Source organism: Drosophila persimilis, unplaced genomic scaffold (genome assembly GCF_003286085.1).
Source record: "Drosophila persimilis strain 14011-0111.01,24,50 unplaced genomic scaffold, DperRS2 tig00001758-arrow-arrow-pilon, whole genome shotgun sequence".
Taxonomy (NCBI): domain Eukaryota; kingdom Metazoa; phylum Arthropoda; class Insecta; order Diptera; family Drosophilidae; genus Drosophila; species Drosophila persimilis.
This window is the reverse complement of record NW_020825566.1, coordinates 465-72,553: the sequence shown is the minus strand read 5'-3', so window position 1 is coordinate 72,553 and position 72,089 is coordinate 465. Positions and strand designations below refer to the sequence as shown.

At 48.8% G+C, this 72,089-nt stretch overlaps 1 protein-coding gene across 1 annotated transcript; it reads left to right on the top strand.

Moving 5' to 3' along the window:
- The first annotated feature begins 39,725 nt into the window (after positions 1-39,725).
- On the top strand, positions 39,726-54,931 carry LOC6603732 (teneurin-m). Its single transcript, XM_026994285.1, has 6 exons — positions 39,726-40,197; positions 44,394-44,677; positions 44,824-45,235; positions 45,336-45,881; positions 45,963-46,170; positions 48,135-54,931. Exons 1-6 carry the CDS (start codon positions 39,726-39,728, stop codon positions 53,752-53,754), a joined length of 7,542 nt encoding a protein of 2,513 aa, XP_026850086.1. The 3' UTR covers positions 53,755-54,931.
- The last annotated feature ends 17,158 nt before the right edge of the window (positions 54,932-72,089 follow it).

Here is a 72,089-nt window from a genome sequence, read left to right as displayed (position 1 = left end):
ATTACAGAAGAGGAGCCTCATTTCTCACACAGATACGCGCCTCAGAGTGGGCTAGTGTGCGTGTGTGTGTGTGTGTGTGTGTGTGTGTGTGTGCGTGTTATCAAAGGCATTTCCTCTAGCGCGCAGAACAGAAATTGAATTTCATTTCGATGGTTTTTCCCCCTTATTTTTATTTATGTTTTTCTGCTCTGTTTTTATTTTATTTTTTATCCATTTTTTTGTTTGTTTGGCGCTTGCTAATTTTTGTAGTAAAAAACCGATATGGAGACAAATCGAATTTTCTATGCTGTTGAATAATTTCATTTCGATTTCGATTTAGTTACGTTTTGGGGCAACTGATTGCGGCATGAACATCCATTTGTTGCACGGTCCAAAGAATACGCTTTTCGTGTCAAATGCGCAATGATTTTGGTGTCAGAATTGAGCTGTAAAAGGCAGTAGAATGGGGAGTAGAATGGGGAGTAGAATGGGGAGTAGATTGGGCAGTAGATGGGGGCCTAGATGGGGGGAGTAGAATTTCGAATGGCTCGCCCGACTAATGAATATTTTGTTTGTTTTTCCGTTTCATATTTTTGTTTTTCTTTCTCGTGTGCGCTCTTGCCGCACTCTTTTGCAGGCTTCCTCCTGGAAGGAGTCACGCCAACGGCCCCACCGGATGTACCGCCGCGTAATCCAACAATGAGTCGCATGCAGAATGGTCGTTTAACCGTTAACAATCCGAATGACGTTGACTTTGAGCCATCTTGTTTGGTGCGAACGCCATCGGGCAACGTTTACATTCCTAGTGGAAATCTAAGTAAGTACAATCCCCCCTTTTATTTGCCCCCCTCCCTTGATGGGTGTACCATTTGGAAAGTGGGCCGTTTTCCCCTCCCCTCCCCACTTTTTTTGTGTGTATTCCCCGTCATATGCAAATCCAGAGCCAGGCCACGGCGACCATCAAAAAGCCACTTGACTCATTTAAATGTTTAGCGTTTGCTCTCCCTCTCTTTCCCTCTCTCTCTCTCTCTCTCTCTCTCTTTCGTGCACAAAAATTCCATTTGCCATATTGCTATAAAAATGCAAAATACGGCCGGCCAAAGAAAACAAAAATAAAACAGACCCACAGCAGATGGTGGGTGGGGGGTCGGTGGGTGGTTGGGGGGGTGCATAGAAAAGGCCGCAGCATTTTGCAAATTTTCAGCTCTTTTGTTTCCGATGCGCCATGCGCCTAAAATGCCGCCATACATTTGCCATTTATTGTTTTTCCAACAATGTTCTTGGCCGTTTTTTTTTCTGTGGGGGGGGGGGGGGGTTTGGCTTTTCCCTGTTTGTTTGCTTGTTTGTTTGTTTGTTTGTTTGTGTTGCCGCTCTATGCATATCCGCAAGCAGGCTTTAGGGATAAAAACATTCGAAAGTCGAGTGAAAATAGTTGGCAGCGGCACAACAGGCCAGCACAGGCCAGCACAGGCCAGGCCAGGCCAGGCCAGGACAGGAAAAAACGGCAAGCCAAACGACCGCAGGGGCCTAAACAGAAATGGCCAAAAAAACACGGACAAACAACTGCGGCTAACAGACGGACAGCCGGACGGAGGGACGGACGACCGACAGAGCGTTTGACTTGATGTAAAATGCTTTCCGAAAAACGTCGGGGCTAGGGGGCTAGGGGGAGGGGGGATGTTTTTTAGGTTTATGGATCTATTAATTGAATGCAGTTCCATCAACGATTATGTTTGGCTGGCAAAAAGAGAGTATGGCTTTCATTAGGCAGGCACTCTACTGTTTTTGCACACCAACAAAATGCGACAGAGTAACGAAAAGAAATCAACACAGAGCCCACACCCCCCCCCCCCCCCCCCCCCCCCCCCCCCCCCCCACACCTCTCCTTTTGCCGAGGGTATCAGGGCTTTGGGGAGAGGCTTCTGGCTGGTACTTTGTAGGAGATATACTCGTTTTGGAACACCAGAAGGCTCAAAGTAAGCGAATGGCCGAGAGTGCAAAAACAAGACAAACAAAAACCAAATGCATTCCGTGTGCTCGATACCATCTGAGGGCTGCTTGGGCTAGTTTCGGGCTATTTCTGTTCTTAGGGTATCGCAGTATTCGGCACTGCGTCCCTCGGCTTCCTCTTGCCTCTTGCCTCGCGCTGTAGCATACTTTCGGGCTGTGTTGCTTTTCCCTCTGTATTTGCTTCCGCTGCTGCCTTTTGTTTGTTTTTGCATTGTATAAATATGTGTACACACACACGCACACACAATGATAGAGAGAGAGGGAGAGAGAGAGAGACAGAAAGCACTGTTATCGTATATATGCCAAGCTTTGTCTTGATTTCCCTGCGTGTGCCATATAATTTTCAGCCCACTTTGCCCTGCCACATCCCCACTGCAGTCAGTCTTTCTTTCGTTCTTTCTTTCGTTCTTTCGTTCTTTCTTTCGTTTGGTTTTGTATCCAAGAAACTTGCTGGCCAGCAGCAGCTGGGCTTTCAACATTTTGTGGCCCAAATTTAAGGCAATTTTTTGGGTCACAAGGCAGGCAGGGGCTTCGGGGGGTGTATGTGTGTGTCCGAAGCACTTTAATCTGGCAGTTGCACACTTTTCACGTCACATCATCATCATCATCATCATCAACAGCAGCAGCAGCAGCAGCAGCAGGGACTTTGCATGTGGCATGTGGAATGTGGAATGTGTGGCGTGGCATGGCCTAAGCCGCCTGCTCGCCCTCTGTCGCTGTCGCTGTCTCTGTCTCTGTTGCAAAAGGCCAATTTGCATTTTGCATATCGTTTATGGGCTTTCTCTCGTTTGTCCCTGCCCCAAAGTGCAATTAAATGACTATTTATGAAATTCTATTTGCATTTGTGCATAAATTGATAAACATTCTAAACCAACCGTCCACCGTCCACTGTCCACTGTCCACTGTCCATCGTCCACCAGAGGCAACAGCCAGAGTGTGCCACAGAGAAGAGGCAAATATGATGCCCAGAGGGTGGGGGGCGGTGACGGGGGCGGGGAGATCACGCATCGGGTTGTCATCGTAACACAAATATTGATTAAATTCTATAACAAAAGTGATATTCAGGTTTGCCCCAGCCCACAGCCCCCCACCGCGTCCCTCCCAAGCCCCTACATGCATACATATGTACATATGTATGTATTTGTGTATATATATATATAAAATATATCTCGTATGTCGTACGGACAAATACATGACATTTGGCTTTAGTTCTCTCTCCCACCCCCCACCCCACTCTCTCTGTGAATATTTTCATTTCAATTTTTCCAACTCAATGCCAATTTTTATGGGAAAAATATTTGTTGACTTTTGGCACCCCAAAAAAAAAAAAAAAAAACGAAAACGAAAACGAAAAAGAAAAAACAGACAACAAAAAATGAATCCCAAAAACTGTCAAATGAATGAATGAATCAGGGCAGGTGCCGTGGCAGAAGGGGCAGAAGGGGCAGTCGCACTGAAAACGGCCTACGTTATTTTTCAGGGGAAAAACTTTGTCCGTATTATGGTCCATGCCACATTCCGCATGCCACATGCCTCCTCCCCCCTCACCCCTAACCCCTCCATTCTCGTATGTAGTTTAAATTTTCTGAGTGGAGAGGAGCTTCTGTCGATGGGGGTGAGGGCCGGGAGGGGGTGTATGAAAAAATGCTTATGCACCATATGCAAATACATATAAAAATGGGCATTCTGCACGATTGGATACATACACAGGCACACACACACACACACACGCACACACACAGAGACAGACACATGGGAGTTATCTGGAAGGCCGAAACAAAAGTTTGGCCAAACAGTAAAAAAAGAAGATATATGTACATATATATGCATACATATGTATATCTATATATATCCCAGTAGGAAAACTGCATAAATTGCCAGGGAAAAAAAGAAGAAGAAAAAAAACAACGCCAAAGTGATGGCAAAGGGAACATCCAAAACAAAAGTCGACATATTGAGCGGGTGGGCAGCACAGCGGGGGAGGGGCAGGGGTAGAGGGATCTCTGCTGTGATTCACTTTGTGCCCAGCGTGCAGCTGGTGCTTAAAGCTTTAATGGAGAAGCAGCAGCAGCAGCAGCGGCAGCGGAAAGGATCTCTGACCAGATTCGGGGTCCGACTGTGAGCGGGCCCTCTGTACAACACTCGTTAAACATTTCCGCACCTTAAATTGTTAATGACTAAGGGCACTCCTCCACCCACCTCCCACTCTCCAGTCACAATCGCAGTCGCAGTCTCTCACTGTGCACTTGAAAGGGACGCGCCTGGACATGCAAATGTAACTGGCTTCCGTTTCAGTAGCCCTGTTTTCGGCAACTTTTAGTACCCTGTACTATCCCAAAGAGAAGGAGTATTGTAGAAATATAATTCATAACTCGTTTGGTGCTGTGGCCCAGTGGGAGGTTCGTCAACGATAGTCCCAAGAATTTACTCACTTTTACCGCAAGCTTCACAAGCGAGACTCAGCCGTGCGTTGGTTTTGCTTCTGGTTTTGCCATGCATGTGCGTGCTTGCGATCGAGAGATAAGCTTTGTGCATTGAAATCGAATCTCTTCTCTCCCACTCTCTCACGCACCTTTACGCGGCCGCCTTAAGCAGCGAAAGCTGCTTGAGGTTGTTGTTCTTGCCGAAACCACACGAAGCAGCGAACACAAAAGCGAAGGCAACAAAAGGTGTGTGTTCGGGTCTGTGAGAGATCGGGGTTTGTTTTCGTTGTTGCTGCCAGCATTGGAAAAAATGTATTGAGGGTTTTATTTGCGAGTGCTCTGATTAGCTGTTAGAGTACTGGGTATCCTCTGGACAGACCCCACTTGTTATTTCTGTATCTCCAATGCTGCTGATGATTCTACTTGTGCACCTCTGCCACTGCCGTTGCCACTGCCGCTGCCTCTGCCGCTGCCTCTGCTTCGTTTTCATTATAATAACAGGCCATTGCGGCATTCTGATGCGGCAAGTCTCTGGCTATCTGGCTCTCTGGCTCTCTTCTTCTCCCTTCTCCCTCCTCTCCTGTTGCTTTAATTTTTTATCGCTTTCGAGGTTAGTTTGCAGCAAAAACTTTTGCGCTGTCATTGACCGCGTCTGCCAGACGAAGAGGAGCAGCGCCGTTCCAATCCGTTCCGTTCCATTCCGTTCCGCCTAGTTCAAGCGCCTAGACAGCACCGCGCCTCCCCATCGTCTGCAGCCGTTTTTCCTGTCTGTCTTGCCAGCCTGTCCTGCCCGTCCTGCCCGTCCTGCCTGTGTGTCCTTCAACTAACTTTACACTGTCCGGCCGGACTGGACTGGCCGGGACTGGCCGAGGGTCCAGCCGGAGTCGAGTCGAGAGTCGAGTTCAGGGTCTATTGGCTGGTCGTTATTGCTTTCGACCGGTTCGGTGGTCGGTGGTCGATGGTCGATGGTCGGTGCTCGGTGTTCGGGGTCTGGGCTCTCTGGTTTATCGTTGCTGCCAGCCATGGAAATACTCGTAAATTTGCGAGCATTTTTCAAAAACCTCAACCCCTCGGGCTGGTGTGGGTGGTGGTGGCTCTGTCAGGGAGGATCCCCAGAAAGTGCCTTTAAATTTGTATAAATATAAGGATAGTGGTAATGGTGCACGTTTTTGGTTTTTGCTGCTCCTGCTGCTCCTGCTCCTGCTCCTGCTACTAAATTCATTCATAATGGGTTTCTGCCCCACTCCGGTGGTGCTGCAGCACTCGTTCCTTTATATATAGTAGTGTATATAAATTTAACTGAAATTTATTATGGCGCAGGATAGTAATTTATATTTTATGCCTGCTAAGTACGATGCTCCTTGCTCGTTGCTCCTGCCTGCTGCCTGCCTGGCAGTCCTTTATCCTTTATGCAGTTTTCACGCACAATTTTAATTTTATCTCCTGCCAAAAGAGAGACAGATATGTGTAGAACGAGAGAGAGCTAGACAGAGTGAGAGAGAGGGCAGTTCCAATCCACAATTCCAATCCACTCGATCCACATTTCGGTTTCCATTTTTTTGGTTTTGTGACGCAACAAATTGCCTTCGTGTTCCGCTTGGCACTTAACTTGCCAGACAAACACATACATGTATGCATGCATGTGTGTGTGTGTGTGTGTGTGTGTGTGTGGAGTATATGGCCACACTCGTAGGTAAGAGCTCTGGCCATTTCGAGTGGTCCTCACACGTGGCTTTAACTCTTGTTCCCTGCTCCTGCGGCTGCTGCTGCATTTATAGACCAGGCAATAACCATTTGGCAACTAGAAATTGGCATTTTATGCTCCTGTCTGGCCTGCTCTTCCCCCCCCCTCCCCCGCCCAACCCCTACTGTCGCCCTCTTTATGGGTTCCTGTGTATCCTTTTGATTTTTGAATGCAGATTGTTGCGGGATTTATTGATATTGAGTGCGATTGAGCGCCCCACAGGAGGCTGCTCCCCTCCCTCTTTATCGAGCATCCCATACTTGGGATTCCCCAAAAATTGAGCGACACAGAAGAGAGAAGTTTTCGGGGCGGCCCGAAATTAACTTTCCTTGCGACTTAATTAGAAGGAGAGCAGAAGGACAAGTTTTCTTCTCCTGTTTTCGGGAGTTCTTAAGGCATACTTTTAGGTGCGCGCACGAAATACCTTGTGCCGGATTCTACCTTTGATGAACCCTTTTTGCAAGCCAAAGACTGTAGACCTGCCTCCCTGCCACCCACAAAAATATTCCGTGAACAAAACAATGTTCTCCGTGCCTCCCGCTCTGCCCCGTGTGTTGGATGGCTGGATGGATGTCCTTGTGCTGGTGGCATTTATATGTTGCATAATTATGAGTGAGGCAGCCAGCCAGCCCTGTGTTGCAATGCGGCAAACGAGTGGGTTGGGGGGGGAGGGCAGAGGCGGGGGGCTCTGTGCATAATTTATATGTTTTTAATGATTTCGCCTTTCGCAAACAATTTTTAATGATTTTCATATGGCAACATGGCAATGCAACATTCTATAAGATTTGCCACCGTTGTTGCTGCTGCATCTCCCTCTCTCTCTCTGTCTCTCTCTGTCCCTCTCTCTCTTTCTGTGTAATTAAAATTGCAACACACACACACCGACTGTTGCATGGAAGGACTTGGCTTTTGTTGCTGCTTATCCCCGCGTCACATATAAATATGTTAATTAAAATAATGTTGCCCCAGCGAGCGAGCGGGGAACAAACAGCAAAAAAGCAAAAGAAGCAAAGAACCAAAGAACCAAAGAAGCAAAAAAGCCAAGCAAATGGCTTAGAATAGCTGTGCACGGAGTAGAGGGAAGGATATGTGCACATATCCTTCTCCCTGCAGGCTCGCTTTGTCGCCATTTTGCATTTACATGCCACGCTCAACGCCTTTCAATAGGGAAGCCATGCCCCCCCCCCCCCCCCATGCCAGAGCTCAAACATTACACGACATTACGTATACGCAGAGATGGTGCAGCCGGCAGGAGCAGCGGCTGGAGGCTGGTGGCGGGGTGGGGGGGGAGAATGACTTCCGTTGAGGGAAATGCCGTCAGTGTCTGGGCAACGTCGTCTTTTGTGCCTTTTCTGCTTATTCAAAATAAATTAAAAATGGGAAAAGGAAGTGCAGGATGAGTGCAAGGAGGGCGGGAGAAGCCGAAGGGACGGAGGAGCCGGAGGAGCCGAAGGGGATGCATCGCATAATTATGAACTTGAAAATTCCTGGATGTGGTGTGGCCTCCGCCAGGGAGGAATATTGCATAATTATTTAAATACAAATACAAAAAAAAAACCAAGAAAACACGCTGCACTTTCTCCAACCCTTCCTACCCCTCCCGCCCTCCTGCCTTCCCCTTCCAGCACTTACTTTCTCCGCTGCTGCTGCTGCTGTGGCATCTTGAGACATGTCGAGTGGTTCAATCCGTTTGGGGATTCGGTGGCGGCTTGGCTTGGTTTCCATCCCCCCATCCCCCCATCCCGCATCCATCCATCCATCCATCGCAATCTCTGGAACATATGAATTTTTAATTGAAATATTTTTAGAATGTTAGTGAGAGTCCTCCGTCCTCCGTCCTCCCTCCGCCCTGCAAGGGCTGTAGGGGAAACTTTAATAAGTTATATCCTGCCACCCCCCTTTCCCTCCTCCCGAAGGACTGACTGTACCCAATTCATATTTCATTCGGAAGCTTTGCTTGAGACGTCTCGAAGCTCTTAAAGTTTCCCGTTTCTGCCACACTCTTGAGGATGTGGATGTGGATGTGGATGATAAGTCATTCAACTGTGAGGCAGCCACCGCCGCTGCCACCGCCACCGCCGCCGCCGTCGTTGCCTATTCCCAACATTTTGGGCTGCTGCTGCAACACGCTCTCTGGCTGTTGCCCGAGGTCATTGCAATTTTGTGCTGCGACACGAAAGTGTCTGCCACACTGATGTTCTTGCCGCTGCTGCTGCTCCTCCTGCTGCTCCTCCTGCTGCTCCTCCTTTTGCTGTATGAAAATTCATTTCAATTAGTGAAATGGTTTTGGGATTTGTATGGCAAACCACCAGCGCGCGTTGAGGCAGAGCCAGTGGTGGGGTGTATGTTGCACGGGGCACACATCACTTTGGTGGCATGCAATGAGCGGTAGCAGCAGCAGCAGCAGCAGCAGCAGCAGCTTGCTGCAACTTTATTTACCTTTACGTGGGGCCATAAATTGTAAATAGAGATACGAATGAGGAGGTACTGCATGTGTGTGTGTGTGTGTGTGGCGGGACTTGTGGCAGGATTATGAGGCATGCAAGAAACTTGTGAAGAACTTACCCCACAGCCGCGTCGTGCCCCCATTGGGCTCGTATCTTGAGGAGGCCATTGAACCGTGGTTTTGGTACCCCCCCGATTAAAGGATCCATAGAGGTTGGATGGTGGCCGGAGGAGGGGGGTGGGGGGGGGCTGGCGGCAGGCATCAAAAGTATGCCAGGGCAAATATTTAAATATTCCTCATACGAAAGGGAGACAGAGAGAAAGAGAGAGACGGTTTTCTCTACGTAAATGTGTATTTAAAACTTTTCCATCCCCCCTGTCGCCCCTCCCCTCCCCTGTTTCTGTTGTTCTGCTGCCAGCCCCCCGCAGCAGCTTGTTGGGACTCTTTTTTTTCTCTGTATCTGCCTCCCTCCGCCCCACTTTCCCCCCCACCCCCACCCACTGGCTGCCTGCTGCACACAGTTTTACTCAAGTTGCTCCCCCGACGACACTTTTTTCGACGCTGTTTTATCAGCGGGACAGAACAACGCAAATTTATGCAACTAACAAAATGTTTTTGTTTCTGCATTTTTATCGCCCTTAAACACAGCCCCCCCCCCCACCACCCACCACCCATCCCCCTCCTCCCATGTGTGTGTGTGTGTGTGTGTGTGGGGGGGTTCCAAAGGGAGAGAATTCGTGGCAGAGATACAAATGGAACTTGGAGAATTAGGAGAGCTGTTGCTGTTGTCTTTTTTCGTTTTTTCGTTTTTTGTTAAGTGGCGAAAGCATGGGATATGGGATGGGGTATTCCCTTATGGTAATACCCTTGACTTTTGCCTTTGCCCTGTGACCTCTTACCCCCGCCCGCCCATTGGTCGGTCTGTATCGGTCAAAGAAATCTTACTTTCTTGAGCAGCGGCGCCGTAAAGCGAGAGTGGAAAAGTTTCCTTCTGGCATAGCCCAGCGCCCAGAGCCCAGACAGAGGGCAACATATTGTCGCACTCTATAAATTATGCGCATAACCAGAGAGACAGAGAGAGAGAGAGAGAGAGACCGAGAAACCACCAACAAGGAGCCGCATGTAAAGCAGAGCCCCAGCAGCAGGACGCTGGGATGTGTGGCAGGAAACATTCGGTTTTTGGGATTTCTCTCGCTCTTCTTACTCTCCAAAGAAAGAGAAAACCATCCGAGCAGAACTATTACAATGCCAGAAAGTTTAACGAGTCATGTGAAAGTCTTTCACCCCCTCCCCTCTCCCCCCCTCTCTGTGCCTGGGTGCGTGTGTGTGTGTGGGGTGTAAAATTTAGTATTATTGCCATGCCTTGTACATGTGTAATGCGTGTGCGTGTGTGTGTGTGCTGCTGCCTAGAAACCGCAGAGAGTTTTACCCTAAAAGGTGGGCTCTGCCGAAGGGAGGAGGAGGAGGATAAGGAGGCGGAGGAGCCTTAGTTATGGCCCTTAAAACCTGTCACACTTGTCAGCTGCCAAGAAGTTGCACACTGATGGAGCCACAGACCAAAGGGTTGGCCTGCCCAAAGTTTTTATTGAAGGTGGGAGGGACTCCCCCCCACCCCGAGGAGATCTGTGATGTGTGTGGGCTTATCGGTTATTAGTTAACCCAATCAGAGGCAGAGCCAGAGGCAGAAGCAGAGCCAGAGCCAGAGCCTCGGATTATCAAACGATGTCGGCCCTGTCTTTGGCAAATTATCAAATAATCGTCGCGCTGCAGGGCACACCCTGCCTCGGTGCCTCAGTGCCTCGCTGCCTCACGTGATTGATAAATGAGATTTAGCTTTAGATGCGCCTAATTGTATGCTGAAACGTGCGGCAGGACAGGGCACAGGACACGGGACACGGGACACTGCCCAGGCACTTGGATAATCACAAACGACATAATCAGACCAATTAGAGGCATTAGCTGGAGGTCCAGTGTCCTGTCCGCAATCAGAAGACAAACGTGGGGCAGGGCGCTGCCAATTGCATTTTGCTGGTTACATGCGAATCTTCTTCGAACGTCAGTCAGTCACACAGCCACGCCCCAATTAGATGCGGGGTGGGATGCCACTACTACTACTACTACTACTACTACTACTACTACTTCTACTACTAATGCTACTACTACTACTACTATGCCCTGACTTTCTCTCTGTGTGTGCCTCAATGTCTCTGAGATTTACCTACAATTGACAGCTGAGTGACATTTGGGGACTTGGAGCTGGGGGGGCGGCTTATATTTTTCCCTGGCAGCACAAACATCGGGCTGACATTCATTATTCAAATGTCGCACCCGCATGGCCAGTGGCCAGTGGCCAGAGCAGAGCAGAGCAGAGCCGAGCAGACGCCCGTAATCCCAGGCTTAGTCTTTCATCGCACAAAACTGATTAGGCAACGGAGAGGCCGACAGCTGATGACCACAATTGCCGTTTAATTAAGGCCATGTTTCCCAGTGCCAGTGGCAGAAGCAGCGACAGTAGTCCTTGAATACCTACAGTGGAAACCCGATGCCAGGAGATCTGTCATAATCATGGGCACACACACACTGCCAAGGGGTTTCTCTGTGTGTGTGTGTGTTTTCCACTCTCATTAGGGGTTGAGTCTCGAAACAAAAACTTGAAACATTCTCGACTTTCGTCTCGATTTCAGTCGCAGAACTCTTCGCCTCTTCGTTCGATTGATGTTCACTGAAATGTGAAAGATCCGATAATATGTTTCTTTGCCACAAACGGAGGAGCGCCCTCCCAGGGAGTGTGCATCCGACAGAAACATGTTTAACCCATTTACATATTTCAACAATTTAAATAATTAAAATCGTAGGGAGGGCATCCCTTTCGGGTGTCTGTTCAAGCCATAATTTCACTAGTTTACGCGTTAAATGCGTTTGGCAGTTTTCGGTTTTCGGGTTTCGGTTTTCAGTTTTCAGTTTTCGGCTTTGGCATAATTTTTCTTTTTCATTTGAATTTTTCAATAATTTATGGGGAATTTATTAGCGCTGCGGCTGTGGGCGGCACTTCTGATTGGTTTGTAATTAGCTGCGGACCGCCGGGGTGGAAAGGGGGGCAGGGGGGGAGGTGTTGTTGTAGTTGGCATTAAAGCAGTGCACTGCTTCTGACATTAATGTTGTTGGCAGAAGCACCCTCCCGCCGACGCCTCCCCCCCCCCCCACACAAATGTTAGCCAATAAACTTTTGACCTAATTTTTGGTAGGAATAGAAAATAACAAAAAAAAACCCCCCCGGGAAAACACATAAACTAAATGCAGGCGAGTGGTGTGGCGAGGGCGGGGGCGGTGGCGGGGGGTGCAAGGTGTACGAACCAACAAAACAAAATATTTGTGCCTGCCACCTGGTTGGAGGATGACCTGAGCCGAAGAGAGAGACATACCGCCTGGGCGGACTTCGAACAAATAAAATATAGCAAAAAAAACCAGTCGAAAGGGAGCAAAAATGACATGTCCGTGACATGTGATACCCTCTTAAGAGGCAACGGTTCAGATTTTTCCACTATCAACGAATTTATGCATTTATTGTTTCGAATTTCAATGCATTTTTGATAATTAATATAAAAATGGTTTCAACGTAATTGCCATTGTAGTAGAGCCACGCCATGCACATTCCAAAGGCTTCCCTAGCCTGGGATTATGCCATCTCGCTCTGCCTTTGAAGTTTTTTTGTACTGGAAGCCTCTCCCGCAGTCTGCGTAGGCGTCGACAGAGGCTTCGTTTGCTTATCTGCGCTCTCGATCTCCTTCGGTCTCCGCTGCCTCCTCTCTGGATAACTTTCAGTTACAGTCTCTGCTGTCTGCCGCCTGCGCTCTTGATTTCTTTCGGTCTCCGCTGTCTGCTCTCTCGATATATTTCGTTCTCTGCTATCTGAGCTCTCTGCTGTCTGCTGTCTGCTGCCTGCGCTCTTGATTTCTTTCGGTCTCTGCTGTCTGCTCTCTCGATCTATTTCGTTCTCTGCTATCTGAGCTCTCTGCTGTCTGCTGTCTGCTGCCTGCGGTCTCTGCTGTTTGCTTTCCTGGCAGGCTATTTGAAGAGGAAATAATGCAGCGCTCTCCTTCTGGCAAATGCACATATATGTATGTGTAGAAAACAGTCACGAAGCCTTGCTGATTGTGCTGGCAGCGCAGCAGCAGCAGCAGGAACCGTTGCCTATTCTACATCCCACATATGTATATAGTTTTTGTGCTCCTGAACATAATGATACCCATTTTTGGCAAGGGTATCGAAGAGCCCCCGCACAGGTACACAGAAAGAGAGAGAGCGAGGAGCAGCAAGTAAAAATATTTGCACTCTCTGCATGGCACCATCTAGTGTTGTTCTTGTTGCATTATGGCTGTCGCTCTTCCTGTTGTTGTTGTTGTTGTTGTTGTTGGTGGTGCCATGCCCACAGCAAGGATTATAAATTATAACAGCCTCTCTCACACGGTTATTTATGTTGTGTCAATGGACGGTGGGGTGCGGTGTGGGTGTGGGTGTGGAAAGTGGGTGGTGGGTGGGGGGTGTCAAACGACTGGGGATATATCATCAATGCATGCGCTTAGTTGAGTGGAAAAAGCAGCAAAAAACGTAAAACTATACCATTGAAACGTGGGCCAACTTTAAAGTGGTTCGAGGGCTGGGCAGGAGGCGGAGGATTGCCAGAGATGGGGCTTTAAATCTCGGCCCACTGCCGCTCTAAGCCAGAGATCTGCTTTGAAGCTTTTGATTTATTTGCTTGATGGCAAATCATTAATTTGTTTTCATACCAAGACCCCCGCCCCCAACCGCCCCGAGAGCCGCAAAAAGGAGCAGGAAAAGCTTAGCATACTTTTCAGCTGCTGTCAGCTTTTTTCGGTTGACGCCTCGCCACCCCCGCACGCACAGACAGGCGGACAGACAGAGAGACACCCAGAGAGACACCCAGAGATGGAGGCTAAATTTAAATAAAACGCAAACCAACAAAATAATCCGACACATGCGCTGCCAAATGATTGCCCCAAGTCCTATGCCACCCCGGCCGCCCCGCCCGCCTCTCTGCTGCTGCCTAATCCCATGTGCAGTGGCTTTCCTCTCTCTCTGTCTGTCTGTGTATGTGTGTGTGTGTGTGTGTGTGGGTGTTTATGTCACACATAAAACTTGAGGAAAATCACTTCATTTTATTGCGACTCGACACACAGAGCGAGAAGAGCTTACACAAGATGGATAGATGGAACGAAAGCGCTCTCTCTTTCGCTCTCTCTCTCTTTCGAATTCCGCACTTGGAGACCCAGCTCTGATCTGAGGATCCCAGCGCCTGCACTGCCTTGCTCGGTTTCTCTGGGATCTGGCTCCTCCACTTCGCTGTCCTGGTCCTCTTCTGGCTGGCTTCCCATGGGTTCCCCAGAAGCTCCTCCTTGCCACAACCTACCAGCGGAACGGGTGCGGGGATATCCTTATACTAACATATTCCTGTGTCCAATGCGTTTTGAGACACTCATTCGTGACACGCTCGATTTGGATAGGACATGACTGATCCATCAATGGGGCCCTTGATTGGGACACTTCAATTAGAGTTTTTGGGAACTCGAAAGGAACTCCAGGAATCCCAGGAATCGCACGAAAGGAACCCTTTGGATGGACATAAATCATAGCCTACTTGGAGCACACAGAGAATCCTCATTGATTTATTAGCGGGACAAACTTGAAGCCGAGATGGGGCAGGGCAGGGGCAGACACAGGGGCTGGGGCAGGGGCAGGGGCAAACCATCATCAGTCACCAGGCAAACAAACACGGCTCCAACAGGCTCCAAGCGCAACGGCGTCATATACAAAAAGTGCTTGCATACATTACGAAAGGCGCAAGGCGAAGGGCGAGGGGAGACCAGGGGGCAGGACCAGGGGGCAGGACCAGGACCAGGAGAGGACGCGTGCTCTCAGGCAGAAACACGTACAAGAAATCATGAAATGTTGCCGCCATCATACCGAAAATTGTACGGGTAACGTGCAAGCAATCAAAGTACATGAAGGAAGGACTTGAATTCAAGACTTGCCAGTCCTCGAGCCGCACACACACACACACACACACACACACGTCTGATTTTTACTACACTACTACACGTGTGTGCGTGTGTGTGTGTGTGTGTGTGTGGTGATGTGACGTCGACAGGATTGCGACTGCCTACTGACAACACCAGAAGGTGTCTCCACCGTCTGGGACTCTCTTTTTCTCTCTCTCTCTCTGGCTCTGGCTCAGACTGGGTTCCGGGGTTCCGGGAGAATGGTGGGGGTTCTGGGGCTCTGGTGTTCTGCTTTCTGGAGCTCTGAGCTTGACGCAGACGTGCCCAGGCTCGACGGCTGTCGCTAAGGCGGCTGCTTTTTGCTGTTTAAGTAAGCATGCAAATGTCACATGCAGTCGATGGTGGCCCTCCCCCTGCCCCAGACCCTGCCGTGATAAGCAGTCTCCAGTTATCAAAGTGGAGAGTGGGAGGGGGGGGCGGCCGCAGTGCAGTGGATAGTTTTTTTTTTGGCGCTGCCTTTCCACCTGCCACATGCCACATGCCTGCCTCCTTCTGCCACATAAATGATGAGGTGCACGTTGCCTTGGGCTGAATTTAGTGATTTCCCCAAGCATGTGGCATACTTTTTCCATATATATGTATCTACGATTCTGAGCTGCAGCTCGTGAGCATACGGAATTTCTGTTTATGGTTATTGATTCAGCAAGGAGCGGGGGCAGAGGGGCACTTGGATACGTGGATACGTGGAGACGTGGAGACGTGGAGATAGTTTGAGTTATGGCCTGTGGCTGATTTGTGTCAGCGGGAAGGTCTAAGCGAAAATCGCTGCCTACTTTCGGGCGCGCCAAAAGTGCCTGTGGATTATCCTGTGCGGCTCCCGATTGAATTGCTAAGAGGATAAGGATGAGAGGCTTCGGGCACGGGCACGGGGATTTCCAATCAAAAGTCTAGTTTAGTGCGGTCTGGCTTCCCTTTTTTTTTGGGGTTTTTTTGGGCTAGCAAGCGATCAAAAATTCATAGCATACTCGAACATTCGTGCGAGTGCACTCAAAGGGGGGCAGAGAGGTGTCAATAACGTCGGCTACTTTACGGACACTTGCCTGCCCCATCGGTGCCCCGTGTCGGTGTCCGTGTCTGTCTGCTTCGTAATTTACAATTACCGCACGCACAGACAATTTATTTTCCAGCGCTAACAAATAAGCCAAACATTTTTGTGGCCTGGCCAGGGGCTGGCTGACTGGCTGACTGGCTGACTGGCTGCCCGTCTCCCAGGTGTATTGCAAATCAAAAAATCAGGCATTTGAGGGGGGAAGGCGGGGGGAAGGAGGGGAAGGGCCACGCACGCCCAGGCAATCAGTTAAATGTTTGTTGAACTCGCCAGCGTCGAGTGCTCTCCGGCGGGTGTCCCCTGAGCCTTGCGATGCGTTTTTCTTTCTTGTGCTGAAAATTGAGTTTTGTTTGGGCGGCGCGCAGAAACCACAGAACGAAAGAAAGAAGAAAGCCCCCCGCCGACCCCTCAAGGCTGGAGCGAACGATGAAGCGCCAGCTTGAAAAATCGTTTGTCGCAATCCTGGAGTGGATAGGGGGGAAGGGACAGAGGGCGGGGACGGTGCAAGGGGGATGGCTGACAGGAGCAGGGTCTCACGCGCAGACGTAGTGATTTGGCTTTAAAAAACACAGAATGGAACGGCATGAATGAAGGAAATGGAGGAAAATGCCGAAGCAATGCCCCGGGAAAAGCTGCCACGTAATGAAACTGACAATTTAACTCGGGAGTCACTCAGTTGTTTTTGGGGGGTACCCGTCGGGGTCCTCCTGTTCCTCAGTCCTTGTTCCTGGCGAGTAGCAGGGGCCAGGGGGCAGGGGCAGGGGCAGGAGGCAGGCAGCTCTGTGCGTGATGAAAAATCGTGTTATCGATTTAATGCGTTACGATATATAGAAGTACGAGTGTGTGTGTGTGTGTGTGTGTGTGTGGAACGCGGAAGGATTCTCAGGGGGCGGGGGGCAGAGAGGAATTGCCTTTGGGGCGCTTGGGTTCTATCGGTTCTCGGGCTCTCGGGGTCTCGGATTTCTGGGTTCCTCTACTGATGATGGCTTGCCTTTGGCTTCTGTCTTTCTGACTGACTGACATTTTCAAGCATGTGTGTGTGTGAGTGCGAGTGTGCGAGTGTGTGTGTGTGCAAACACACACTTGTTTGCAAGACTTGCCTTTTGACCGTTTTTTGTGTGCTCTCTTTGCAGCTCTGCCATCTGCCATCTCTATCTCGCTTGCTCTCGAATCTGCAATCTCCTTTCTCCTTTCTCCTATCTCCCATCCATCCGAATGCTTGCCCCTATCGACAAAGGCATTTGATTAATTTGCAGCAGTTTTCAATTTGAAATTGCTTTAGTTTTCCCACACTTTTTCCTCGCGACCTATCTCTCTCTCTCTCTTTCTCTCTCTCTTTCTCTCTTCTGTCCCTGTCCCTGTGTATGTGTGTGTGCGGCTCTCTTCTGAAAGCTTCTTAAGGAATGTTAAGTGATTTTTTATTGAATTTTTAAGCCCCACTTAGGCGTTGTCACTCGAGGTACGAGTCGATTGGTCGAATCCCTGTGAGAACCTTTTTTGTTGCCCCAAAAGCATCTTAGATTCTCTTTTCTGCTGCCTCCTGCCTGCAGGATTGACTTTCTTCTTAATTTAACAACCTTTTCTTGTTCTCTCTTTTTAGGTACGTATATGCCATTTTATGACTCGACGTGCACCCGTGTGGCATGCCCCAGGGGTGAGTGTGTGTGGAGTGGAGTGGAGTGGAGTGATTGAAGTTTCTCCAAAATATTGTCCTTTTTTGTAAGTAGGGAATTGGGAGGGATATAACAGGCAGGGAGACAGGCAGAGAGCCCCTCTCTCCCTCCCTCCCTCCCTCCGTCCATCTGTGGGGGCACAACCAGTGTCTGTGGCAGGGACACAGACAGTGGAAACGCAAACAAAGCTCGCGGCAACAATGATCAAATTTAACGCGCTTTTTAAACCAAACAAAAGTAAATTGCAAAATGCAACGCACACACAGAGGGCGAGCGAGAGAGGGAGAGAGAGGCTCATAGACACAGACACAGATACAGATGCAGATACTCATGCCACATGCACGGTGGGGCAGCAACAGTCCTGACGCACACATGCATACTAATTATGAGGATGCGCCGCACATTTAAGCAAATATAAACAAAATGTTAATGACAGCAAACAACAGCAGCAGCGGCAGCGGCAGGAGGAGCAGCAGGAGGAGGGGCGGGGGTGGGGGTTGCAGATGTAAATGTTGCACATACTGGTGCAGAAGAAGAGGCAGCAGCAGGAAGACGGAACGTGACTCCGATGAGGACCGAGAAGATGAACTTGCGACGCTGCTCCTTGCTCCTTGCTCTGCGTCCTGCGTCCTGTGCCCTGTGTCTCTGCTCCAAAAAGATGATCATGATGGGGATAATGATGATGATGAACTGCAATCAGAGTCGAGGCGCCGCAACGTGTGGCATTCAACGATTTGATGTGCTATTAAATTATTACCATTATTATCATCGTTACTGCTGGCTCCTCCAGCTCCACCTCCAGCGCCAGCTCCAGCTCCTCCATTGTTGCACATTATTGTGATTATTGTTGTTATTAAAATGCAAATGAGAGGCGGGTTTCCGTGCATTCATTCGTTGAGAGACAAAGATGCTCAAAACATGGCAAGGATTGAGACGGGAACCGAATCGATGGCCTGTGGCCTGTGGCCGTGCCACAGCCAGTGGCAGTGGCAGTGGCAGACGTCATCATCAATTGCTGGTTTTGGCTGGCCATTAACATAATTTCAATTTGCATAAAATGGCGTTAAATATTACATTTTGGACAGCTGCCGCCAGCACTGACGGACGGACGGACGGACGGACGGACGGACGGACGGACGGACGGACGGAGTGACTGACTGACAGGACGGTGTGGCATGTCATAAAAGGGGGCACGTGTGTGTGTGCAGCAGGTGCAGCAGGTGTGGCGCTGTGTGCAGGGCCCATCGAGCTAATTGCAGGTGCGAATGTGTCGCAATGAGCATGCCACATGCCCCACTGGACACGCCAGACACGCAACGCGCCAGCGGGGGGAAGGGGGGGGGGGGGGGGGGGGGGGAGCACGGGGTGTATTCTGTATTTTGATGTTGATATTTAATTTAGATTGAATTTTTGCATAAATTATAACGGGCCGCAGAAATTATTTGCCCAAAAACTGTATTTCGGGGTCTGTTTTTGCGGCCAATTTCATGTGCAGCTATTGCATAATTTGGGGCTTTTGGCCCGACCGAAATGATTTGGAAACCCCCCCCCCCCCCCCCCCCTCGACCAACTGCAACTCGAAAACTCCTTGCAGGCGATGCTGCCACATCCACTGCCACTGCCACTGCCACTGCTGCCATTCTAATGTGCAGGCAGGCAGGCCTCCTCCCTCCTCCCTCCTCTCACCACTCTCTCGTCTCTGGCCAACTGGCACTTCACACGCTCAGCGATTTTTGATTTGGCAGCTCGTTTGGCAACTGACTGGCAACAAACTGAGGCGATTTGGAGCCCGCAATTTGGGGCAGCTGCAGCAGCAGCAGCAGCAGAGACAGACGGCTGCGGGGAATGGGGACTGGGGATTGGGCTTGGATTTTATGCATATTTCATGGCATACTTTTCAGAGCAGCCTCTGGCTCAGCCTCTGGCTCAGCCTCGGGCTCAGCTCCAGCCTGTGGCACAGGCCAGAGGGTTATTCCGTGTTTATTATGACGACTATTTTGGCTAAAAGCCTTTCAAGAGAGAGAGAGAGAGAGCTGCACACACACAGCAAGGACATCATCGTCATTATGATCGAAAGTTTGAAGTATTTCCCCCAACAGCGCCCCAACAGCGCCCCAACAGCGCCCCAACAGCGCCCCAGAATCATAATCGAATTCAAACATTTGACACTAAACTTTCGCCAGCAGAGCCCAAGCGAGGGGGCCGGCGATGCGGGGGTACAGTTGAGCCCAGAATTGTGTTAGTCAATTAGAAATTGTGCGTGTCCCTGGCATAGAGTCGGGGCTGCCGAATGCAGAGGGAGACGGAGACGGGGACGGACGTGGAGATGCAGCATAAACGGCTTTGGCCACAGTCCAGGCCAAGGAATACCCATGGCCATAGACCATAAACAAGTTAAGACCGCACAAGGACCGCTCTCTCTCTCTCTCTCACTTTTTGCTCTCTGCAGCTTTTCTGATGAAATCTTTATAGAGCACTCAGTGCCATGGATTCCTTGGGGATACGAGTATTGTGGGGGAATTTTTAAGTACTCTTCCAGAGCTGCATATGTATTGGATTTGTCTCTGTGACTGTGTGTGTGCAAAGCTCATTAAGCCCCCAGTTTTTGGGGGTAGCCTTAATGTGGCTTTGCAGACGGACCCTCTTCATCCTCTTCGTCTTCTGGTTCTTCTTTTTTTGGAGCCAAGAGAAAAATACTCGAATTGTTGCTTTGTCTGTCCGAGTGTCCGGCCAAGAGTAAGAGCACTTGACTCTGCTCCAAAAAGTCATGCAAATAGGCCATAAATTCATATTTTATTGCACTGCCACTCCCCCCGTTCCTGGATCTTCTCTGTATCCCTCTAAACTCTTGCCCAAACACTCGAGAGCTGCGTGCACATATTTTTGTGTGCGGGGGGGGAGGGGCTTCGGGGGAGGGGGGTGGGGCTCTTGGCTTCGAGAATGTGTTTGCTGACAAAAGCTTGCTTTTGGCCCGGCATTATGTGTGCATTATAGTGCTTGCTAGGTGCCTGGTAGGTGCCTGGTAGGTGCCTGGTGCCTGGTGCCTGGTGGATGTTGGATGGTGCCTGTTGGAAGGTGCCTGGTGCCAGGTGCCTGGCCAAAATGTCAAGAAACGGCAGACACCAGACACCAATGCAAATCCTGTACAAATCAATTTGCACAGAAGGGATAGTTCTTCATCGCCGGAGACGGAGCCCGAATGGGGGGGGGGGAGCTCCTTTGAGGGGCAGCAGGGACTTCCTCCTCCCTGGTCGTCAATAATCCCCTTCGCACATTGATTAATATCTGTTTGGGGAAAATGGCATTCAAACGAGAAAATTGGCTGGCCATCAATTAAAGCCACATTTTATATACACTCACGCACACATACAGCCCCATATATACGTGTGTGTGTGTGCGTGTATATTGTGTTTATGTATGGCTATCTACTCACCTAATTTCTATGCACATTTCATGCATATTTGTATCATTTATGCATTCATATGGCCCGCATACCATATGTACATACATACATATATTTCCCATTTATGCAATATCTCCCTTACTCTACCGCTTTTATGCTTCCCCGAGGCTTTTCCGCATGCTTTTCCCCACACAAAAAGGCTTTAAAATGGCTTTAAGTGCCTTTCTCTCTGTGTCTGTGTGTGTGGATAATGAAATTCGATTATTTCTGGCACTATCTACTAATTAAAATTATGGAAAATATAATAATTATAGTGGGGCACAGCCCCTACCTGCCCCTCTGCGCCCTATAATCGGCTCAATAAATTGGCGTGATAAAAACAGAGCGCGCAAATGAGGCGAACAATTTCAGAGCACACTTTTCGGCGCTTGCCCGCCAAACCAATTTCCAATAAACAATTTTTTCCTTCTGGAGTTTCCATTTCGTGGAAAAGTGAATATTTCAATGTTTATCATCAATTAAAAATTGACTTTTCGCCATGTGGCACACACCACACACACACACACACACACAAGCGCCTGGGCGGAGTCCTTGTCTGGATCTGGAGAGAGTGGGGTATCCATGGGCTAGGAGGAGAGGAGGAGCAGAGGAGAGCAGCCTAAAAGGGTATCAAATGGTTGGGTTCTCCTCTCCCTCTGTGTGTCTCTCCCTCTCTCTCTCCCTCCCTCTCTCCCTCTCTGTCTCCTGTTTTCATTTCCATCTTGCTTGAAAATATTAATATTTTCCAGCTGTCAAGGAATCGGTGTCCACGTGGCAGCTTCTCGATATGTTCTGTTGTTGCTTTAATTATCAATTGTGTAAAATGTGTACTCTCTGTCCCCCCTGTCCCTCCCTCTCCCTCTCCCCCTCTGTGTCTCTCGTTAAAGTGTTAATTTTATTGACATGTGACAGCCGAACAAACAATTTGTTTGCCTCTCGGCCAAATTGTTGAACTGTTGTCTGTGGTCGCAATGGACACATTTTCGAATAAACGAAACAGAACTGAGCTTTTTCCTGGACAGGTGGGAGGGTGGGGGGCCGGCAGTGGCTGGGCGTGGAAAGTGCGGCAAAGGAAAACGCAAAACTGTAAAAAAGAAAGAACATTAATCAGCGTTAAAAGTCGCATTAGCAGTCAGTCAACAAAATAAGGAGTGGTCGAAAGGGGGGTGGGGGAGGGGTGTGGGTTGGCAGGGGAGCAAATTACCGAACCGAACCGAACCGAACCCCAAAAAGCACCAAAAAGCAATCTCCAATGCGAATGTAGAAAAGAAACTGTCGAAACACACACAAAAAAAAACCAAAAATGAAAGAAAATTGGTGGAAACCCAGATCCCATTCCGATCCGCGGCAGAGGCAGAGGCAGCGGCAGGGGCAGAGGCAGAGGCAGAGAGCGCTGAAAGGAAAAGCGGACCAAAGTCCGAGCACGCGATGGTGCCAGAATGACTGACTGGCAGTGAAAAATCATTAAAAAGTCGTAAAAATCAAGGAAAATGGTAAACAAGCAACCAGCAACCAGCAAGCAGCACCGAAACCGGAAAAACTGCGGGGCAGCGGGGCAGCCGGGGCAGCAGGGGAAAACCTGAAAGGGAAAGGAAAAGGAAAATGGAAAAGGGAACGAAGATGGGAGAGAAGGGAAATACGCACGCTTTATAATTAGAATTTAATCAAGCGCAAATCGCAAACGTTCGCAATTTTCCAGAGAGCGTGGCGGGGGGGGGGAGAGCAAGGGTTGCCCCTGGTGAGGGATGTGGCCCAGGGGGAAGGGCTGGGGGGCTGGGGGGCTGACGGCGTGCAGCTATTGTTTAAAGTGTAATTAAAAGCGTCGTGGAAACCTTTTAGTGTGCACTGCAGGACGAAGGGGGAGGGGCAGCGCAGGACGATGATATTAAATTTCCTTCTAAAACACACACACATTTTACAGCCTGCTTTTGGGCAAGGCTTGAAAGGCAGAAGAAAACTTCCATTAGGAGCAGGCCGGGCCGGGCCCTGGCCTAACCTTTGCTGACCTTTGCCGATTGATGGGCTATGGGGAGGGGGACGGGGGGGGGGCTCCTTTTTAGCATGAGTCATCTAACAAATGATGCTTTTGGGTCAGTCTTCAATCTATGCCAATTACAGGAGAAAGCACAGGTCACACACAGGACACAGAAGGAGAGAGTGAAAGCGCTGCTCTGGGCCATCGATCAATGTGCTGTGCCCCTTTCTGCGTGTGGTTTGTGCAACGCGGACTCAACCTTTATCGAAATCCAAAATAGAACCGGAGAAGCCTTGGAATAACTAAGTGATCCCAAAAATAGTAGCACTAGCCCCCCAACCCCCCCACCCCAACCCCCTTGCCAGCGACTGGCAACTTTTCTGACATTATAATTACTCGCAGGACGCGACGCTACGCGATGCGACTCCACTCACGGCATAAACTTTGGCCATAAACAAATTTGAATGGAGCAATTATAAGCAGCGTCTGGGTTGTGCCACGCAACAAACAGCGGCAGTGGCAGCAACAGCGGCAGAGGCAGAGGCAGAGGCAGGAAAAGCTGCGCAATTTTCATAAACTAAAAGCAAAAAAAAAGAAATGGAAAACTATTTTTTTACAGGGAAAAGCCAGGGGGGGAAGGGCAATCCGAGGATGGATTTGGAAACACGTCAAATGCAAATGTGTAACACCTGGAGCTGGAGCTGGAGCCATGCCACGCCATGCCATGCCACGCACGAGAGCTGGGTGCACGCGTTGCACGGAAAGGTTATCCCGTTATGACGCATGAAAGTCGCGCAAAAAAAGCTGTTAAACGTCTTTAAAATGGAGTGTAAGGTGCATGCTACGGCATTTGCAGCACTCCCCCAAAAGGCAGCGACAATCCGCCTCATTGATATGCAGCGTGGCAGGGGCATGGGGACGGGTGACGGGGGGCAGGGTGGGATTTTCGAGCTCTTTTCATGCTTATCAGCATACGAAATCGGCAACAGAGCCAGCGGACAGGGCGGATGGGTTGGGGGTGGGGGGGGGGTGAAATATCTTTATAAATAACACCCCACCCCCCGCCCACCGCCCCCCACATCCTTCCAGACATCCATCCTCCCCCGAACAAGTCATTCATTCATTCATTCGTTCGTTCGTCGTTCATTCATTCATTGAGTGACTCATAGAACAAGTTAACCCCTTGTTGGCCAGCAAAAAAACACAAGGGGAAGACGAAACAGACGAAGAGGGGGAGAGAGGTGGAGCAAAGGAGCCAGCCAGACCTTTTGTCTCTGGGCCTGGGCTTGGGCTTTGGACTTTTTTGTGTGTTTTTTTTCAATGCGTTTTCCCCTGTTTGCTTTTCCTAGGCATTTTCTATGCCCCCCGCCGCACCGCCGCACCCCCGCACCACGCAGACAGGCCACTGCTTCGGCAATCTATTAAATGTTGTCATTGTGTGTGTGTGTCTGTGCCTCTGTGCCTCTGTGTGTGTGTGTGTGTGTGTGTACTCTTTAGGCGGCAACAACTGTATACAGTAAAGAGGAGAAGGGGAAGGGAAAGGACAAGGGGAAAGGGGCGGGGGGTAGGAGCAAACAAAAAAAAAAGGAAAAAACACCAACTGAAAACTGGTGAAGTGATTAAAAATAGTAGTTACATCCCCCCCCCCCCCCCACACCCTCCCCCACCAGCCACGCCCCCAGGCATCCCCGCTGCACCGCTTGTTTCCCTGCTGCTGCCACACTTGAGTGCGTTGTGTTGTTGCTGCTGTTGCTCGTTGTTGCTCGTTGTGTAAGCGAAAAATCTCTCTTGTGCGATTCGATCGATCCAATGGGTGTCTATGGAGCGTTAATGGATTTCTGGACTAGACAAAAGTTTATTGAACTGACGCGAATGCCGATGCCGATGCCGATGCCGATGCCGATGCGGATTAAATTTGTCTGCCTGCACAGGCCCGGCAGCGGGCAGGGTGGCCAGGGGGCAGGGGGGTTGTAGGCGCCATCAAAGTCAAATCTTGGTCTAATCGTTTTCTGATTTCTTGCCCAAAGAAAACCCACGAATGGGAGAGGGTTAAAGCCTCATCTAGACACAATATCATCCGCTTTTGCCGCCTTTGCCGCCCTTGCCCCCCTTTGCCCCCCTTTGAGTAATAAACGCCCATCAACCGCCTGGCCCTGGAAACCCCCAGTGGCCCCGAAGGCGACCCTTTTCTTTTTTGGGGCATTGGAACTTTGAATAATGTCATTTTAATTACCGCAACACTCAAATCACAAGGAAACTCGCCTCGCAAATAAATAAATAACGCTCCATTTTAATGAAACTCTCGCCCCCACTCTCCCTCCCTCCCTCTCCCTCTCCCTCTCCCGCCCTTCCTTTCTCGAAGGAAAGGTTGGAAAAAACGTGCCTCCTAATTACCTTCTTTTTTTGTTGTTGTTGTATGTGGAACACAGGAAAAATTGAAATTGAAATTGAAATTAAACTTGAACTGAAGTGGAGGCCAGGCCAAGATTTATTACCACAGAATGTACAGGGTCGGGTGGGGGGAGGGGGAGGTGTTTAGTGCGTTTAGCACTTGGCACCTGGCATTGGACCTGGCCCTGGCCCTGGCTGCTAATTTGCCAGAGCCTTTATGGGGGGGCACCACATCTCCACTTCTTTTTTTGCTCTGCTTCCTCGAAAGACAAAAAACCTTCGTCTCAGCTGTCGTCGATTTGATTTGGCTTTGGCTTTTGGGTTTCGACCTTTGGGTTGCCTTGGCTTCGCTCCGTTTTAATTAGATGTACAAAAAACGCTCTCTATCTCCCCTCTGCCCCTCTCTACCAGTTTAGCCACAATCCAATCAGCCGCTAAGCCGCCGACATCTGGCTGGTGGCGAGGGGGAGGGGGTGGGACGTTGATTAAAAGCCAATTTTCGTTGATGGCCCGCAAAAGTATGCTACAAAAAACGCGTATCGCATCCCTCTTTGAAGGCAAGCGTGAGGGGGCGGGGGAAAACATTTTGTAATTGAATTGAATTGATTTAGTGGGATTTTCCGTGGCGACTGGAAAACCCGGGAAAAAATAAAAGCCAAATCTTCAGCGTCTTTCTGCGCGTGTCGGACAGGTGCTAACAGAGCAGACGTGACGCTAATGAATTTCACTTTGGAGTCCAAGGAGGAGAATCAAGAGCGGGGGGGGGAGGGGGACTCCACTAATTCAATGTGTGGTGGGGTGTGGTCTGGTCTGTTTATGCAACAGTTAACAAACAATTACACATTTGGGCGATGTTATCATCATTTTCAATTAACTTCCGGCTCGTCCTAGAGGGGATACGATCCGCAGACCAGGCCACGTGCCCGTATCTACGATTCTGCACAGATTTTTCCCCTTTTCGTAGTTTTTGTTCTTTGTTTGACAGACGGAGGGCGCGGAGTGTAGAACGGCTTTTGTCATAAGCCGTCATTTTGATTGCATAACGAAAATTGTCAAAATTGTCAGACGCCATCGCTGGCCCCAAGCCCCCACCACCCCCGGCACACTCCGCCCCACCATTCCGCTCCGCTCCGCTTTGTCTCGCATGCATTCATTGATGTATGCGGTTGAACGGCCCCCACCCAGCCCCCAGCCCCACTTTCCCTCACCCCCCCTGCTATCATTGCAAAATTTCATTTCCGGCCGAGCCTGACAGGTAATGTGCCACCCACCACCCACCACCCACAGCCACCCACAGCCGCTGCCCCGCCCGCTCGTTGCTGTCGCTGTTTTTGACAATTTTCATGTTTCAATTTTTCATTATGCTCCTCGAGCGTCCCCCCCCCCTTGTTGTCCGCTGCCTCGAAATTATTTATGCATAATGCTGGTGCAACCCCTGCCCCTGCCCCTGCCCCACGCCCCACGCCACGCGACCCAACGACATCTGGCAGGGGACCCGCAGAAACCGAGCCACAAAATGCAAAATTCCGATCGGTTTAGAATCGTTTCGGTCGTTTGATCGATTGTGTGGCAGGACCCGCCTCTCACTCTCTCTCTCTCTCTGTCTCAGACACAGAAATCGATGGGGCAAGGCCAGTGGCCAGTGAGTGGGGGCCAGCGAGGCGGCAACAGTGCGTTAATGACAGAATAAAACGAAATCCAAACATAAATTACGCGCTTATCAATTTCATTTATCTTTCGGATTCCCACTCGACTCCCCCCCCTCACCCGCTCCACCCCCGCTGCCTCCGCTGGTGGCTTCGTTTCGTTTCGTTTTCGTTTTGATGGTTTTGTAATTGAGTAATAAACTTTGGTATCGTTTCGTTAAAGTTCGTTCTACTGCTTCGACTTTGACTTTTTGGCCAATTTCCACCAATAAATTTCGCGCAACTTTTCCCCTTTTTGGTGGCTAGGGAGGGGGTGTGGCGTTTTCCTATTTGCTTTTGCCTCCCCCCCCCCCTCCCCGATAAGCGTACGAGAAAAGTTTCATTTGGGGCGCGTGGGGCGGGGGAATCGTCGTTATATTCACTTACTTTTCTCCCAAAAGAAAAACAGAAAAACAGAAAACTGTTCGGTTCGGTTCTGTTCGGTACAGTGACATTTATTGTCCTCGATGCCATGCGATGCCATGCGATGCCATGCGATGCGATAAGTGACCATAAAAAGTGCCATTATCGGGGAATATATATTGTAGTCGTCTCTTCCTTTCTTACCGATTGCGATTGCGATTTCCATTTCGATTACTTAATGAGTGCTAAGGTCCTGCTGTGGATCGCCGCACCCCCCCCAAAGGGGGGCCCCCTCCCACGCACAAACGAGTGCCTATCTCCATAAGCAGCACAATTTATTTCAATCAAATTTAAAATGTGCAAATAAATCTTGGGGATATCTCGGGGAAAACCTCTTAAAGCTTAGCCACACAGCCCTCCCCCCTCCCCCCTCCCCACCCCCCTCGGGCCACTGAGAGCCGGATATGAGTCGGCCATCTGATGAGCAAATCAAAAAAATTCTCGGGTCATTGTTTGGGGTGGGAGCAGGGGAGGGAATGGGGGTGGGATATCGCTGTCGCAGTGCGCCTGAAAATGACATATAATAAATTTTTATTTGGCGCTTTATTAAATTTTATTTGCCCCGAACTATCCTCGAACATTGCTCTGTCTGTCTGTGGGTCGTCCATCCTTCTGTCTGCCATTCGTCTGGCGGTGGCCGCCCCATCCCCTCGAGCTCCTGCAGGGAGCAGGGAGCAGAGAGCAGGGGCCTTGGCTCGTCGCGGAAAAGGGCAAATTCATCAATTACTTAATATAATTACTTTTGGCTTTCGGATTATGCATACACACAGCGCCACAGAGGCAGGGGGAGGGGGGTGGTGGGATTGGAGAGGACCAACATTAATACTTAATATAATAAATTGTAGCCAGTCGGTGGGCCAGCGGCATCGGCATCGGCATCCACGAGAGCCGTCACCCCTTGCGGCAGGAACCTGCCTCTGCCTCTGCCTCTGGCTCTGGCTCTACGGCTATGTGCTTCGCTCCCCATTTATTGCATATTTTCTGTGGACGCCACGCAACGCAACGCAAAAACAGAAACCAAAACACTGCTACTCCACCCGCTGCTCCTTCTCCTCCGCCTCCTCCTGCTCCTAGTCCTGCTCTGTCTGGTGGTCCTCGTCCTGGAGCAGGAGCTGGAGCTGGAGCTGGAGCTGGAGAACTGCAACTCCATACACGCAATTACCAGTAGCTCTGATGAAATTAACGGCGCTGCCCGGCTACGGACACAGACACAGACACAGACCGGAGAGCACTTTGGAAGGGAAACATTTCATGGACAGCCAGCAGCCGGCCAGCAGCAAGCCTCTATAGCCTGTTGGCCATTTTAATGGCTTTTAAAGTGCAGCAGCAGCAGAGGGAGAACGAGAAGGAGGGTGTGGCAGGACTGGTGGCATGTGGGCTTAGTTGTCGTGGCAAACACATGCCCAGGATCTCGTAATAAATAAGTTTCCCCCGCCCAAAAAAAAAAAAACGGGACATGCGAATGCAAATGAAATGAAATCATATTCGAGTGTCAGCTCTTCTCAACCAGACCAGAAAGGGGGCACCCCTCTCTCCACCCTCACTGTGTCAAAGAGCTAATAAATCCTCGGATGCCAGGGAAAACTTTCGATCCTTCTGAATCTCAAAGGACTATCTAAAATCCATTAAAGCGGGAATTGCTAATCCGAATTAATATTAATATTTGTATTTATATTAATATTAATATATGCCAACACTTTGTGTAGTTTCCGCCCCCCCCCCCCAGTCCTCAGTCCCCAGTCCCCCGATCTCCAATCGGTTTATCGCCCAATAAATTCCAGCATTTATGGGCTCCCCCCCGCCCCCCCGACCCTGTATAAATTGTCATAATTTTAACATTTATTCAGTTAATATTTTGCCATTAAACCTCCGGCAGTGGTCGCCCCCCCCTGCCCCACCAACCACTTGACTTTTGGCTGGCGGCGTTGGGGGGTTGTGGCAGGGGCAGGGGTGACCCCCGGGGAAAAAGTCAAATTGTAATATAATTAATTTGCCTGACAATTAGAGGGCAGAGCCGCCCACGCATAGAAAAACTATTAATTTCAGTATTAAAATTTTCCCCGATATACGAGAATATATCCAGAATACTGTCAAATCCATTTAACATTATCCTGGATGCTCATGCCGCTGCCACTGCCGCTGCCACTACCGCTTCTCATATTTAATGGCCATTATGGCGCACACACACACACACACACACACAGAATTAAAACAATTAAATGCTGTAAAAATATTAAAAATTGCTACAAAAACCACTCATAAATAATGCCCTGTTTTAGTAAGGAAAAAAAAAAGCGACAACAAAAGCAACAGCAACAAACATGAATTATGACAATTATTGGCAATAACATTAAAGCAATATTAATTGACACGCCAAAAGCCCTGGGAACTGTAAATGTTAATGACAATTTTAATCGCATTTAATCTATTTACTGCTACGGTTGGAGGGGGCTGCCAGAGGGTGGCAAAGAGGGGGAGGAGAGTGCACGTTTCGTTTAAGAATTTCCACCCAAGGATGGATGTTCAGACAGGAATCAGAGGTACGATCCATAGGAAATAGGCAACAGGCGGCAGGCGGCAGGCGCCATAAGTAAAGATGATCCAATCCAAAGGATATCCGTAGACGAACGCCTATTTGGAGGGGAAGCCGGGATCCTGGCTGTCTTGCGAGCATCTCCGATGGGCCCAAAGAAGCCACCGAAGACACCCGCCTAGGATCGGATGCCTGGTGGTGGTTCCGCCTTAGTCTTGCCACCATTTTATTCGATCACATTGAACGCCAGCCTCCACCCGTCCGTCCGCTGGGCAGCCAATTGGCCAATTACCCAGACACCTGTGCCGTGGACGCCCTGTGCGCCCCGTGCGCCCTGTGCGCCCCGTGCGCCCCGTGGCCTGTTCTTTTTGCGGCGGCTCCTCGTTGTCGCCGTCAGTTGAACTTTATTAAATATAATGGCAAACCGATTTTTTGTTGTTCTTCGAAATGATTTTTATTAGTGCGGCGTTTATGGCGGAAAATCGCAATGCCACAGAGATGTGTGCGTGTCTGTTTTTATGCAGGTATTTTTCAGACACAAGCCAGAGAGCAAATAAAATATGCAGCGGAACACGCGGGGGGTGGTGGTGGCGGGGGGGTCTGGCCATGGTTCATTAAGTATGCGCCATGTGGCCGGACGAGTGCAGTGCGCTCGAAAGTATGCAATTGAATTTAAATATTGCAAGTGCATGCAGGATCCCGGCGAAGGAGGAGGGCAGCCGGAGGAGCCACAGGAGCCAGTGGAGCCAGTGGAGCCAGTGGAGCACCGAGCAGATATACGAGTGTTTGTTGTTTCTTTTGCGTTTCCGTTTCTGCTTTTTGCCGCCGCCGCTGCCGCTGTGTGCCGTTCTGTTAATTAACACAAACTTTATTACAAAATGTCTGCCGCGCGGCAAACTTTAATGGCTCCTCCGCTCCGTTATGCTCCCCCCGTTCCCCCTGCTCCTCCGTCTGGCCACTCGCCTCGTATATGTATATCAACATAATGAAATTATAAGCGGTTTGATTTTAATATAAATTACTTTTTATGAGACAATAATTGATGTCCGACCTGCCGGCTGCCGTTTAATGATTAAATGCCAGCGCACATCTTTTTTTGGGGGGCTGCAGTGGGGGGTTCTCTGAGAGAGAGAGAGAGAGAGCGGGCAGAGAGCTGTCTTTCTAGCCCTGTCCGTGGCAGGAATACAACGACACTGACACCGACACAGGACACGGGACACGGGACACAGGTACAGGACATTGGCAGAAATTAATTTCAATTAAAGGCGATAAGGCTGACAATGTTTATTGACTATAAAATAGGCAAAAAGGCAAAGGGTCGGCCGGGGGGGGCTGGGGGGGGACAGCAGAAAATAATACAAATAATAATAATAACTGTGATAAAAACAACGTTTGCTGTAATTTCATTTAAATGCATTAAAATGATAAAGAACGAAAGCCACACGGCATCCAACAACAACAAAAACACTCAAATGTGCAAATAAACAATAAGGTAAAAAAAAAATGAACAAAAAACAGAGATGCAACAGCCATAAATATGGCTGCGCTTTACAGTTCATTAAATCGAAAACAAAAGGCCCAGCCCCAGCCACGGCCCCCCACACCACCGCCCAGCCCCAATCCCAGTATTTATATATATTTATTTTTATTTTTATTTGTATATGTATTTTTTTGTTTGTACTTTTTACCTTTTGCCGAACCAACAAGCAAACACATTTAAATACGTAATTAAAATATATATATTTATTTGTTATTTTTTTTTTGTTGTTGTATTTTTTGTTCTCGCATTTATTGCATTGCATTTAATGCTGGCTTTATCGCAATTATTGTTATTAGTTTTCCGAAAGCGGGTTTCCACAGTCCGTCCCCCCCCCCCCCCCCCCCCCCCCCCCTTCCCCCCTTAGGCTGATTAAAATTTCAAACCGGAAAGGCGGAGGCTGCCGGAGAGAGTCCTTGTGCGAATTAAATGGGAATTTACGCGCGTCGTAATTATAAGCAGCGCCCCCGCCCCCGCCCCGCCCCCTCAAGTATGCAACAAACTCCGACACACACACGGAAGACAGCAAGAGAGCAAATAAGGCACGTAGCAGTGCTCTCCCGCCCTGCCTCGCTCTTGTAGCTTCTTTGGAGCGTCGAACAGCAGTTTAATTGGTCTAAAAATTGCACGTCAACGTAGATAAATTTTTATTTGAAAAAGTTTATTAAACATTTGCATTGCCCAGGCACCTCACGTAGCCCCCGGGGCTAGATGCCCCTCCCCCCCGACTGCCCCTGCCCCTGCCCCATGCAGTTGTGTGACGTCGTTCCTGGCCATTGGCGTTTTTATTGCCAACTTTTTTACAGTTGCCTTTTGGCATTGCCATCTCCCTTTCGTCTCTGTCTCTCTCTCTCTCTCTCTCTCGCTGTCTCCGTCTCTTTTTGTTTGCGAATTTCTGTTATTGAAAAAGTTTTTGCGTTTTTTGTCAAAAATTATATGCAAAAGTTTTGCTTTGTAATTACATGCAGGCCAGTCCGCAGGACCGCACTAAAAGTCCAGGGACACTCCACAACACACGGACTATCCTTGGCCAGGAGCCGGGAGCGCGGGGGGCGCCGGGAGCCATGAATTGTTATCCTTACGTGTCCAATTACATGTGTGCGAATGCTGATTGGCGACACAAAATGTTGATTGGAAAGGGGGTGGCGAAAGGGGGTAGGGGTAGGGGGGGGGGCGAAAAGGGGTTGCGGGAGAGACAAGCTCCTCCAGTCGCTGGCATAAAATTTAATCTAAAACAATATTTGAACGAGGCAAACAATCAAAATACAGAGCGAGAGGGAGAGAGCGAGAGAGAGAGAGAGAGAGAGAGACAAACGGTAAAGGTAAAGCTAGAGCCACACCCCCCGCCCGACGCTACACTATTAAGCCCCGGCATTAAGCGACTAACGGCAAACAAACCAAAACCAAAAGCAAACCCAGCCCCAACCCCAGCCCCAGCCCCAAACGGGGTGCCCCCCTTGGCCAAACAAAGACCAATGCTCGGGAAAATCTTATTTATGCTGCGAAAACTGAAACTGTTATCAAATAATTTATTCGTCTCACCTGCAACAACAAATTAAGTTTTGTTTTCCCACCCCCACCCCCACCCCACCCCGCCCCCTCCATCCACTGTGCGGAAAACAAGAAGGAAAACAAGGAGCGAGGGGGGGAGCGTCCAGGAGCCAGAACAAAGGAGCGTAATCCACGTGCCTCGCCACTTTCAACTCATTAACTGCCCGCCCGGGCCATTAAAAGACTTATTTTCACACTTGCATAAACTCATTTAGAGCCAGAACTGTAAAAGGTGGCATCATCCCGAGCAGCATCCCATCCCCAAAGTAGTGGGTGGAGGGGGGGATGGAAGCAGTCGACGGACACCTTATCACACGGCACGTTGCCTGCGAGCGCATCGTGACATAAAATTAATGCCCAACCGACAATTTTAATCGGCAACAGTTTTTGTCTTGAGTTATAGCAGCGAGACGGAGCACGACCAGGGAGCAGGACTCCCAGGACAACCGTCTCAAGACTCCACCCTCCACTGGGGTGGGGGTGGAACGGAGGGGGTAAACTTTGCTGCAAAGATTTTACCAACTTTTTTTGGGCGGGGGGGGGAGGGGAGACACACAACAGACACACAAAGACAAAGAGAGAGAGAGAGAGAGAGAGAGAGACAGAGTGGAGTCAGCCGGATGCGTATATTTAAAACTTATTAAATTGCTATAATTTATACGACTTATCTGGCCCCGAGGGCTGCTCCAGCAGGACGGCGGGGGAGGCGGAAAATCTCACTCGCTGCACGGGCCACGGGGCGGGGAGTGGAGAGGAGAGGAGAGGCAAGGGCTGGGCAATTAATTTACATGCAAATCGTGCCGAAAGTTGCTTCCCCCGTGCCGCATTCCGCCTTAAAGCAGGCCAGGGATACGCCGGATACGAATGGTTACGGATTCCGACTGGCAGGCACTCGGAATAGGTTTTAAAGCCGCGACTCCGTCCACTCCACACACTTGATTAGTGCTCGAGGCGGTACGGAACGGCACTGGGTGCTCCGGTGCTTCGGTGCTCCGGTGATTCGGTACTCCGGTACTCAGGTCGCCTGCTGTGCGCCGCCTGCTCGAAACAATATGGCGACGAGGACGGCGACCCTTTTTTTGGAGGCACGAACGTCGACAGGTTGCCGCATCGTTAGAGCCAAGACCCAAGTCCTTTATTGTCCTGTCTGTCTGTCTGTCTTGCTGCCTTTTGCGCGCCTAACAAATTGCGGAATTTTTTGTTTGTGTGATTTATCGTGCAACAACAACAGCAGCAACAGCAGGCAGGAAGAGCGTGAAACGATGGGCGCACATTAAACATTTAGTAATGAGTTTAAAGTTTTAAATGGAATTTTTGATTATAAGCCAGAGAACAACAAAAGGGATAGACAGCCAAGAGCCAAGAGCCAGACATACGCGGCAATTTGCCGGCCACTTACGTCTGTAATTACCAGCAGTCCTTGCAGCCAGGACGGGGCCTAGAAGCCACCCAGTTCTCTGCCATTTGTGCATTATGTCTAAAACATATTAAACCACAGCACAGCCCACCGCCGACCCCTGCCCCGCCATGAATGCGGGATTAGATGGTGTAGTGGATGTGACAGTTTACACTTTTTGTCTACCCGTCGATGGGGCTTTCATTTTGGCACGGCCTCGTCTTGGTGGTGACGGTGAAGGCGGCCTTTATCGCATTTCCTTGCCCTACATTTGCAACCCCCGAAACGCCGCCAGGCCCTCCCATTGTCAATCCATCATAAGACCCTTTTCTGGCATCTCCTTCTGCCGTTTATGGGCGCAGGAGGGCTCAGCCCAAAGACACAAGACACAAGGCACAAGGCACAAGAAACAACCCCATCAAATTCCAGAGCAAATCTTTTGAAATCCCAACACTTTGTTCAAACATATAAACCCAGATCTTCTTCCTGCTGCCACTGCTGCCACTGCTGCATCGGCTCCTCTTTTGGGGGGTTTTCTTTTCAATTTCGTTGAGACGCAGGGCCATTAAACGCTTTAAAATCAACATCAACACCGATGATGATGACGACGACGACGACGACGACGTCGACAGGGGCAATAAAGTCGACCCAAAAATTGCTTCCTCTGCACATAAAACTCTGCCCGTCCTACCGTCCTCCCGTCCTCCCGTCCGCCTGAAATACCTTCACACGAAGAGCGGATCGTCGGAGCAGAAGGGAGTGAAGCGACTGGCGAGGTCTCTGCAAACAAATGCGGTAAAAGTAAACGAAACACTTTGCCATCCCAGGGCCAGGCCCAAGCCCAGTGCCAGGCCCAAGCCCAGTGCCAGGCCCAGTCCCAGTCCCGGTCCCTGGTTGGGGATGTGGATGGGGCACCACCGGGGTCCCCTACCCACTTAATACTTAAATGCAAACGTGTAAATTATGTGATTTTTCCCCGGCGGCCATGTTTGTTTGCAAACTCCATTACCAACATGGCGGGAGCTTCCTCCCTGACTAAACCCGTTACCCCTGCCCCCTGCCCCACTCCCCCATTCACCTGTTTGTTTCGAGCAATCGTCGCGCTCTCCAACCATTAAAATGCGAGAACGGAGAAGCACAGAAACAACAAAAAAGAACGACTGGGATACCCCTTTATGCGCCTTTATGCGCCTTTATGTGTTTTGCATGTACTTTTATTTGATTGTCGCACGCTTTGGCGCCCCCGAACAGGGGGGCCCCGGCCTGGGGGGACAGTGGCGGTGCCGGTGGCGGTGGCACTGTTTTTTAGTGCTCAAAATATTAGCAAATGTTCATTAACGGCCATGCAAATTGGTCGGCAGGTCGGACCACCACACCCCGCTGGGAGGGGGGGTCATTACTCAAAAAGTACTTAACACACAATTGTTGCGTGGGTCGGAGGTCTGCAGAGACGGGGTGGGGTGGGGGAGGTGGAACTAAATATTGAATCCCCATTTGGGGGAAGAAAAGTTGCCCGATTCTTCGGTGCGTCTTTTCCACACTTGAGAATGATTTTTAATTACAAGAAGAGGATTTTCCATTGGGCCTATATTTGGGTCCTTTTCGTGGGCGTGGGCGTGGGCGTGGGTGGGGGCGTGGAACGAAGATCCCAGAGATGCCAGCCCAGCGGTCCGGAAAGCCAATTAAAATGAAATCAAGCCACACTCCCCCCTTCCCGGCCGTTGCCTTCTTCGGTGTTTATTGGACTACAACACCTAAGAGACCCCACACACACACACACACACAGGCACACACGCACACATGCATAATGGAAATGTGTATAAATTTGTAATTTTAATATTATTAAAAATGTTAAATTGCACGCAGCATAAATCAGATTCAAGCGAGCAGGAGGGAGCGTCAGCTTGTTGCTGCCTCCATTTGTGGCCCAGAGAGATTGAAGAGGGGGGAGGGGGAGGGGCTGTGACACACACGTAAATGTACGAGAGGGTGTCACATTATACAGTAACCATTATTGCCAGCTGCGTTGGCCACACTATTTATATTTTTATTGTTTTTACTGCCTGCCACCCCTGCCATTCCCCCGTGCACCCCTTGCACCCCTTGCACCCCTCACCAGCCCCACTCCCTTCGCCTTTTGCTGTCGCTGGCTGGCGGCTGTGTGTTGTTTTAATTTAAGCGATTTACGTTCGGCCGCAGGCTTTATTCCAAAATTTTGCATACAATGAAATGAAATGAAATTAATAAACCGAAATGTTTTATGTGTCCTGCCTGCGTGCGTCCTGCGTGCCTGCCTGCGTGCCTCCTGCCTGCCTGCCTGCCTGCCACTGATTTATTGTACAATGTAATGTTCAGGTTAATCCGACGGAGAGGAGTTCATTGGAATCCAATTCGATTCGATTGCAATTAAGCAGCAAATTTAGCGAACAGCAAACGCCCGCTTTGGGGGGAGTGGAGGGGGTCTTGAGGTTGCCTTGGCACAATCTCTGATGCCAAGGCCACCGATTGGGTCGTTAGCGAGGAAGATAAAAACATATTTGTGATCTATTTCAGCGATAAATTGACCCAATCGCTACCTCCCGGGCCATTTATCGTGGCATGTGGCATGTGGCATGTGGCATACTTTGTCGTGTGCGCCATTACGTTTAATGACCCCGTGCCTCGTTCTAGTACTCGTTCTCGTTCTCGTTCTCGTAGCACTTTCGTCTCATCTCAGCCTCCGCCAGAGAACACATTCACCGCTCTGCCCTGCCCCTGCCCTGCCCCTGCCCTGCCCCTTTCTTTCCTTCACTTTTTTTTTTTATTTTTAAAAGCATCTCCACCGCCCATTAACTTGTGTGAATTTATATCCAGTCATTGGAGTCCCCGACTACCGACTACTCTGACGGCTATTATGCGTTCGTTAATTATTCACACACACACACACACACACACCACACACACACAAATACCCGCATAGCCCAACCCCAGCCCACTAGCCACACGTTTCGGTCATAAAAAGCTCCTGCCCTGCCCTGCCCTGCCCTGCCCGGCCCTGCCCTGCCTGCTTCCTGCCATAACAGACACGCCCCCCCCTTAACGAGGCAACTAACTTTTCCAAAGAGAGACAGAGAGAGAGAGGGGGGGAGAGGGAGTGAGAGATGAGAACTCTCAGCTTAACCTTTGCAAATGTCTCCTCTGGATTGTGGACTGTGGATCTCCTCCCTGGACATATCCGTGGCCCACTCAGGCGCCCAGGCACCCCCACATATGGAAAGATCTCTTGACATTAAATAAATCTAACATTCATTCCCCGATTACACACACACACACATGCACGATGCTTAGTGGGCATCTTTAATACTCATCCGCAAATGCATTGCCGTACATGGATGGATATACGGATACGGATACGGATATACATATACAGATATACGAAAAAATGACGCAGACATTATTCACGCTATCATTGCGCACACACGGAGGCAGAGACAGTGGGGTGAGGGGAGCGGAGAGGAGGGGAGGGGAGACTGGAATTCTGGGGAGGCCATATCCATTTTGGGTTAGCCCCGAAAAAGCGGCCAACAGGCAACAGCCGGGCCAAACTACGATATGCTCTCTTATGGCTTTCGTACGGCGGAGAGCGAGAGAGAGAAGGGGAGCGAGGGTGAGGGGGAGAGGGAGAGGGAGATTCCTCCTTCCCGGTTTCGTTCTGCCAGAAATTACAACAATTTTTCGTAAAAGCGAACGTTTGTCACAGAGAGCAAGCGAATGATTTTACCCACACACACACACACACACACACGCACGGCACACACACGCACGCGGTTATGCCACATGCCACACTGTGAATGTGGGGGCGGGATGGGGGTGGGGGTGTCTGTCTACCGCAAAATGTGTAACCGAGTCTGGCATTGATAGCAACATGCGTCCCCCCCCACCGTCCCGCACCCACCAGCCCGTTCTCCGTTCTCCGTTGTCCACTCTCCATTCTCCGGGCCAGTATATTGCGGATTAAACAAGCACGCATACTCGTAACCTCAAAAGTGACCGCCGCCTCGAAACTTTATTGCGTGAAAGTGAACCCGAGTCCGTGTCCGTGTCCGTGTCCGAGTCCAAAAGTTGGCCAAGTCCGGATCCGGGTCCTTGTCCTCGGCTGAAGCAAAGACTCACTCAACGAACAGGACCAAGGCCTGCCGAAAACCATTTGATTTGTGTGTCCTTTCTTTAGCCATTCTCCCACCGTTCGCTGTCCGGATTTCCATTTCCTAGTCACTTTTTTGGGGCCGGGGCCCTGAACTCCATTTAAAGCGGCTCTCCCCCAGCGGCCGCTCCATGTCACATAATCGAATTATCATCATGGCATCAACAAATGATTTCAACTTATGCTCCCTTCGCTCGTCCTCGTCCTCGTCGTCGGTCCGGTCCGGGTCGGTCCTCCTGCTGGGGTCGCCTGTCGCCTGTCGCTGGCGCTGTCACCGCTTTTGGCTGTCCCGCGGCGTTGCCTTTTTTCACTTCACTTCACCACATCCACAGCCATTCAAAGCAGGATCCTCTGCTTTTTTTTCCCCCGTTTGCTAGCGTTTGCTCCCGCTTGCTCCCGTTTTGCCAACGTCATTGTCGCTGGTCATTTTCCCTGCTTATTTCATCCATTCATTCGTTCATTCATTCGGTCGCTCGCTGGTTCTCCCGTTCGCCCGTTCCTCCGTTCGCCCGTTCCTCCGCTCGCCCGTTCCTCCGTTCACCCGTTCCTCTGTCCCTGCGTTTCGTTGGTTTCATTTCATTTCGTTTCGTTTCTTTTCTTTTCGTGTTTTTTGTTTTTTTTTTTGTTGTTTTTGTAGCAGCTTTGTTCCCCCCGACCGTCGACCGTCGACCGTTGTCCGTCGTCTCGTCGTCGTTTGTTTGAGGTTATGTTGAATGTCAGTTTGTTATCCTTGTGCAAATCCTTTTATACAAATGAAATTTGCGCCAAATGGCGATAAGCAAAATACAATAGTGTGCGGAAGGTCCGCACAATCGCAGACCCCAGACCCCCAGACATGACCGCCCTGCGGTTTCCAAGAGAACCGAGTTTAAGGATGACCATGCCAGAATTTGGTGGGATTTTAATGGATTCCATTGCCATTGCCATTGCCATTGCCATTGCCATTGCCATTCCATGCTAACGAGTGACTGCATTTCGTCTGTTTGAATTGATAACTAATCCGAGACCCTTCCCGCTCTCTATCTCTCTTTTGCAGACATCAACAAGGGCTCTCCCATCGATTTCAAGAGCGGCTCGGCCTGTTCCACACCCACAAAAGACACACTGAAGGGCGGATACGAGCGCAGCACTCAGGGAGGAGGCTGCAGAGGGCCGGTCTTGCCGCCGAGCGTCATGAACGGACTGCCGTCGCACCACTACTCGGCGCCGATGAACTTCCGCAAGGATCTGGCCGCCCGCTGCTCGTCGTCCTGCATGATCGGGGCGTTCACAGCACTGTGCGTGGCCATCCTGCTGGTGGTCCTGCTGAGCATCACCGGAGTGGTGAACTGGTCCCATCCGGCGCCCTGCACCGTTCTAGTCGGCAACGAGGCCTCCGAGGTCACGGCTGCCAAGAGCACGAACACGGACCTCTCGAAACTGCACAACTCCTCGGTACGCGCCAAGAACGGACAAGGCACTGGAACCGCACAAGGCCAAGGACTCGCCGGAGGCGCTGGCGGAGGATCATCGGGGGCCGCCGTCACGACGGCCACATCGAACAGCGGAACGGCCCAGGGACTACAGTCGACGTCCGCCTCCTCCGCAGAGGCCACGTCCTCGGCGGCCACCTCATCCTCGCAGTCCTCCCTGACGCCTTCGACGTCGCTCTCCTCATCCCTGGCGAATGCCAATAATGGAGGTAATTATGCACAACTTTTAATTATTTTTAAATGAGTTTTCGCAAGTTTCGTAAGACACCAAGAGGCGGGGAGAGGCCTCAGTGGGGGAGAGAGAGAGAGAGAGAGAGAGAGAAAGAGAGAGAGACACTCAAGACGTCGGGGTATTTAGCGTTTAGCGCCCTCTGGCGGAGACAAAAAAGTTTATTGTTTTTGTAGGTTTTATTTTTTTTCGCTTCAAGTTGGCGGCTGACAGTAGACAGGATCCTGAATACTGAATACTGGGATACTGGATACTGGATCCTGGGATAGGGATAGGGATTATTTGAATGCCGGCTTCATTATATCTCGGAACGCCCTCTCCCATTTCTTTCAATTAAAGTTCAAGTTGAGTGCGTTCCTGGGGATTTGCCGGGCTAAAATATTGCATTAATTACTTTTTTGAATTGACAGCAAGACAGAGCCAGACACAAAGACAGAGAGACAGAGAGACAGAGAAACAGAGCGAGAGGAGCAGATGCTCAAGGGAGACAGGGGGAGAGATAGAGACAGTTGAAAGTTTTGTATGGGCTGTGTCGGAGGCAACTGTACCCAGACAGGGCTCGGCTTGAGAGCGACACGCGATAAGACAGCGATAGGAATAACATTTGAGTGCGTCTCTACTTATTTTCCAAGATAAAAACATGGCCATGGCCTTGCCACTGTGTACAGTGCGTTTTGTGGCTCGTAAGAGTCGAAATATTTAGCTATTATTTGTTCCATGACTGTAGGATTAAGGGTCCAGGGGTTCTGTATCTGTATCTTGTCACACGTGTGGCACTCAGCCGTCAGCAGTCGACAGTCAGTAGGCAATGGAGCTGTCAGAAGTCGACATCAAACGCTATCCCCCCCTCTCTCTCTCTCTCTCTCTCTCTCTCGCAGTCGGCAGACTGGAGTTTAGCTCTGGGGCCCTAAATATAGCCCCCGTCGCCACCTGTCGTCTGTCAGCCGGTGAACTAGCTCGAAGCTAGACAACTGGGATTGAATTAAAAATACATTTTACGCTTAATTTAAAGGGGCGTGGGCCTGGGGTCTAACCGCAAGAGGGGTTCAACGGTGCCTCCTTCGTACAGGCTAAAAAGTACAGTACGGTACAGTGTACAGTGTACAGTGTACTGTGTACAGTGTACGAACCTCTGTCTCGATTCGATTTGTTCGTTCTCTTTACCTTTACCTTTACCTTTACCTCTCTGCCTTTAACTTTAGCTGTAGGAAGAGCAATGTCAACGCTTCTGTCAGTCAGTGGGGCAGGCGGTGAGCGACATCGACATCGACATCGACGAAGTTTAATCGAGGGGTTTGAGGAGCAGCAGTATGGCAATGGCGCTGCCGATGACGATGATGATGTGGCGGCTACAGACGTTTCAGGAAGTTTCAGCAACTTAATTACTAGCGAAAGCCTGGACCTGGACCTGGAGCAGGAGCAGGCTGAAAATGTCCCGCCCGGCATTGCGACAGAGCCGGCGAGGACAGGGCAAAGTAATTACGATAAAACTTTGCCCAAATTCGATAGCGTATTGAGTGCCCAGCCCCAGGACGAAGGCTTTGTGGACGACATCAGCGACTATGTCTATGAAGATGAGGCTGAGGACGAGGCTGAAACTGAAGCTGAAGTTACGGCTGAATCGGAGACGGTGACGAATACGGAGAAGGAGTTCCAGAGGAGGCCCAGAAGCGAGCAACAATTTGGCAAATCATTAAACAGCAATTTACGGAGCGCGGCCAAAACGATGGTCAAAAAGAGGACAAAATATGACTTGAAGATGGAGACGGAGGTGGAGAAGGAGGTGGCGATGGAGCAGATGGTGGAGGAGCATCTCGAAGAGACCAGCGATACCATTGAGATGGCAACGGAGATGGCGCGGGAGCTGGAGCTGGAGCTGGATCTGAAGCTGGAGGTGGAGCCCAGCACATTTGTTGCTGTTATTGATGACGATAATCAAACTGACAACAGCAGCTCAGGAGCGCCGGCGCCGGAGACGGGCACGGGGACGCTTTTGAGGAGTGACACCGATGACATTGTTGAAATCAACACCCAGCCAGGACGAGCCGAGAGCCAGGAGCAGCAGCAAACGAGGCAAAGACAAAGCACCCTCCTCATCGCCGCCGCCTCATCCGCAAGCATGCCTGCCAAGGAAAATGATTTTCAAATCAGTGGGCAGGATGGGGAGGAGGAGAAAGAGTCTGGGGAGCCGCAGCAGGAGAAACCTGCCATTGATGATAACAATAATGAGCGTGATTTAGCTGACAACTATGAGGTAGCCGGGGAGGAGGAGACGCCGCCCGCACAAGGTATAAATCAATCCAACTGCCATGCCAGTGAGATGGAATTACGCTCAGGAAGAGTCCTTACAGTGGGCTCATCTTGGCAAAGATGTGGATCTTGTTGGATCCCAAAGCGGAGAGAGAGAGAGAGAGGCAGGGAGAAGGAAGTGGTTGCGAGGGAGGTCTTTTGTGAAACTAAATTGTGTAAAATTAATACTTATTATTAGGTGGGGATATCCCACCAAGAAGGATCCCTTCAAGACACTTCCTTCTCACGTGCTTTCGCACAAAATTAGCCACACAGAAGGACCCTTCCTGAGCCAGAGTGCACCACTCGTGGCACTCGTACATTTTATTGATCTTAATTTCGATACAAAGGCAGGGCGACTGAGGAGAACCGCGAGAAGCAACCATCATCGCCATCTCCACTGCCACTGCCACTGCCACCACTTCCAACACTAGGAACAAGTCCGAGCATCTCCGACCTAATGCTGAACGATGGCTCCCCCTTTGAGGAGGATGAGGATATTGACATAGTAAAACTGGATGAAACTCTCAGCTCCAATGAAGAGGAGGTTTACAAGACGGCCAGCAAGGAAGAGCCAGAGCTGACGCCAGAGCTGAAGCCAAAGCCAAAGCCAAAGACAGAGGCGGATCATCCTGAGGCTGTCAGGGAGAACGAGGTGCTCAAACAGCAGGCGGACAACGAGGACAACGAGATACCCGTCCATCTGAAGCCGCTCAAGCCGTACGTGAGTGAGCGCATTGATCAGCCCGGCAGACGCATCTTTGTGAACCTGACGATAGCCACCGATGACGGCAGCGACTCCGTGTACACCCTGCACGTGGAAGTGCCCACGGGCGGGGGCTCGCACACCATCAAGGAAGTATTGAGCCACGAGCAGAGGACACCTCAGTCCCAGTCCCAGTCCCAGCACCAATCCCAGCCGGCGGACAGCAGTGCGGACAACAGCTGTGTCCCGGAGCCACCGCCTCGCATGCCCGACTGCCCCTGCAGCTGCCTGCCCCCCACCATGCCCGTGTACATGGACGAGAACGTTGACATTGACTCTGCTCCAACAACGACACCGGGGACCATTTTGAGTGTCGGTGCCCCCCAGCCCCAGCAGAGACCAAAAGAAGAGTTTGACGCTGGGACTGAGGATGGGGTCGTTGACGGTGACGGTGACGGGGACACTGACACGGGGGGACCAATGCCTGCCACATCCGCTGCGCCCAGCAACGCTACTAACCCCCCCGCTAGCCACCCCGCCACCGAGCTCGATAACAACATTGCCGCCTCCTATACTGAACCGAGTGTTGGTGCAGGTGCAGGTGCTGGTGCTGGTGCATGCCCCGATGTAATGCCAATACTCATACTGGAAGGTGAATTGTGCTCACAGCATTCGTTGCTAACCCCTGGCCCAGCTTTCGACTAACCAGCAATCGACTAACCCCGACTAAACGCTGTACAGAATACTAACTCTAGTCTAAGGCTTCTTACTAAACTCAATCTGAATCACTCCTCATACTGTTCCCCGCATTTGAATGTACAAACACAACCTTCAAGCATGAATATCTGGCATCGCATCAGTATCAGGCATCAGCATCTGGTCATCCACTAACAAAGAGGGGGATCCCCAGCTCCATTCATTGAGGGGGAAGCCAGCGAACCGATAGGACTAGGCTAAGAACTGTACAAAGTCCCCAGCCCCAACTACTGCCTACTACCCTGCCACAATAAATATATATCATGTGTATTATACTATATCTCATACTTGTATACTTGAAAGAGAAAGACCGAATCGTTGACTAACCCGTGTATCTGTCTACTCTTTGTCCCGCCTCTCATCCCATTATTGCCCAAAAAATTGCGATTGCTTTTGCGTTGCGTTTGCGTTTGCTGCACCTGAAGGAGCCCGCACCTTCCCGGCACGCAGCTTCCCACCGGACGGCACCACCTTTGGCCAGATAACGCTCGGCCAGAAGCTGACAAAGGAGATCCAGCCGTACAGCTACTGGAACATGCAGTTCTACCAGTCGGAGCCGGCATACGTCAAGTTTGACTACACCATACCGCGCGGAGCCTCGATCGGGGTGTACGGACGCCGCAACGCCCTGCCCACGCACACCCAGTACCACTTCAAGGAGGTGCTCAGCGGCTTCAGCGCCAGCACACGCACAGCACGGGCTGCTCACGTAAGTAGTGCGCATCCCCCTTGGGCTAATACATATACTAACGCTTTGGTTCTCTTTCAAATCACATATCGCACATCACATGTCGCACATCATATGTCGAATCACGTCATTTGCTCGCCTGCTCGCCTGCTTGGCCCGCCGTGCAGCTGTCCATAACGCGGGAGGTTACACGCTACATGGAGCCGGGTCATTGGTTCGTCTCGCTCTACAACGATGACGGGGATGTGCAGGAACTGACCTTCTACGCGGCCATAGCCGAGGACATGACCCAGAACTGCCCGAACGGGTGCTCCGGCAACGGGCAGTGCCTGCTGGGGCACTGCCAGTGCAACCCCGGCTTCGGAGGTGACGACTGCAGCGAGAGCGTCTGCCCGGTGCTGTGCTCGCAGCACGGCGAGTACATCAACGGCGAGTGCATCTGCAATCCCGGCTGGAAGGGCAAGGAGTGCTCGCTGCGGCACGACGAGTGCGAGGTGGCCGACTGCAATGGGCATGGCCACTGCGTCAGCGGCAAATGCCAATGCATGCGCGGCTACAAGGGGAAATTCTGTGAAGAAGGTACACCCAGAATCCATTCGACTGTCTAGCTATAAGTGCTCGCACATGTGCATATCCTTGTAAATCCGTCTTGACTAATATTTGTGCATCTCCTTCCCAGTGGACTGCCCGCACCCGAACTGCTCGGGCCATGGATTCTGCGCCGACGGCACCTGCATCTGCAAGAAGGGCTGGAAGGGACCGGACTGCGCCATCATGGACCAGGACGCCCTACAGTGCCTGCCCGACTGCTCGGGCCACGGCAGCTTCGACCTAGACACCCAGACCTGCTCCTGCGAGGGCAAGTGGAGCGGCGACGATTGCTCCAAGGAGCTGTGCGACCTCGACTGCGGCCAGCACGGACGCTGCGAGGGCGATGCCTGCGCCTGCGACCCCGAATGGGGCGGCGAGTACTGCAACACGAAGCTCTGCGACGGCCGCTGCAACGAGCACGGCCAGTGCAAGAACGGAACGTGCCTCTGTGTGACCGGGTGGAATGGCAAGCACTGCACCATCGAGGGCTGTCCCAACAGCTGCGCCGGACACGGCCAGTGCAGGGTGAGCGGCGAGGGTCAGTGGGAGTGCCGCTGCTACGAGGGCTGGGACGGACCGGACTGTGGCATCGCACTGGAGCTCAACTGCGGCGACAGCAAGGACAATGACAAAGGTGAGACACACACAGAGGAAGAGGGAGAGAGATAGAGATAGAGAGAATGGCAAGAGCGATTTATAAACTAATTTTCCACAGATGGCCTGGTTGACTGCGAGGATCCCGAGTGCTGTGCCAGCCACGTGTGCAAGACCTCCCAGCTGTGCGTGTCGGCGCCGAAGCCCATCGATGTGCTGCTGCGGAAGCAGCCGCCGGCCATTACCGCCTCCTTCTTCGAGCGGATGAAGTTCCTCATCGACGAGAGCAGCCTGCAGAACTACGCCAAGCTGGAGACCTTCAACGAGAGGTGGGTGCTTCCTGGTAGCCAGTTTGTCCTGGTTTTTTGCTCAGAGTTTTTTAGTTTACAACCGAAATCGAAGTCGCAAGGCTGTGTATAGTTTCCGCAATTGGCATTCAAATCGAATTCAAATCCCGTAAATCCCACCTTACGAAAGTCTAGCTGGATAAACCATATATCAAACAATATATGTATACCATCAAAGAACAAAAAACAAAAATAACAATAATAATCAAATAGTTTGCATAATTAATTGATTTTCTATGTTTAAATATTTACGTTTTTCGTTTTCGTGCCCTCGTCTAAAACAAATCCCCAAAATGAAAACATATCCCACCACAAACCAGAATCCCATTCAAAAATCTTGTAAATATGAATCCCTATATGTCCTTTGTTTACAACGAATCCCCCCATCTCCCATAAAGAATATACAGAAACATCCTAAGTTAGCGCATAAGTACCATATATCCACTAGGAGGTCGAAGAGTCGTTGCCGCGTTAGGTCTAAGTCAAGGTCCGCTTAAGGTAGAGTTAACCAGTTAGAGCACCCTTCACAAAGGGCCATCGCATATCGCATCGGAATCGAACCGAGCCGAGCTAAACCCTTGTGGAGGGATCTGGCGATTTCGGTATGATCGAAACCAACTGCGCTAGGGCCAATGCCAGCATCTGATGAGGCATCTAATGAGGCATCTGATGAGGAGCAGCAATTAACACAACACTTAACCAGACCATAGACAACCATGCTAATTCAATTATTTTCTCTCTGCTCTCTTTTCTTCTCAAACACGCGCTCCCTAAACCGTATTAATGTAATACTAAATTACTCCTGCTCTACTCGAAACTTACTACACTCGATACTACTACTACTACTACTCGATACTAACTACGCAAACGCCCACGCACACGCACCCATTACTCACACACACACTCCACTCACAAAACTCCACTCACTTAACCAAACCCGAACTACGCGTCTACTACGAATTCGAAATGCTTTGCATTAACTAACGAATGCTAATCGCTCTCGTTGCTCCATACTCGGTAAACGGTAATCGGTAATCTGTACTCGTTACTCGTTACACGTTACTCGTTGCTCAATTCGAATCGATATCGAAATCAAAATCAATAATACTAACAGCATTTTTTGGAATTATTTCAATGCAAGGTAAGCAAGCGAAAAGCGGTACTAAAATAATACTAAAAAAAAACATACTACTCTACTCTACTACTAATTCTCAATGGTTGTTTGGTACACCTTATACTTATACTTAAACGTATATTTATACTTAAACTTATACTTAAACTTATACTTATACTTAAACTTATACTTATATCGTTACATTCGTTTCCACTCGCTATTTATTTCGAAAACTCGTTCATTTCCATTAACGTTCTTATCATTATCATTTCTTTGAAATATTGTAGTTTATTTTGGTTCCAATAGGCGCTCGGTTGGTTGGTAGTTTACAATATTTTAAGTTCTTTACGCTCCAGACAACCAGCAATATCAACCCAAATATCAACTATCAACCATCGAAGATATCAAATACCCAAACGAAGCGTTGATAAATACCATACTTTGGGTTCTTTAGTTGAACATACATGATATATGTCTAAGCTATCGATTCAATCGAATTGAATCGCTGAATCGTTCTCGTACTTAGGTCAATGCTAGGTCACATACACATATACTACATACATACACACACACTATATATATTGTTCAACTTGTAATACCTTTATGTGTTGAAACGAGTCTTATGTTCTGTGCGTGTGAATTCTTATCATTTATGAGTACTACTTATTTGTTGTTTGTTCAAGTAGTTGCCAGTCCTCAGTTCGAACCGCTTGATAGCCATAGCCATAGCCATCCATATCTACAATAGATGATATGAATATGTATCTATCCTTCAAACGACACCCCATCCTTGCGAGACCCCACTAATCTCTGTTCTCTGTAATCCCCACAGCCGATCGGCAGTAATCCGCGGACGCGTCGTCACCTCGCTGGGCATGGGCCTGGTGGGTGTCCGAGTCTCGACGACCACTCTACTGGAGGGCTTCACGCTGACCCGCGACGACGGCTGGTTCGATCTCATGGTTAATGGTGGAGGGGCTGTCACCCTGCAGTTCGGACGAGCGCCCTTCCGGCCCCAGTCGCGCATTGTGCAGGTGCCCTGGAACGAGGTGGTCATCATCGACGTGGTGGTTATGAGCATGTCCGAGGAGAAGGGCGTGGCCACGACAACGACGCACACGTGCTTCTCGCACGACTACGACCTGATGAAGCCCGTGGTGCTCGCCTCCTGGAAGCACGGCTTCCAAGGAGCCTGTCCCGACCGCAGTGCCATTCTCGCAGAGTCGCAGGTCATCCAGGAATCGCTTCAGATTCCCGGCACAGGACTGAATCTGGTCTATCATTCGTCCCGCGCCGCCGGCTATCTGTCCACGATCAAGCTGCAACTGACCCCCGACACAATACCCGCCACGCTGCACCTCATCCACCTCCGCATCACCATTGAAGGTATCCTCTTCGAGCGCGTCTTCGAGGCCGATCCGGGCATTAAGTTCACGTACGCCTGGAACCGGCTCAACATCTACAGGCAGCGCGTCTACGGCGTGACCACGGCGGTGGTCAAGGTCGGCTACCAATACACGGACTGCAAGGACACCGTTTGGGATATCCAGACCACCAAGCTGAGTGGCCACGACATGTCCATCTCGGAGGTGGGCGGCTGGAACCTAGACATCCACCATCGCTACAACTTCCACGAGGGCATCCTGCAGAAGGGCGACGGCTCGAACATCTACCTGCGGAACAAGCCCCGCATCATCCTCACCACCATGGGCGATGGCCACCAGCGACCTCTCGAGTGCCTGGACTGCGACGGCCTGGCCATGAAGCAGCGTCTGCTCGCCCCCGTCGCTCTGGCTGCCGCCCCCGATGGCAGTCTCTTTGTCGGCGACTTCAACTACATCCGGCGCATAATGACCGACGGCAGCATCCGCACCGTCGTCAAGCTGAATGCCACTCGCGTGTCCTACCGCTACCACATGGCCCTGAGTCCGCTCGACGGCACTCTGTATGTCTCCGACCCGGAGTCGCACCAGATCATCCGTGTGCGCGACACCAACGACTACTCGCAGCCGGAGCTGAACTGGGAGGCGATCGTGGGTTCCGGCGAGCGCTGCTTGCCCGGAGACGAGGCCCACTGCGGGGACGGAGCATTAGCGAAGGACGCCAAGCTGGCGTACCCCAAGGGCATTGCCATCTCCAGCGACAACATCCTGTACTTTGCGGACGGAACGAACATCCGGATGGTGGATCGGGACGGCATCGTGAGCACCCTCATCGGCAACCACATGCACAAGTCGCACTGGAAGCCCATACCCTGCGAGGGCACCCTCAAGCTGGAGGAGATGCACCTGCGCTGGCCCACCGAGCTGGCCGTTTCGCCCATGGACAACACCCTGCACATCATCGACGACCACATGATCCTGCGCATGACCCCAGACGGACGCGTTCGAGTGATCTCCGGTCGGCCGCTGCACTGCGCCACTGCCTCCACGGCCTACGACACGGATCTGGCCACACACGCCACCCTGGTGATGCCACAATCCATAGCATTCGGACCCCTCGGAGAGCTATTCGTGGCCGAGAGCGACTCGCAAAGGATCAACCGCGTGCGAGTGATCGGAACGGACGGACGCATTGCACCGTTCGCGGGCGTCGAGTCCAAGTGCAACTGCCTGGAGCGCGGATGCGACTGCTTTGAGGCGGAGCACTACCTAGCCACAAGCGCCAAGTTCAACACCATTGCCGCCCTGGCCGTCACCCCCGACGGACACGTACACATTGCCGACCAGGCCAACTACCGCATACGGTCCGTGATGTCGAGCATTCCCGAGGCGAGCCCCTCGCGGGAGTACGAGATCTACGCGCCGGACATGCAGGAGATCTACATCTTCAACAGGTTCGGGCAGCACGTCTCCACGCGCAACATCCTCACCGGAGAGACCACGTACGTGTTCACCTACAACGTGAACACCTCCAACGGCAAGCTGAGCACCGTCACGGATGCGGCCGGCAACAAGGTGTTCCTGCTGCGCGACTACACCTCGCAGGTGAACTCCATCGAGAACACCAAGGGCCAGAAGTGCCGCCTGCGCATGACCCGCATGAAGATGCTGCACGAGCTGAGCACGCCGGACAACTACAACGTCACCTACGAGTACCACGGCCCCACGGGACTCCTCAAGACCAAACTGGACTCCACCGGACGCTCATATGTCTACAACTACGACGAGTTCGGCCGCCTCACCTCTGCCGTGACGCCTACCGGAAGGGTCATCGAACTGAGCTTCGACCTGAGCGTGAAGGGAGCCATGGTGAAGGTGTCGGAGAACTCCCAGAAAGAGCAGTCGATGCTGATCCAGGGAGCCACGGTCATCGTGAAGAACGGAGCCGCCGAGTCGCGCACCACCGTCGACATGGACGGCTCCACGACCAGCATTACGCCCTGGGGACACACCCTCCAAATGGAGGTGGCCCCGTACACAATTCTGGCCGAACAGAGTCCCCTGCTAGGCGAGAGCTACCCCGTGCCGGCCAAGCAGCGCACAGAGATCGCTGGGGATCTGGCCAACCGCTTCGAGTGGCGCTACTTCGTGCGTCGCCAGCAGCCGCAGCTGCCGGGCAAGCAGAACAAGGCAACGCCACGCCCCGTCACCGAGGTGGGACGCAAGCTGCGCGTGAACGGAGACAATGTGCTGACCCTGGAATACGATCGCGAGACCCAGTCTGTGGTGGTGATGGTGGACGACAAGCAGGAGCTGCTGAACGTCACCTACGACCGCACCTCGCGCCCCATCAGCTTCCGGCCGCAATCGGGCGACTATGCGGACGTCGATCTGGAGTACGATCGCTTCGGGCGGCTGGTTAGCTGGAAGTGGGGCGTGCTCCAGGAGGCCTACTCCTTCGATCGCAACGGCCGCCTCAACGAGATCAAGTACGGCGACGGCTCGACCATGGTCTATGCCTTCAAGGATATGTTCGGATCGTTGCCATTGAAGGTGACCACGCCGCGCCGCTCGGACTATCTGCTGCAGTACGACGATGCCGGGGCTCTGCAGAGTCTGACCACGCCGCGTGGCCACATCCACTCGTTCTCGCTGCAGACGTCGCTGGGCTTCTTCAAGTACCAGTACTACTCGCCCATTAACCGCCATCCCTTCGAGATTCTGTACAACGACGAGGGCCAGATCCTAGCCAAGATCCACCCCCACCAATCCGGCAAGGTTGCCTTTGTGCACGACGCCGCCGGACGCCTGGAGACAATTCTGGCGGGACTCTCGAGCACCCACTACACCTACCAAGACACCACCAGCCTGGTAAAGTCCGTGGAGGTGCAGGAGCCCGGCTTCGAGCTGCGCCGCGAATTCAAGTACCACGCCGGCATCCTCAAGGACGAGAAGCTGCGGTTCGGCTCCAAGAACTCGCTGGCCTCGGCCCACTTCAAGTACGCCTACGACGGCAACGCCAGATTAAGCGGCATCGAGATGGCCATCGACGACAAGGAGCTGCCCACGACCCGTTACAAGTACAGCCAGAACCTGGGACAGCTGGAGGTCGTTCAGGACCTGAAGATAACACGCAACGCGTTCAACCGCACGGTCATCCAGGACTCGGCCAAGCAATTCTTCACCATTGTGGACTACGACCAGCACGGTCGCGTCAAGAGTGTGCTCATGAACGTCAAGAACATCGACGTGTTCCGCCTGGAGCTGGACTACGACCTGCGAAACCGCATCAAGTCGCAGAAGACGACCTTTGGCCGGTCCACGGCCTTCGACAAGATCAACTACAATGCCGATGGCCACGTGATCGAGGTCCTGGGCACCAACAACTGGAAGTATTTGTACGACGAGAATGGCAACACTGTGGGCGTTGTGGATCAGGGGGAGAAGTTCAATCTGGGCTACGACATCGGGGATCGCGTGATCAAGCTGGGCGACGTGGAGTTCAACAACTACGATGCCCGCGGCTTTGTGGTGCGTCGAGGGGAGCAGAAGTACCGGTACAACAACCGCGGACAGCTGATCCACGCCTTCGAGCGCGAGCGGTTCCAGAGCTGGTACTACTATGACGACCGCAGCCGCCTGGTGGCCTGGCACGACAACAAGGGCAACACTACACAGTACTACTACGCCAATCCGCGGACCCCGCACCTGGTCACGCATGTGCACTTCCCCAAGCTAGGCAAGACCATGAAGTTCTACTACGACGACCGCGACATGCTGATTGCCCTGGAGAACGCCGATCAGAGGTACTATGTCGCCACCGATCAGAACGGCTCGCCCCTGGCCTTCTTCGACATGAACGGCGGCATCGTCAAGGAGCTTAAGCGCACTCCGTTCGGGCGCATCATCAAGGACACCAAGCCCGACTTCTTTGTGCCCGTTGACTTCCACGGCGGTCTGATCGATCCACACACCAAGCTGATCTACACGGAGCAGCGGCAGTACGATCCCCACGTGGGTCAATGGATGACACCGCTCTGGGAGACCCTTGCCACCGAAATGTCCCACCCCACGGATGTGTTCATCTACCGGTACCACAACAACGACCCCATCAACCCGAACAAGCCGCAGAACTACATGATCGACCTGGACGCCTGGCTGCAGCTGTTCGGCTACGACCTGGACAACATGCAGAGCACCCGCTACACCAAACTGGCCCAGTACACTCCCCAGGCTTCCATCAAATCGAACACGCTGGCCCCCGACTTTGGCGTCATCTCCGGGCTGGAGTGCATTGTGGAAAAGACGAGCGAGAAGTTCAGTGACTTTGATTTCGTGCCCAAGCCGCTGCTTAAGATGGAGCCAAAGATGCGCAACCTCCTGCCGCGCGTCAGCTACCGTCGCGGTGTCTTTGGCGAGGGCGTGCTGCTCTCGACGATCGGCGGACGGGCCCTGGTCAGCGTTGTGGATGGAGCCAATAGCGTGGTGCAGGACGTTGTGAGCAGTGTGTTCAACAACTCCTTCTTCCTGGACCTGCACTTCAGCATACACGACCAGGACGTCTTCTACTTTGTGAAGGACAATGTGCTGAAGCTACGCGACGACAACGAGGAGCTGCGTCGCCTGGGCGGCATGTTCAACATATCAACACACGAGATCAGCGATCACGGCGGCAGTGCGGCCAAGGAGCTGCGCCTCCACGGCCCCGATGCGGTGGTGATCATCAAGTACGGCGTGGATCCCGAGCAGGAGCGTCATCGCATACTCAAGCATGCCCACAAGCGAGCCGTGGAGAGGGCCTGGGAGCTGGAGAAGCAGCTGGTAGCTGCCGGCTTCCAGGGTCGCGGTGACTGGACCGAGGAGGAGAAGGAGGAGCTCGTCCAACACGGCGACGTCGATGGATGGATTGGCATTGACATACACAGCATTCACAAGTATCCCCAGCTGGCCGACGATCCCGGCAACGTGGCCTTCCAGCGCGATGCCAAGCGCAAGCGCCGCAAGACAGGAAGCAGCCACAGATCCAGCTCCAGCCGGCGCCAACTCAGGGTCGGCGAGCCGAATGCGTGAGTCGAGGAGGACAAAGAGGAGCAGCAGCTTGAGCCCGAGCCCAAGACCGATCTCGAGCCCGAGCTCGATGTGGAGCTGGAGAGTGAAGCGGCCGATGGGGAGTATGGCGAGCAGGAGGACTACTTAATAGCCGTGGGCAGAAAGGAGCAGAGGGACAGCAGCGAGACGGCTGAGGAGCAGATTTTGTAATTAGGTGAAATACGCAACAGCGACAACCACAACCACAGCAGCACAATGACACATGACAAGAGAACACACAAGAGAACATTCAACAAAACACTTATTAATATGAACTTTGATCAAGCTTAAAGTTTAGTATTAGTCACCAGGCCACCCAGCCCAGATGTGTAACGGCACCGGCACTGGTATGTGCACCGGAACCGAACAGAAATATGTATGTGTATGTTGATGTTGAGTTTAGGCTTACAATAGGCGTAGTCCATGTGTGTAATGTTTACTGGAATTTTTTTTTAGAATTTAAGTCAGTGTCCTTCCGGACAACAGCCTGCTTGCAGTTGCATTGGCATTGGCATTGGCATTGGCATCCACATGTACGCTACAAGAGCGTATTGATGAATCTAATGCATCAGCAGAGGGACAGAGCTCCGAATGGAGTGGAACAGAACAAAATAGAACAGAATAAAACAGAGCAATGCTCGTATTGTTTGATCGCGAGCCTATTTTGTGTCTGGTCTACCCATTGGCCCATTAGCATTTGGATGTCGAACGATGAGTATTACACAGCAAAATATGCATACGAATAAGTAAAGATGTTAATCTAACAGTTGAATAAATGTAAAGAGATTAAAGGCAACCAGTAGTAGCCCTAGCCCCTAGCCCCTAGCCCCTAGCCCCTAGCCCCTAGCCCCTAGCCCCTAGACCCTAGCCTAGCCCCCACTCATGGCTTGAAAGCTGCTTCACTTTCGTAATGCTTTGTGTATATACGACTACGACTACTTTACTATATGCTTTAACTATCGATCAGCGCGTTTATTTTTCTTTCAAACACGTACTTCTTTTCAACGAAAAAGATACTTTACCCGAATGCTCGAATTTAAATTACTCAGAAGCGTCTTCTTTGTTTGGATAGCTGAGAATCAAAAGGAATCTTTAGACATACAGACAGACAGACAGTCCCCCTTCAAAGCAATGCAATGCAATACTCTATCGACTCTTTCCACTCATTTTTTTTAAATGTTAAACTGTTGAATTTGTAATTCAAAGGAAAAATGCATTAAAAACTTTTTACAAATTGTGATATATATTTCTAAACATTTAATTTGAGAACTTGAAGTGTGACGAACAAAAATCGAAGTAAATCGAATGGAATCGAACCGAACCGAACCGAATATGAACATGAACAGCAACACCATGTACTGTACTCATTTTTTTTAAAGATAGTCCTTAACTTTTAGTTTTTAGACCGCAATATTTAGTGTGTACCGTTTGCCATGTTAATTTGTAAAAGCAACCCAGTTTTTAATGCTAAATCCCCCCACGGGAGTGTCACATAGCGTTTAGTTTCTTTTAATCTGGTGATTTTTTTTTTGTGTTTGTTTTTTCAATTATTGCAATTTTAATTGCCCCGATTTGAAGCCGTTTCTAAGGTCCCTTCTATTTTGTTGGACTTTAGCCAACATTTTGTGTTTATAATTATTATTGAAATATTTATAACTGAAACTAAACTATTGACTATTGAGATATAAACTAGCATAAAAACTTAGTGTGCGTATTTAGGTCTTGAGGAGTACGTGAACGTGAACGTAAACGTAAACGTAAATACACCCCTATAATAACCATATGGAACACACCTTGTATTATATACACCCGCAAATACACAAACACAAACACACACACACATACACACACACACACTACACATACACATAGTTATTAAGGATTAGGCTAAAGAAAGGAAGATCGGTAAGAACGAAAAGGATTAGCCCCTAACTAATGTCAAAATAAGCGATGGATACTGTTCCAAGGCAGAATGGACTGGGGAGTGCAGAGAGAAGAGCGTAGTAATTAGCTAAAGTGTTAGTAATTTTATTCAATAAAATTATAAATGAAACAAAAGATAATTGATAATGGATAAACACTTAAACCCTATATTTAAGACTATACATCATAATCTGTACGCGTACATTTTTTTTTTTTTTGAGGAGTGAAGCTGCTGCTGTGTAACTAATGGAAGATATGGAAGCGATATCTTTCTCTATTTTTTTTTCTGAACATTACACAGCAGAAACATTTACTCAAACGGAATATTGTAAAAATCGCAAACGTATATAAATGTGTATGTAATAAGATTAAGCAAGCATTATATTAACCAAAAAAACATATAACGAACAAAACAAAATTATTGAAATCAGCGTAAAGAAAGCAGCACACAATTGTGACTGAGAAACATAAGATCTACAGAATACTAGTACGGATGGATGCAGATGGTCCACGTCCAACTCGTTTGTGCTTTGATCTACATACCGAAACCCCCTTTGTTCTTCGACGTGAACTGTAAATTTCCAGCAAATGGCGAGCGCCAACCTTAAGCAATTAGTTGGGCTCATGTTTAGACTTAATAACTGATTGTAATGAAATAGAAACCACATCTATAAGCAGCACGCCGTTGAAGTAAAGCAATTACGATTCGAATCATTCATAACTTACGATACATGTATTAAGTGTACGAAATTGAAATTGTCTCTTCAAATCATACAGATACCGATCACCGATCAAGCCGCCACAGCAGCGGTAGAGTTAGTTTATAAAATAAAATAAAAAACAAAACGATTGCAAAAAAAAAAAACAAAAACAAAGAATGACGCAACGCAAAAATTAATTGTATTCACATAACATACCTACATTTATGGCAAGCCGATATACATGATAATACATCCATATAAATACATATATATAATAACTAATAATATTACGAGTAAAAAGCGATTTCAATAAAATGGAAAATATAAAAAAAAACTTTTCAATTTATAGTTTTACGATTCTGTTGATTTTCAAAATTAAGTAATACATTTCAGAACAATATTGCACGATCTATTGCGCCTAACAACGTTATAAGTCGAAATCCTTAATAGCATTAATGTAAATTTAAAGGATCGAGGATATTTTCCCGATCACGAGAAGGCGTGGCACGCGTTGCCGCATCGGCCCATAAATAGTCGAAATGGGTTTTTCGATTTTGGAAAACTTGCTTACCATCATGATTTTTTGCGAAAATCGTGAAAAATTGATGTCCCTCTTTCCCATTGCAGTCGATTGCCAGGACTCTCCTAAACACGACAAGACATGCCGTATTGCAGAGGTATGGCGTGCAGAAGAAACCAGTATTTTAATGATATGCAAATCCAAATCTTCAGAAGGCTATATCTCAGACAGTAAAGGACCAACTCTCCCAGGATCGGGAGGATAAAATAAAAATCAAGAATAACAATTATAATAACAATTATTCAATAAAAATCAAGAATAACAATTATAATAATAGTTATTCGATAAAAATCAAGAATAACAATTATCATAATAGTTATTCAATAAAAATCAAGAATAACAATTATAATAATAGTTATTCAATAAAAATCAAGAATAACAATTATAATAATAGTTATTCGATAAAAATCAAGAATAACAATTATAATAATAGTTATTCGATAAAAATCAAGAATAACACTTATAATAATAGTTATTCAATAAAAATCAAGAATAACAATTATCATAATAGTTATGCAATAAAAATCAAGAATAACAATTATGATAATAATTATTCAATAAAAATCAAGAATAACAATTATCATTATAGTTATTCAATAAAAATCAAGAATAACAATTATAATAACAATTATTCAATAAAAATCAAGAATAACAATTATAATAATAGTTATTCGATAAAAATCAAGAATAACAATTATAATAATAGTTATTCGATAAAAATCAAGAATAACAATTGTAATAATAGTTATTCAATAAAAATCAAGAATAACAATTATAATAACAATTATTCAATAAAAATCAAGAATAACAATTATCATAATAGTTATTCAATAAAAATCAAGAATAACAATTATAATAATAGTTATTCAATAAAAATCAAGAATAACAATTATAATAATAGTTATTCAATAAAAATCAAGAATAACAATTATAATAATAGTTATTCAATAAAAATCAAGAATAACAATTATAATAATAGTTATTCGATAAAAATCAAGAATAACAATTATAATAATAGTTATTCAATAAAAATCAAGAATAACAATTATAATAACAATTATTCAATAAAAATCAAGAATAACAATTATAATAATAGTTATTCGATAAAAATCAAGAATAACAATTATAATAATAGTTATTCAATAAAAATCAAGAATAACAATTATAATAACAATTATTCAATAAAAATCAAGAATAACAATTATAATAATAGTTATTCGATAAAAATCAAGAATAACAATTATAATAATAGTTATTCAATAAAAATCAAGAATAACAATTATAATAACAATTATTCAATAAAAATCAAGAATAACAATTATAATAATAGTTATTCAATAAAAATCAAGAATAACAATTATAATAATAGTTATTCAATAAAAATCAAGAATAACAATTATCATAATAGTTATTCAATAAAAATCAAGAATAACAATTATAATAACAATTATTCAATAAAAATCAAGAATAACAATTATAATAATAGTTATTCAATAAAAATCAAGAATAACAATTATAATAATAGTTATTCGATAAAAATCAAGAATAACAATTATAATAATAGTTATTCAATAAAAATCAAGAATAACAATTATAATAACAATTATTCAATAAAAATCAAGAATAACAATTATCATAATAGTTATTCAATAAAAATCAAGAATAACAATTATAATAATAGTTATTCGATAAAAATCAAGAATAACAATTATAATAACAATTATTCAATAAAAATCAAGAATAACAATTATAATAATAGTTATTCAATAAAAATCAAGAATAACAATTATAATAACAATTATTCAATAAAAATCAAGAATAACAATTATCATAATAGTTATTCAATAAAAATCAAGAATAACAATTATAATAACAATTATTCAATAAAAATCAAGAATAACAATTATCATAATAGTTATTCAATAAAAATCAAGAATAACAATTATAATAATAGTTATTCGATAAAAATCAAGAATAACAATTATAATAATAGTTATTCAATAAAAATCAAGAATAACAATTATAATAACAATTATTCAATAAAAATCAAGAATAACAATTATAATAATAGTTATTCGATAAAAATCAAGAATAACAATTATAATAACAATTATTCAATAAAAATCAAGAATAACAATTATAATAATAGTTATTCGATAAAAATCAAGAATAACAATTATAATAACAATTATTCAATAAAAATCAAGAATAACAATTATAATAATAGTTATTCAATAAAAATCAAGAATAACAATTATAATAATAGTTATTCGATAAAAATCAAGAATAACAACGCCCTGTTCGTGCGCGGTTCGTGCCATGGCCCGCCGGGATCAGAAAAATGCCCTTGATCCTTCGGTAAGGACTCCAACATCACAACTATACATATTGTGGCCCGATCGAATCGTGAGACAGCTTCCTGTGATCGGAAAAATGTCCTTGATTTATTGGACTCCTTATCAAGGATTAAGGACATTTTCCCCAATCAACAATATTTAGTTTTATCCGTTATTTGTGAACCAATCGGGGCGTGACACGACTTTTTTAATCGGAATAGATTCCCCCATACAGGATACAGCAAGGATAGGTTTATTCATCATAACTTAACCTAGTATGAATATATAAAAAAGTGGAAAACATGTATATCCTTAAAACTAACAGCAACGAGATCTATATAAAGTCTAGTAGTCCGCACAGTTCCTGCCTTGGTTGCCATGCCAAAGTCCTTGAGATAGTTGTCGATGACCAGGTCGAAAAATGACGATGGCTTGTTAAGTTCGGATCTTGAAAGGGGTGCGCTTTTGTCCTGCTGGGATGTCTGGCTGGGATAGGCCTCGGTCTGTCTCGAATGCTCGTCGGTAATGCTTGGATAGCGCTCCGTCTGGCGGGGGAAATCAGGTAGGACTCGGTTTGTAGCAAAGCGTAGGGTACATAGTCCTCTGTGAAGGAAGATATATTTTAAAATATGTCCTCCATTATATACTGATTCACTTACGCGGCTTGAAGCTGATGCCCAGCGTTTGATACGGCGGCGTACGAATGGGCGTCATGGCTGTCTCCTGATGACGCGGCGTTAACCGAATGCTTGAGCCGCAGATCCAGAAAGCTCCTTTGCGACATTTTTGGTGCATAACCTGGCACATCTCTATACTGTATGGTTGGTGGCAGGCAATAGAATTCGATGAATAAGTTAAAGTTATATTGTCAGTGAAAGTATGTCACTCATTTTTATCTAAATATACTGGTATGGCTTGCGAGGACTTGGAAAATGCTGCTTTGATTTCAACTTGATAATTGGCAGGCAGCCTGGCAGTCGATTGGCAGGACTCGCCTGGTCACGAAAAGACATAACGCACCCCGATCGGCTGCCATATTGCAGAGATATAGCGTGCAGAAGAAACCTGTATTCTAGGGATATGCAAAACCAACTCCTAGGAGGGCTATATCTCAGACAAATAGGGCCAGATCGGTGAGAGACCTACTCTCCCAGGATCGGGAGGATCCAGCCTGTCGTTCGGCATCAGAATCTCGACTTTGAAAAGGAGGCCGATTTTTGGCAAATTTAATGATGTAACCATCATGATTTTTTGCGAAAATCGTGAAAAAATGGATGTCCTTTTTTCCGATTGCATTCGATTGGCAGGACTCGCCTGGTCACGAAAAGACATACCGCACCCCGATCGGCTGCCGTATTGCAGAGATATAGCGTGCAGAAGAAACCTGTATTCTAGGGATATGCAAAACCAAGTCCTAGGAGGGCTATATCTCAGACAAGTAGGGCCAGATCGGTGAGAGACCTACTCTCCCAGGATCGGCAGGACTCGCCCGATCGTGAAAAGACATACCGCACCCCGATCGGCTGCCGTATTGCAGAGATATAGCGTGCAGAAGAAACCTGTATTCTAGGGATATGCAAAACCAACTCCTAGGAGGGCTATATCTCAGACAAATAGGGCCAGATCGGTGAGAGACCTACTCTCCCAGGATCGGGAGGATCCAGACTTTCGAACCGCATCAAAATCTCGACCTTGAAAAGGAGGCCGATTTTTGGCAAATTTAATGATGTAACCATCATGATTTTTTGCGAAAATCGTGAAAAAATGGATGTCCTTTTTTCCGATTGCAGTCGATTGGCAGGACTCGCCCGATCGTGAAAAGACATACCGCACCCCGATCGGCTGCCGTATTGCAGAGATATAGCGTGCAGAAGAAACCTGTATTCTAGGGATATGCAAAACCAACTCCTAGGAGGGCTATATCTCAGACAAGTAGGGCCAGATCGGTGAGAGACCTACTCTCCCAGGATCGGGAGGATCCAGCCTGTCGTTCGGCATCAGAATCTCGACTTTGAAAAGGAGGCCGATTTTTGGCAAATTTAATGATGTAACCATCATGATTTTTTGCGAAAATCGTGAAAAAATGGATGTCCTTTTTTCCGATTGCAGTCGATTGGCAGGACTCGCCCGATCGTGAAAAGACATACCGCACCCCGATCGGCTGCCGTATTGCAGAGATATAGCGTGCAGAAGAAACCTGTATTCTAGGGATATGCAAAACCAACTCCTAGGAGGGCTATATCTCAGACAAGTAGGGCCAGATCGGTGAGAGACCTACTCTCCCAGGATCGGGAGGATCCAGCCTGTCGTTCGGCATCAGAATCTCGACTTTGAAAAGGAGGCCGATTTTTGGCAAATTTAATGATGTAACCATCATGATTTTTTGCGAAAATCGTGAAAAAATGGATGTCCTTTTTTACGATTGCATTCGATTGGCAGGACTCGCCTGGTCACGAAAAGACATACCGCACCCCGATCGGCTGCCGTATTGCAGAGATATAGCGTGGAGAAGAAACCTGTATTCTAGGGATATGCAAAACCAACTCCTAGGAGGGCTATATCTCAGACAAATAGGGCCAGATCGGTGAGAGACCTACTCTCCCAGGATCGGCAGGACTCGCCCGATCGTGAAAAGACATACCGCACCCCGATCGGCTGCCGTATTGCAGAGATATAGCGTGCAGAAGAAACCTGTATTCTAGGGATATGCAAAACCAACTCCTAGGAGGGCTATATCTCAGACAAGTAGGGCCAGATCGGTGAGAGACCTACTCTCCCAAGATCGGGAGGATCCAGACTTTCGAACCGCATCAAAATCTCGACCTTGAAAATGAGGCCGATTTTTGGCAAATTTAATGATGTAACCATCATGATTTTTTGCGAAAATCGTGAAAAAATGGATGTCCTTTTTTCCGATTGCAGTCTATTCGCAGGACTCGCCCGATCGTGAAAAGACATACCGCACCCCGATCGGCTGCCGTATTGCAGAGATATAGCGTGCAGAAGAAACCTGTATTCTAGGGATATGCAAAACCAACTCCTAGGAGGGCTATATCTCAGACAAATAGGGCCAGATCGGTGAGAGACCTACTCTCCCAGGATCGGGAGGATCCAGCCTGTCGTTCGGCATCAGAATCTCGACTTTGAAAAGGAGGCCGATTTTTGGCAAATTTAATGATGTAACCATCATGATTTTTTGCGAAAATCGTGAAAAAATGGATGTCCTTTTTTCCGATTGCATTCGATTGGCAGGACTCGCCTGGTGACGAAAAGACATACCGCACCCCGATCGGCTGCCGTATTGCAGAGATATAGCGTGCAGAAGAAACCTGTATTCTAGGGATATGCAAAACCAACTCCTAGGAGGGCTATATCTCAGACAAATAGGGCCAGATCGGTGAGAGACCTACTCTCCCAGGATCGGGAGGATCCAGCCTGTCGTTCGGCATCAGAATCTCGACTTTGAAAAGGAGGCCGATTTTTGGCAAATTTAATGATGTAACCATCATGATTTTTTGCGAAAATCGTGAAAAAATGGATGTCCTTTTTTCCGATTGCATTCGATTGGCAGGACTCGCCTGGTCACGAAAAGACATACCGCACCCCGATCGGCTGCCGTATTGCAGAGATATAGCGTGCAGAAGAAACCTGTATTCTATTGATACGCAAAACCAACTCCTAGGAGGGCTATATCTCAGACAAGTAGGGCCAGATCGGTGAGAGACCAACTCTCCCAGGATCGGGAGGATCCAGACTTTCGAACCGCATCAAAATCTCGACCTTGAAAATGAGGCCGATATTTGGCAAATTTAATGATGTAACCATCATGATTTTTTGCGAAAATCGTGAAAAAATGGATGTCCTTTTTTCCGATTGCATTCGATTGGCAGGACTCGCCTGGTCACGAAAAGACATACCGCACCCCGATCGGCTGCCGTATTGCAGAGATATAGCGTGCAGAAGAAACCTGTATTCTAGGGATATGCAAAACCAACTCCTAGGAGGGCTATATCTCAGACAAGTAGGGCCAGATCGGTGAGAGACCAACTCTCCCAGGATCGGGAGGATCCAGACTTTCGAACCGCATCAAAATCTCGACCTTGAAAATGAGGCCGATATTTGGCAAATTTAATGATGTAACCATCATGATTTTTTGCGAAAATCGTGAAAAAATGGATGTCCTTTTTTCCGATTGCAGTCGATTGGCAGGACTCGCCTGGTCACGACATACCGCACCCCGATCGGCTGCCGTATTGCAGAGATATAGCGTGCAGAAGAAACCTGTATTCTAGGGATATGCAAAACCAACTCCTAGGAGGGCTATATCTCAGACAAATAGGGCCAGATCGGTGAGAGACCAACTCTCCCAGGATCGGGAGGATCCAGACTTTCGAACCGCATCAAAATCTCGACCTTGAAAATGAGGCCGATTTTTGGCAAATTTAATGATGTAACCATCATGATTTTTTGCGAAAATCGTGAAAAAATGGATGTCCTTTTTCCGATTGCAGTCAATTGGCAGGACTCGCCCGATCGTGAAAAGACATACCGCACCCCGATCGGCTGCCGTATTGCAGAGATATAGCGTGCAGAAGAAACCTGTATTCTAGGGATATGCAAAACCAACTCCTAGGAGGGCTATATCTCAGACAAATAGGGCCAGATCGGTGAGAGACCTACTCTCCCAGGATCGGGAGGATCCAGCCTGTCGTTCGGCATCAGAATCTCGACTTTGAAAAGGATGCCGATTTTTGGCAAATTTAATGATGTAACCATCATGATTTTTTGCGAAAATCGTGAAAAAATGGATGTCCTTTTTTCCGATTGCATTCGATTGGCAGGACTCGCCTGGTCACGAAAAGACATACCGCACCCCGATCGGCTGCCGTATTGCAGAGATATAGCGTGCAGAAGAAACCTGTATTCTAGGGATATGCAAAACCAACTCCTAGGAGGGCTATATCTCAGACAAATAGGGCCAGATCGGTGAGAGACCTACTCTCCCAGGATCGGGAGGATCCAGCCTGTCGTTCGGCATCAGAATCTCGACTTTGAAAAGGAGGCCGATTTTTGGCAAATTTAATGATGTAACCATCATGATTTTTTGCGAAAATCGTGAAAAAATGGATGTCCTTTTTTCCGATTGCAGTCGATTGGCAAGACTCGCCTGGTCACGAAAAGACATACCGCACCCCGATCGGCTGCCGTATTGCAGAGATATAGCGTGCAGAAGAAACCTGTATTCTAGGGATATGCAAAACCAACTCCTAGGAGGGCTATATCTCAGACAAGTAGGGCCAGATCGGTGAGAGACCTACTCTCCCAGGATCGGGAGGATCCAGACTTTCGAACCGCATCAAAATCTCGACCTTGAAAAGGAGGCCGATTTTTGGCAAATTTAATGATGTAACCATCATGATTTTTTGCGAAAATCGTGAAAAAATGGATGTCCTTTTTTCCGATTGCAGTCAATTGGCAGGACTCGCCCGATCGTGAAAAGACATACCGCACCCCGATCGGCTGCCGTATTGCAGAGATATAGCGTGCAGAAGAAACCTGTATTCTAGGGATATGCAAAACCAACTCCTAGGAGGGCTATATCTCAGACAAATAGGGCCAGATCGGTGAGAGACCTACTCTCCCAGGATCGGCAGGACTCGCCCGATCGTGAAAAGACATACCGCACCCCGATCGGCTGCCGTATTGCAGAGATATAGCGTGCAGAAGAAACCTGTATTCTAGGGATATGCAAAACCAACTCCTAGGAGGGCTATATCTCAGACAAATAGGGCCAGATCGGTGAGAGACCTACTCTCCCAGGATCGGCAGGACTCGCCCGATCGTGAAAAGACATACCGCACCCCGATCGGCTGCCGTATTGCAGAGATATAGCGTGCAGAAGAAACCTGTATTCTAGGGATATGCAAAACCAACTCCTAGGAGGGCTATATCTCAGACAAATAGGGCCAGATCGGTGAGAGACCTACTCTCCCAAGATCGGGAGGATCCAGACTTTCGAACCGCATCAAAATCTCGACCTTGAAAATGAGGCCGATTTTTGGCAAATTTAATGATGTAACCATCATGATTTTTTGCGAAAATCGTGAAAAAATGGATGTCCTTTTTTCCGATTGCATTCGATTGGCAGGACTCGCCTGGTCACGAAAAGACATACCGCACCCCGATCGGCTGCCGTATTGCAGAGATATAGCGTGCAGAAGAAACCTGTATTCTAGGGATATGCAAAACCAACTCCTAGGAGGGCTATATCTCAGACAAATAGGGCCAGATCGGTGAGAGACCTACTCTCCCATGATCGGCAGGACTCGCCCGATCGTGAAAAGACATACCGCACCCCGATCGGCTGCCGTATTGCAGAGATATAGCGTGCAGAAGAAACCTGTATTCTAGGGATATGCAAAACCAACTCCTAGGAGGGCTATATCTCAGACAAATAGGGCCAGATCGGTGAGAGACCAACTTTCCCAGGATCGGGAGGATCCAGACTTTCGAACCGCATCAAAATCTCGACCTTGAAAAGGAGGCCGATTTTTGGCAAATTTAATGATGTAACCATCATGATTTTTTGCGAAAATCGTGAAAAAATGGATGTCCTTTTTTCCGATTGCATTCGATTGGCAGGACTCGCCTGGTCACGAAAAGACATACCGCACCCCGATCGGCTGCCGTATTGCAGAGATATAGCGTGCAGAAGAAACCTGTATTCTAGGGATATGCAAAACCAACTCCTAGGAGGGCTATATCTCAGACAAATAGGGCCAGATCGGTGAGAGACCTACTCTCCCAGGATCGGCAGGACTCGCCCGATCGTGAAAAGACATACCGCACCCCGATCGGCTGCCGTATTGCAGAGATATAGCGTGCAGAAGAAACCTGTATTCTAGGGATATGCAAAACCAACTCCTAGGAGGGCTATATCTCAGACAAGTAGGGCCAGATCGGTGAGAGACCTACTCTCCCAGGATCGGCAGGACTCGCCCGATCGTGAAAATACATACCGCACCCCGATCGGCTGCCGTATTGCAGAGATATAGCGTGCAGAAGAAACCTGTATTCTAGGGATATGCAAAACCAACTCCTAGGAGGGCTATATCTCAGACAAATAGGGCCAGATCGGTGAGAGACCTACTCTCCCAGGATCGGCAGGACTCGCCCGATCGTGAAAATACATACCGCACCCCGATCGGCTGCCGTATTGCAGAGATATAGCGTGCAGAAGAAACCTGTATTCTAGGGATATGCAAAACCAACTCCTAGGAGGGCTATATCTCAGACAAATAGGGCCAGATCGGTGAGAGACCTACTCTCCCAGGATCGGGAGGATCCAGCCTGTCGTTCGGCATCAGAATCTCGACTTTGAAAAGGAGGCCGATTTTTGGCAAATTTAATGATGTAACCATCATGATTTTTTGCGAAAATCGTGAAAAAATGGATGTCCTTTTTTCCGATTGCATTCGATTGGCAGGACTCGCCTGGTCACGAAAAGACATGCCGCGCCCCGATCGGCTGCCATATTGCAGAGATATAGCATGCAGAAGAAACCTGTATTCTATTGATACGCAAAACCATCTCCTAGGAGGGCTATATCTCAGACAAATAGGGCCAGATAGGTGAAAGACCAACTCTCCCAGGATCGGGAGGATCCAGCCTGTCGTTCGGCATCAGAATCTCGACTTTGAAAAGGAGGCCGATTTTTGGCAAATTTAATGATGTAACCATCATGATTTTTTGCGAAAATCGTGAAAAAATGGATGTCCTTTTTTCCGATTGCAGTCGATTGGCAGGACTCGCCCGATCGTGAAAAGACATGCCGCACCCCGATCGGCTGCCGTATTGCAGAGATATAGCGTGCAGAAGAAACCTGTATTCTAGGGATATGCAAAACCAACTCCTAGGAGGGCTATATCTCAGACAAATAGGGCCAGATCGGTGAGAGACCAACTTTCCCAGGATCGGGAGGATCCAGACTTTCGAACCGCATCAAAATCTCGACCTTGAAAAGGAGGCCGATTTTTGGCAAATTTAATGATGTAACCATCATGATTTTTTGCGAAAATCGTGAAAAAATGGATGTCCTTTTTTCCGATTGCATTCGATTGGCAGGACTCGCCTGGTCACGAAAAGACATACCGCACCCCGATCGGCTGCCGTATTGCAGAGATATAGCGTGCAGAAGAAACCTGTATTCTAGGGATATGCAAAACCAACTCCTAGGAGGGCTATATCTCAGACAAATAGGGCCAGATCGGTGAGAGACCTACTCTCCCAGGATCGGCAGGACTCGCCCGATCGTGAAAAGACATACCGCACCCCGATCGGCTGCCGTATTGCAGAGATATAGCGTGCAGAAGAAACCTGTATTCTAGGGATATGCAAAACCAACTCCTAGGAGGGCTATATCTCAGACAAATAGGGCCAGATCGGTGAGAGACCTACTCTCCCAGGATCGGCAGGACTCGCCCGATCGTGAAAAGACATACCGCACCCCGATCGGCTGCCGTATTGCAGAGATATAGCGTGCAGAAGAAACCTGTATTCTAGGGATATGCAAAACCAACTCCTAGGAGGGCTATATCTCAGACAAATAGGGCCAGATCGGTGAGAGACCTACTCTCCCAGGATCGGGAGGATCCAGACTTTCGAACCGCATCAAAATCTCGACTTTGAAAAGGAGGCCGATTTTTGGCAAATTTAATGATGTAACCATCATGATTTTTTGCGAAAATCGTGAAAAAATGGATGTCCTTTTTTCCGATTGCAGTCGATTGGCAGGACTCGCCCGATCGTGAAAAGACATACCGCACCCCGATCGGCTGCCGTATTGCAGAGATATAGCGTGCAGAAGAAACCTGTATTCTAGGGATATGCAAAACCAACTCCTAGGAGGGCTATATCTCAGACAAGTAGGGCCAGATCGGTGAGAGACCTACTCTCCCAGGATCGGGAGGATCCAGCCTGTCGTTCGGCATCAGAATCTCGACTTTGAAAAGGAGGCCGATTTTTGGCAAATTTAATGATGTAACCATCATGATTTTTTGCGAAAATCGTGAAAAAATGGATGTCCTTTTTTCCGATTGCATTCGATTGGCAGGACTCGCCTGGTCACGAAAAGACATACCGCACCCCGATCGGCTGCCGTATTGCAGAGATATAGCGTGCAGAAGAAACCTGTATTCTAGGGATATGCAAAACCAACTCCTAGGAGGGCTATATCTCAGACAAGTAGGGCCAGATCGGTGAGAGACCTACTCTCCCAGGATCGGAGGATCCAGCCTGTCGTTCGGCATCAGAATCTCGACTTTGAAAAGGAGGCCGATTTTTGGCAAATTTAATGATGTAACCATCATGATTTTTTGCGAAAATCGTGAAAAAATGGATGTCCTTTTTTCCGATTGCAGTCGATTGGCAGGACTCGCCCGATCGTGAAAAGACATACCGCACCCCGATCGGCTGCCGTATTGCAGAGATATAGCGTGCAGAAGAAACCTGTATTCTAGGGATATGCAAAACCAACTCCTAGGAGGGCTATATCTCAGACAAATAGGGCCAGATCGGTGAGAGACCTACTCTCCCAGGATCGGGAGGATCCAGCCTGTCGTTCGGCATCAGAATCTCGACTTTGAAAAGGAGGCCGATTTTTGGCAAATTTAATGATGTAACCATCATGATTTTTTGCGAAAATCGTGAAAAAATGGATGTCCTTTTTTCCGATTGCAGTCGATTGGCAGGACTCGCCCGATCGTGAAAAGACATACCGCACCCCGATCGGCTGCCGTATTGCAGAGATATAGCGTGCAGAAGAAACCTGTATTCTAGGGATATGCAAAACCAACTCCTAGGAGGGCTATATCTCAGACAAGTAGGGCCAGATCGGTGAGAGACCTACTCTCCCAGGATCGGGAGGATCCAGCCTGTCGTTCGGCATCAGAATCTCGACTTTGAAAAGGAGGCCGATTTTTGGCAAATTTAATGATGTAACCATCATGATTTTTTGCGAAAATCGTGAAAAAATGGATGTCCTTTTTTCCGATTGCAGTCAATTGGCAGGACTCGCCCCGATCGTGAAAAGACATACCGCACCCCGATCGGCTGCCGTATTGCAGAGATATAGCGTGCAGAAGAAACCTGTATTCTAGGGATATGCAAAACCAACTCCTAGGAGGGCTATATCTCAGACAAATAGGGCCAGATCGGTGAGAGACCTACTCTCCCAGGATCGGGAGGATCCAGACTTTCGAACCGCATCAAAATCTCGACCTTGAAAAGGAGGCCGATTTTTGGCAAATTTAATGATGTAACCATCATGATTTTTTGCGAAAATCGTGAAAAATGGATGTCCTTTTTTCCGATTGCAGTCAATTGGCAGGACTCGCCCGATCGTGAAAAGACATACCGCACCCCGATCGGCTGCCGTATTGCAGAGATATAGCGTGCAGAAGAAACCTGTATTCTAGGGATATGCAAAACCAACTCCTAGGAGGGCTATATCTCAGACAAGTAGGGCCAGATCGGTGAGAGACCTACTCTCCCAGGATCGGCAGGACTCGCCCGATCGTGAAAATACATACCGCACCCCGATCGGCTGCCGTATTGCAGAGATATAGCGTGCAGAAGAAACCTGTATTCTAGGGATATGCAAAACCAACTCCTAGGAGGGCTATATCTCAGACAAATAGGGCCAGATCGGTGAGAGACCTACTCTCCCAGGATCGGCAGGACTCGCCCGATCGTGAAAATACATACCGCACCCCGATCGGCTGCCGTATTGCAGAGATATAGCGTGCAGAAGAAACCTGTATTCTAGGGATATGCAAAACCAACTCCTAGGAGGGCTATATCTCAGACAAATAGGGCCAGATCGGTGAGAGACCAACTTTCCCAGGATCGGGAGGATCCAGACTTTCGAACCGCATCAAAATCTCGACCTTGAAAAGGAGGCCGATTTTTGGCAAATTTAATGATGTAACCATCATGATTTTTTGCGAAAATCGTGAAAAAATGGATGTCCTTTTTTCCGATTGCATTCGATTGGCAAGACTCGCCTGGTCACGAAAAGACATACCGCACCCCGATCGGCTGCCGTATTGCAGAGATATAGCGTGCAGAAGAAACCTGTATTCTAGGGATATGCAAAACCAACTCCTAGGAGGGCTATATCTCAGACAAATAGGGCCAGATCGGTGAGAGACCTACTCTCCCAGGATCGGCAGGACTCGCCCGATCGTGAAAATACATACCGCACCCCGATCGGCTGCCGTATTGCAGAGATATAGCGTGCAGAAGAAACCTGTATTCTAGGGATATGCAAAACCAACTCCTAGGAGGGCTATATCTCAGACAAGTAGGGCCAGATCGGTGAGAGACCTACTCTCCCAGGATCGGGAGGATCCAGCCTGTCGTTCGGCATCAGAATCTCGACTTTGAAAAGGAGGCCGATTTTTGGCAAATTTAATGATGTAACCATCATGATTTTTTGCGAAAATCGTGAAAAAATGGATGTCCTTTTTTCCGATTGCAGTCGATTGGCAGGACTCGCCCGATCGTGAAAAGACATACCGCACCCCGATCGGCTGCCGTATTGCAGAGATATAGCGTGCAGAAGAAACCTGTATTCTAGGGATATGCAAAACCAACTCCTAGGAGGGCTATATCTCAGACAAATAGGGCCAGATCGGTGAGAGACCTACTCTCCCAGGATCGGGAGGATCCAGCCTGTCGTTCGGCATCAGAATCTCGACTTTGAAAAGGAGGCCGATTTTTGGCAAATTTAATGATGTAACCATCATGATTTTTTGCGAAAATCGTGAAAAAATGGATGTCCTTTTTTCCGATTGCAGTCGATTGGCAGGACTCGCCCGATCGTGAAAAGACATACCGCACCCCGATCGGCTGCCGTATTGCAGAGATATAGCGTGCAGAAGAAACCTGTATTCTAGGGATATGCAAAACCAACTCCTAGGAGGGCTATATCTCAGACAAGTAGGGCCAGATCGGTGAGAGACCTACTCTCCCAGGATCGGGAGGATCCAGCCTGTCGTTCGGCATCAGAATCTCGACTTTGAAAGGAGGCCGATTTTTGGCAAATTTAATGATGTAACCATCATGATTTTTTGCGAAAATCGTGAAAAAATGGATGTCCTTTTTTCCGATTGCAGTCAATTGGCAGGACTCGCCCGATCGTGAAAAGACATACCGCACCCCGATCGGCTGCCGTATTGCAGAGATATAGCGTGCAGAAGAAACCTGTATTCTAGGGATATGCAAAACCAACTCCTAGGAGGGCTATATCTCAGACAAATAGGGCCAGATCGGTGAGAGACCTACTCTCCCAGGATCGGCAGGACTCGCCCGATCGTGAAAATACATACCGCACCCCGATCGGCTGCCGTATTGCAGAGATATAGCGTGCAGAAGAAACCTGTATTCTAGGGATATGCAAAACCAACTCCTAGGAGGGCTATATCTCAGACAAGTAGGGCCAGATCGGTGAGAGACCTACTCTCCCAAGATCGGGCAGATCCAGACTTTCGAACCGCATCAAAATCTCGACCTTGAAAAGGAGGCCGATTTTTGGCAAATTTAATGATGTAACCATCATGATTTTTTGCGAAAATCGTGAAAAAAATGGATGTCCTTTTTTCCGATTGCATTCGATTGGCAGACTCGCCTGGTCACGAAAAGACATACCGCACCCCGATCGGCTGCCGTATTGCAGAGATATAGCGTGCAGAAGAAACCTGTATTCTAGGGATATGC

Coding starts and splice junctions, on each gene's coding strand:
- LOC6603732 (XM_026994285.1), top strand. CDS start 39,726: ATGAACTTCCGCAAGGATCTGGCCGCCCGCTGCTCGTCGTCCTGCATG. Junction 44,678..44,823: donor GCACAGCACGGGCTGCTCAC/GTAAGTAGTGCG, acceptor CCCGCCGTGCAG/CTGTCCATAACGCGGGAGGT. Junction 45,882..45,962: donor CAGCAAGGACAATGACAAAG/GTGAGACACACA, acceptor AATTTTCCACAG/ATGGCCTGGTTGACTGCGAG.